General features: G+C 40.7%; 5 protein-coding genes and 1 long non-coding RNA gene across 13 annotated transcripts; 4 read left to right on the top strand and 2 right to left on the bottom strand.

The window, feature by feature from the left end:
* The first annotated feature begins 11,784 nt into the window (after positions 1-11,784).
* LOC117551664 lies at positions 11,785-13,814 on the top strand. The gene is made up of 3 exons (XR_004569838.1): positions 11,785-11,827; positions 11,920-12,054; positions 13,714-13,814. It is a non-coding gene; the product is annotated as an uncharacterized LOC117551664 (long non-coding RNA).
* A 4,288-nt stretch (positions 13,815-18,102) lies between these two features.
* Positions 18,103-20,400, top strand: LOC117551719. The gene is made up of 5 exons (XM_034224696.1): positions 18,103-18,311; positions 19,165-19,359; positions 19,450-19,526; positions 19,644-20,104; positions 20,381-20,400. The coding sequence occupies exons 1-5, from the start codon at positions 18,216-18,218 to the stop codon at positions 20,398-20,400; spliced, it is 849 nt and encodes a 282-aa protein (XP_034080587.1). The 5' UTR covers positions 18,103-18,215.
* A 482-nt stretch (positions 20,401-20,882) lies between these two features.
* On the bottom strand, positions 20,883-29,995 carry LOC117551616. Of its 3 annotated transcripts, none has more exons than XM_034224559.1 (6): positions 29,592-29,995; positions 29,269-29,344; positions 27,923-28,038; positions 22,704-23,089; positions 21,947-22,082; positions 20,883-21,738 (listed from the first exon to the last, which is right to left on the bottom strand). In XM_034224559.1, the coding sequence occupies exons 3-6, from the start codon at positions 27,926-27,928 to the stop codon at positions 20,962-20,964; spliced, it is 1,305 nt and encodes a 434-aa protein (XP_034080450.1). In that variant the 5' UTR covers positions 27,929-28,038; positions 29,269-29,344; positions 29,592-29,995; the 3' UTR covers positions 20,883-20,961. The 3 variants fall into 3 exon arrangements, with proteins under 3 accessions (XP_034080450.1, XP_034080456.1, XP_034080441.1); XM_034224565.1 differs by having other exon boundaries at positions 29,269-29,340; XM_034224550.1 differs by lacking the exons at positions 27,923-28,038; positions 29,269-29,344; positions 29,592-29,995 and having other exon boundaries at positions 22,704-23,426.
* On the top strand, positions 24,289-27,178 carry LOC117551635. The gene is made up of 6 exons (XM_034224576.1): positions 24,289-24,940; positions 25,060-25,105; positions 25,459-25,550; positions 25,660-25,770; positions 25,913-26,189; positions 26,472-27,178. Exons 1-6 carry the CDS (start codon positions 24,564-24,566, stop codon positions 26,676-26,678), a joined length of 1,110 nt encoding a protein of 369 aa, XP_034080467.1. The 5' UTR covers positions 24,289-24,563; the 3' UTR covers positions 26,679-27,178.
* A 6,640-nt stretch (positions 29,996-36,635) lies between the features above and the next one.
* Positions 36,636-43,347, top strand: LOC117551754 (alpha-internexin-like). Its single transcript, XM_034224775.1, has 5 exons — positions 36,636-37,067; positions 38,643-38,873; positions 40,096-40,623; positions 42,333-42,457; positions 42,965-43,347. Exons 1-5 carry the CDS (start codon positions 36,780-36,782, stop codon positions 43,155-43,157), a joined length of 1,365 nt encoding a protein of 454 aa, XP_034080666.1. The 5' UTR covers positions 36,636-36,779; the 3' UTR covers positions 43,158-43,347.
* An 8,032-nt stretch (positions 43,348-51,379) lies between these two features.
* Positions 51,380-67,571, bottom strand: pcgf6 (polycomb group ring finger 6). Of its 6 annotated transcripts, none has more exons than XM_034225132.1 (11): positions 67,267-67,571; positions 66,254-66,331; positions 66,045-66,144; positions 65,281-65,377; positions 65,028-65,083; positions 64,892-64,951; positions 64,516-64,633; positions 60,391-60,418; positions 60,186-60,284; positions 52,176-52,262; positions 51,380-52,067 (listed from the first exon to the last, which is right to left on the bottom strand). In XM_034225132.1, exons 2-11 carry the CDS (start codon positions 66,308-66,310, stop codon positions 52,017-52,019), a joined length of 753 nt encoding a protein of 250 aa, XP_034081023.1. In that variant the 5' UTR covers positions 66,311-66,331; positions 67,267-67,571; the 3' UTR covers positions 51,380-52,016. The 6 variants fall into 6 exon arrangements, with proteins under 6 accessions (XP_034081023.1, XP_034081031.1, XP_034081049.1 ...); XM_034225140.1 differs by lacking the exon at positions 67,267-67,571 and adding an exon at positions 66,782-66,800; XM_034225158.1 differs by lacking the exon at positions 67,267-67,571 and having other exon boundaries at positions 60,186-60,309; positions 66,254-66,706.
* Between the last annotated feature and the right edge of the window lie 3,236 nt (positions 67,572-70,807).

The following is a 70,807-nucleotide window of genomic DNA, read 5'->3' as shown; positions in this document are numbered from 1 at the left end:
AATTATCCTTGCTTTTATTGGTTTAATTCCATAATCTCGGGCTTTTTTGGCGTCCGTCAGGGACTGAATTTCAAAATAAAATATCCGGAAACAGACGTAGGACTATAAGGGACATTTCGAGCGTCATTGCGATTGTCAACAGGCTTATTTGAGACAAGCGAAACCTGCGCAGACCTGCGCAATTTCGATCAACGTCTTGCTAGTGCGTTGCATGATGGTTAGTCATTTTGTCCGACTTGCTCTGGAGGCTCGCCTACATGAGACGTTGAAATCTCGCGGGACAAAGACGCCCGCAGCCTTGAGAGCGAGGCGCGGCGAGGCGGCGCAGTTCCTCTCCACGGGCTGCGGAAGCGAAATGCTTGATGGGAAACGACTCGCTGGTATCTCGAGCTGAGCGCTCATTGGTGGTTTTTACCACGTGCTGGTGATGAAACTCTCCAATTGGCTCGGCAAAAGTTTGTTGTTGTTTTGTGTCAGTTTTACGTCGCCACTTCCATTCACATTTTTCATCATTGTTCCACAATATTTATCATCATGAAATTAATATCCATATATTTTATACTATACTTGCACTGCTTACCGTTTTCATACTTTATATATCTTAGCATATTCATACACACTGTTCATACTGCTCTCAGGCTGTTGTGTATAGTGTATTCATACCCCTCGCTGTTTATTCATCATTCAATTCATTCTATATTTTATTCTGTAGATTGTGTACATGACTTTTCACTTTACTGCTTCTTGCACTCCTGGTTAGAAGCTAAACTGCATTTCGTTGTCTCAGTACCTGTAATATGTGCAATAACAATAAAGTTGAATCTAATCTTGAGCAGGAACAAATGTAGGCTATTTACTTAGTACATATCTGACATTAACGATTAAACACATGTGTACATTCTTTATAAATGCAAACCGAGTCAAACCGACTCCGGAGGTGCCGGTATGCACCTTAAAGTTTCGCCAAAAAACCGAGAGAAGAAGAAGAAGAAGAAGACGAAGCCGACTCTGGGCTGTCCGACTTCAGGCGAGCTTTTTGACACCTCCCCCGGCTGCGATCGGCTATTCTCGTCTACTTTCGAGGCGAGCCGCAACGCGTCTCAAACAAGCCTAACCTTTCTGAGTTTAGGATGGCCGAAGACACTACACTACCCATAATCCCCAGCTATCGTTTAGGACTACAGTCCCCCATAAGGTTACGCAGAGCGTCAAACAGCTGTGTGAAATGGAACGAAACCACGCCAGACTATTCAAAACTGGAATCGAACGCCCCCCCCAGAACTACACATGCTGGATGCTGGCTATTGTGTTTCGCCAAATGTTCTATGGGACGTCTCTACTGAACGTTTTCGTTTTTCCCACAATTAGAAGTTGCCAGTATTAAACACATTGGCGTTATCAAATGTAAAACTATTATATATTATTTATTATAATTAATAAATGGGTGAAAATCGCTATATATACCCACATGACAGCTCATTGTTACTTTGTAATTCTACTCCACTACAATTCAGAGGTTAACCTGGTATTTTTACTCCACTGCATTTATTTGAGTTACTTTGCAGATTCTGATTAATTATGTGAAATATAAACAACCCTTAAATCAGACTTTAGTTACACCTGAGTAAAATTCAGGTAAGGTGATTGTCAAGTGCCAACAATCAGGAGAGATATTTGATAGTTGGTGCTTGAGAAGACTAAACATGTATCTGCAATTGACATGAATGGAAACGAGTAATAAAGTATATTCATTACTCGTTATTCTCTACTAATAGTTCATTAAAGACTGTATATTATGGCTATTTTGCACATCCCTTTCAAGATTTTCAAAGGTTTATTGACATATCATATACACAACTACGGTGTAGTTATGCAATGAATGAAACACTTGGGTCACAGGTTCCTCAACAGTGCATTACAAGACATCTATCAATATGTGTGAACCTCCACCATTAAACTGTCATATTCTGCACATTTCTTATTCTATCTACATACATACGAGTATAATTCATATGTATAATATCAGTTAAAATAAGTGCTTCAACATAGTTAACATAGCAGGAAAGCAATATATTAGACGTTAAGTACTTTGTCAGGCTTAATATTTATCTGTAGATAGATACCCCCAACGTTTTTTTCTTATTTAAAAGAAGACCTTAATCTGTTATTTACGGAGCCCCCTAGGGGACATGGAGAAGAAAAAAAAAAAATTCTGAAAAAAAATAAAAAATAATGTTTTGCGAGATATCGCAATACTTTTGCGAGATCTCGCAATACTTTTCATTTAGGTCAATGTACTTCCGGGTCAGTTCAGCGACACAGAAACCACAACAATGGAGCAGTTAATCGATTTTTACTTTGAGCTTGGCCTAAAATATAAAGACATAACATCAGTGCTTGGCAATAGGCACAGGTTTATCATAAGTGAAAGACACCTCAAGAGGATACTCAGAGCGAGGGGACATTCACGTCAACATGCATACTCTGAGCTTGCGGTCCTGGTGGATTTCATTCGCAACCAGTTACAGTACTCTGGGCAGCTTCATGGGTACCGCTGGATGTACGCAAAATGCAGAGTGCATGGACTGCGTGTGAGGAAGGAGGATGTGCGCTTGGTACTGAAGGAGCTGGATCCCGGAGGAGTGGCATTAAGGCAAGCAGGACGACTCAGACGAAGGCGTTACTTCTCCAAAGGGCCAAACTTCATCTGGCACCTGGATTCCTATGATAAACTGAAGCCATATGGCATTTGTATAAATGGATGTATCGATGGGTATTCAAGAAAAATGATCTGGCTTAATGCCTACACAACAAGTAGTGACCCAAAGTTGATTGGGGGATATTACATGGAAGCAGTGCAGCGTTTAGGGGGCTGCCCTAGACTGGTGAGGGGCGATCTTGGAACAGAAAATGGCTATGTTCGAGGCATTCAGCGTTTCCTCGTACCAACTCGCCCAGATGGCAACCATGAAAGCTACTTGGAGGGAGCCAGCACCGCCAATCAACGAATCGAATATTGGTGGGGTTTTCTTCGCAGAGAGTGCGCAGAGTTTTGGTTGTGCTTCTTTGGAGACCTCAGAGACAACGGGCATTTTGATGGTGGATTTCTGGACAAAAGCCTCCTTCAATTTTGTTGCATGGGACTCATCCAGGTGAGTTAATACATTGTGTGTATGCGCTGTGCGTGTGAGTTCAGATGGAGAAAGGAGAGAAAAAGTAAGAGACAGAAAGAGAGGAGAGTGTGAAGGAGACAGAGAGGAGAGTGTGAAGGACACAGACAGAGGGTGGGGTTTGTGGTTATGTGTGAATGCCATAATGTTGTTCTCTATTTAAGTTGATGCATATGTACAGTTCTTACTAAATGTATTAATACATTATTTTTGACAGGATGAGTTGGATGACACTGCACAGGTTTGGAATGCGCACACCATCAGGCCGTCGAGAAACCTCAACGTCCCCAGCGGTCGGCCAAATGTGATGTATGCTGTGCCTGACCTTTACCAGACAAGAGACTACCTTTCCCCTGTTGAAGACGAACACGTTCAACTGTGCAAAAATGAATGTGTCTTTCGGCTGGCCATACCATGTGATCCAGATGTGTACGAACTATGCCACATCTTTATGGGCGAGTCCCATCGGACTCCACCAACAGACCCATATCAGGCTGTGAACTTGTATATGCACCTAAGAGAGGCCATCAGTGCATCTCTCTAAATCAGTACAAAATTCACTCACCTGCAGTGCGCCTCCCCCACTTACAGGATGGACACTCCCCTGCAGTGCACCTCCTTGTCCCAACTGCATTTTGTACACAATTAAATGTCCATATTTCCTTTTACAAACATACACCGTGACATTGGAACTCACCATCACCGCACTGCTTGTTTGTTTCTGGGAGTATATAGCTCTTATGCCTGTAGTTTCTTTCACAAAGTAGTAATACTACTCACTGCATTTGCTTGATGAACTTAGGTCATGTGTGTGCATAGTTCATATAATTAATTTGAAATGTAATCTTTAAGTTGACTAATTATTTAGAATATGTCAGTAAAGTCTAAGCTGTTGAATATTTTAGATTCTGGAGACACCAGTCCTGTTAAGGTGTTATGAACTGTAAGATGACTCAAATACTGCCTCGTCAACATCACTCCCCCCCTTTTATATACATGTGATGGCATGACCCTGTCCTCACTGTGCAGCTCCTTCAGTGACCGGCTCTCGGAGAGAGAGCAGCGGTCAGACTATATAACCAGCACAGCCCCTAGACCGCCCCACACATAATCACACAGACTATAACACCCCCTGTTGTTAAATACCAACCAACTATGTGCAATATATATATATATATATATATATATATATATATATGCCGTTAATAACTGTGCAATATATACCTGGCTGCTAAATCCTCAGAACTGTTACAGGGTGTGTATTTTGTAAATTGTCTAACTTCTTTAAATTATAATTTGTTTATCTTTAATACTTTTGTATGCATGCTTCTTAGGTAACATTAAGCTGTCTTTGACTCTTTTCTGCTGTAACAATGTAAATGTCCCCTCTGTTGAACTAATAAAGGTATTCTGATTCTGATGTGTTTTCGAACTGTGAAACAAAAATAGTCTGTGTGAAAATGTATAGGACTTTACTAATGCTAGAACCAAGTAGTACGAACATCAAGTTACATGTAATTTACAGAAAATACAGTGATGCCTGTGTTGCCAAGCACTTTAATGTCAGAAAGGGGTAGAAAATAACAGCACAAGCTGATCTTTTAACAGTGTGGAAATATTAATAATAATGTTGTATTGTTATCTAGTGTGAAATCCTGGCCTGCAACCCTGATTACATTTAAAATGTGCCTAATCAGTTTGGTTTGTCAATGTATTAAGACCAATTGAGAAATAAAACATTGCACATTATGTATAAGTCACTTCATATGCACACGATTTCTGTTTCTTAAAAAAATAACATTGAGTTATAATTCGGTACCATATATATCACGGCCAATTGTGTATATTAGGGCTTGTAATTAGAGGCTAGTCTTTTCAGGCCACATTTCACATTTTCAACATCGGCTTTTTGCGAACAGGATCTAACAGAACTATTTTCCACATTCAATTTCAAACATTGTTTTTCCGAGAGTTATCAAAAAGGACTGACTCTTTAACACCATAACATCAACAATTCGACCAGTGACGGACAACACCGTTTAGCTTTCTTAGTTGCAAAAAAAAACACACAATATTAATCTCAGCCTCTAAACTGGGTTAGGATCAAACTGACAAAAATAAAAACTGCAGTCATTCTCAAAGCGTATAAAAAAAAAAAGGTAATATCCTTGTTAAAGCAGAAAATAGAATTGCAGACTGCTCATTACACGGTTCAGTGCATCAGTTGTTTCAATGACAAAACAAACAACAAAAATATCAAATCAAAATAATATTCCAAACTGTTACTATTAGGCCTGATAACGACTGCTCTCAAGTTCAAAGAATATCCATTTCAAAGTAGTTGCTGGACAGGATATTGTCAAATTCCGTGCGAAATTCAGGGAAAGAGCTGTAGGTACACGGTATTTCAAGGGTAGCTCCACAGGTATGAGCAACAGGCCTTCTGCTGAGCCCAGTTTCAGCATTAAAGCACACCCCAATTCTGTCAACACATATGACAGAAGAACCAGTGCAGAAACGCAGGATTTTTTCAGCTTTGGCTTGGTCAGCATTTTTCACATATCGTTGGAGATGGTTGAAAGTTGTCTGTTCTCTCTGAGACAACACCACGTTGGTTGTTTCAAACAGTTGGGACACTCTTCTGCCTGTGGCTTTCTTCTTCTCATACAGAGACAACACACTGTCCTTGTCTGGCAGTTGCAACTGTACAAGTGACATGGGTGTCAAGAAGCAATCAACGATATACTTTGGCTCTTGGAGAATGGCTTTATGAGCCATTGTTTCTATGGCAGGCTCCATGTTGTTCTTTGCAGGTAGGAAATGGGAACCCATCCTTGTGAAAAGGTCGAGCAAGTCCTCTTCATCACTCTCCTCCATTGTGCCCTGGAGAGCCTTCTCCACAGCTGATCTCTCAACAGGAGAGAGGTAGTTGAGAAACGATGTCATCAGGATGTCTACATCAACGGAGTGGACTCCATGAATGCAGGCTACAATGAAAGCCTTTGATAGCCTCACTGGCATGACACCATGGTCCAGTAATCCTTTCACCCAGATCCGTCCAACTGCTTGCCATTCAGCCTCACAGAAATCTGGCCTCAGCCTTGGAACTCGCTCTGCTTCCCCTTCACACGTTTCAAGAAATTGCTCCCAGAATGCAGTGTAAACCTCCCTTGATACTCCATTATCATCAATAGCTTTTTCATTTACAAAGTCCATCTTTAGAGTCAAATGTATTATGCTACTGTCCATAAATACAGTCAAAAGATCTTCAACAACCTTTGTCCTGTGAATTGATGCACGTCGCGTGCTCTCTGGATTTCCTGAGCCGTGAGCTGAGGTTGATGGGGATAGTTGGCTGCTCGAATTTAAAAGCAAATCCTGTAGTAGAAGAACGAAACATACAAACACACACAACAAGATTGGTCAATGAATGAAGCAGAGGCCAAAATGTCCTAATTGTTTAAATGTTGAGTATGAATCAAGGTCCATATAATATTGGATTCTATGTTTTTCCCATAATGCAACTCAAAAGCTATTTTTTACAAGACCTTTTTTCCAACTCCACCACACCTCCAGTTTGTAACACAGACTTTCGATTTGTTGTCTTCAATTCAAAGCCGAGGTAACACTGACAACTTCAGTATGACATCATCAAAGTTACTTATTTTATACCTGACCGAGCTCCTCCAGAGCTCTCAGGACAGTATACAAATGTTTTACAGGCCACAGTTATGTGAAATGTTACAAGAGCGGTAGTTTAAAGGATGTGTTCAGGGTTTCTTGCAGTGATGCATCTTACCTGTGATGTTTGCACTGTATCCTCATGTATGGACACATGTGCCGAAGGCAGGCCAAAATCAGAGGACAAGGGGAGTTGTAAATCCTGCATTGGTACTCCATTCATCTCCGCACTCTGAAGGATGAATTAAGTATGTTATTAATTGACAGCAGACACTTTGAAGTCTTAGACGTTATTGCAGACCGTAATTTACAAAAGTATTTCCGTAATAGTCTTCAACATCATCTTCTATTTAAAACCAGAAATACTCTGTAAAAATTACACTTGGAAAAAAGAAATGGAAAAAGACAAACCTTCAATTTCAGAGACAGAGTATAATAAAGTCACAAATCAGTGTTTATAAAAACTACTGCACAATCACAAGTCAAAAGGACTCTGTTGCTTTCCACTTCTACTGCAGCTTGCTAAATAACACCATTTATTTTAATACAAGTTGTGCATGACTTTGCTATACCACTATACACAACAAATGGTAGTTTGATATAGAAATTATCGTAAAAAAGGAGAATTGTGAAGTTGTGCATGCCACCATGTATGGCTTATGAGTGCAAAATTAAAATCTTTGTGGAATTCCACAGGTTTTCATCAGGTCTTGTTTGGTTTGTTGAAATGTGAAAGGTTCTAAAGCAACATAAACTATTAAATGTTAACCAATTTGCTATGGCAAAATGAAGCTCTAAATATACATGGGGTGAGCTAATATTTCATTAAGTACAGTAAGCGTTTCACAGCACTGTAGGTTATTTCATTCGTGTGTCCAAAGAAGAATCGGGGAACAGAATACATGACATAAAAATAAAAGGACATGGTACATTTTTTTCAAAGTAGGAATGCACATTTGAGTTTTTTTATTAATTGAATCGAATTTACTGACTATTGAAATCTAACAAAAACTACAGTATGTAATTGATTGAATTGAAGTAGCAATACATTTCTCAATCTTTTCTGTGTTTACTGGTTTGGTTTTAATACATATATTTGCATTTCTACCCCCTTACCCAAAAACGTTCCTAATCACATTACCTGAGTGACATCCTCATGTGTGACGTCATTCCATTTTATCACAACTATCTCATCACCACCTGCTCCCCAAAGATCATCTTCCGTATCCCATAAAAGTGTATCTGCCTCGTCTGTTGGGGTTGAATGGGAGCGATGTGATTGTCTTGGACCTTCTGCTGTCACAGTGTCAGAGGTTGATCTTTGTTTTTTGGATCTTGGTTGTATCTGGAAATGCAACAAAAAAACAACTTTTGTTGTCAGCAGTAATTTGTAATAATGGCAGGGAGAAAAACATGTTTCACAATTAATATCAAATGGTGTGCAAAAAAATACATACGACTACACATTAGCCTATTAAGCATAAAGGTACTGTACAATAACTTTGAGATATTCTTCAATCTTCCCTCAGAGTCTCTAAGATAAGTGATGTGTTTCAAAGCATTACAAATAAAAGTATGAAATTGCAAAAAAATATGCAACACAAAGAAATGAATGCGTCTGACCACACATGTCAACAACAAAGTCCTGGAAAAATTGAAACATACAGAGGTGAATGTATGTTGGTAACGTCTTGGACAAAAGTGTGTGCTAAATAGGCCTACCATAACTATAGCTATGTAGAAAGTTGCTGACAAACTGTGGTGACTGATGGCACACAATGGAACCTTTCTGTTTTATGAAATCCATGTACATCATTTTTTTATTTAGTTATTACCTGAAGTTTAATATTCAAGCACTATCTCTTTCCATCTGTCCCTGTCATTAAAGTTACTTTATATTTCCTACTGCCACAAACCTGATCGCTATTGTCGCTGTCAGATGAATATCCACGCTCCGGCAGATCTGTAATCAATTCATCTGCATCAACAGATCCATGTGCGTCTGCTCCCTCAGTGATGTCAACAGATTAATCTACAGATAAGGAATCTTCACTAACTGTTTCTACCTCAGATGGGGATTGATCTGTTGGGTGGGCTTCTTCTTTTGTGGATATGTAAAATCTAAGCAGCTTCAGTTTGGTTTGTTCATAAAGTCTGCCAACAGTGTCATCTGAAGGGATCTGGTTTCTTTTAAAATCACAGACTTCAAAGGTAAATTCTTCAACTCGCCCTTTTGTTGAGTGGCCATTTGGGAAGAATAGCTTCTTTCCCATTTCCAAAATCTGAGCAACAGTTGTTGTTTTTCCACCGATGCATGTCTTGTTCCCCCGCCATTGCAGGTCCTCACTTGTTGGTATTCCTTATTGTGAAAATGAAGCCATCCTATTTCAATCTTCCTGGTAGTCTTTTCTGCTGCATTATTTCTTTGTCTTGACATCCCTTCACCTTCTTTTTGAAACACACCTGATGCACCACACAATGCTCCTTTTGTTTTTGATTTACTTTTCCGTGCTCCTATTTTATCTCTTAATGTCTGTAGAAGAGTCTCTTTATCTGTGCTGCACTTTGTTTGTTGACAGAAGGAGAGGACAGCTACTCGGTCACCGTATGAAGTGATATACTTTGCCATTTGTTCATCATTCATGATGGTTAGCACTGCCTTGTCAACCTGCAAAAATAAAATAGCCAATACATTACCAAAAACCATTCTTATGTGTACCACAAATAACGCATTTTTTGCTAGGTAACAAGCTAGTTACTACACAGTACTAACGTCACCCTACCTAACACTTAACTTGTAAACAAACGGAGCTTATCAAATTCAGAAGTCAGCATTAAACTTTTTACAGAAGGATTTTTTAAAGCTGCACGATACATGATGAGAAAAACACAGTTTACTGTGTCACTCACGTTCGTATTAAAACTGCCATGCTACCTCCATATTACTTATAAAGTGTTTGACTTTTCCAGGCTCTGTGTTGTTACGGTAACTTATTCCGTGAATTGACTGAATGTTCTACCCACCTTGTCACTTTGCATTTTCATGATGTCCTCTTGTGGGACCTCTCTCGAACGAAGAAACCTTTCCAAATCCTCCTCCATGACTCTTTCATCTGTTACAAGCTTCCCCAGAGTACTGTAGGTTGCCGAACTGAACCGGCCGGAAGTACATTGCGCTAAACGAACATTTTAGCGGGATCTCGCAAAGGGATTTTGCGAGATCTCGCAAAAGTATTGCGAGATCTCGCAAAGGTTTTGCGATATCTCGCAAAAGTATTGCGAGATCTCGCAAAGGTTTTGCGATATCTCGCAAAAGTATTGCGAGATCTCGCAAAGGTTTTGCGTTATCTCGCAAAACATTTTTTTTTTTTTTTTTTCAGAATTTTTTTTTTTTCTTCTCCATGTCCCCTAGGGGGCTCCGTAGTTATTTAATGTTTAAATAAAGGTTAATTCGTTTTTCTGTTTTGCACCTCCTCCTATTAATATCTTTGTACATGCTGCACTAAACTGCATTAGTATCTTCTTGATTTTTTATATTCTATATTTCTATATTTATACTTTCCCCCTATGAAAGTATGTACTCTTAATATTTTTTTAATCAAACACAATAATTCAATAACGTGCTTTAACCACTAGATGCACACAAGGTACACAAATGTTTTCCGGATTTCATATCATATAAACACCAAATCCCAGCATGCATTGCGGCTAAAACATCCAATAAGCGAGTTTAAAACCATAGCTGAGGATCTTGGGTAATGCCTATGTCCGGTTATTTTTATTTTGAAATTCAGTCCCTGACGGAGGCTAAAAAAGCCCGAGATTATGGAATTAAACCAATAAATAAAATCAAGGATAATTGTGAATTATTGGTGAGTAAATAACAGTGTGTTATTTTGAAAATAATAACAAATTAGAAGGAAAAAAAATATTTAAAAAATACATATTTCAGTATTCTGAGGCTCTGAGCCCCATTTATTTTCCTCACAGACGGCAACAAAAGTCAGAAATGATACGATTTAAAATAAAAGCAATAATTGTGGCTTGATATTGAGTAAGAACATGTTTTTATGAACCACACAGCTTCAGGTCTTCCTCGACCCGACCGGAGAAAAAGACGTGCTGCAAGCAGTAGAAATACATTGCTTTTAAAATCGTGCTGTGAAACACGAAAAAAAATCGTGCTGTGCAACACGAAAAAAAAGGGGCAAATCGTGTTGGGGAGCACGAATCAATAGATTAAAAATCGTGTTGGTGAACACGAAATGCCGTGAGACTGGGTTGCATATTCCGTTGCCCTCTATTGACGTAGCTAAACATCCATTCATAAGCATTTAAATAGCTATATACATGATAGTTAACCATATAGTAACAGTGATATGTTAGCATCGATGAGTGGCAGTTGGAGACGGTGTGTTTAGTATGTAACGACACACGTTTGTATCCATCTCTTCACTAATGCTGCTTCATATGCTACATCCTACTGTGAATGCTAAAAACAATGCAACTTCCGGTTCCGGAAGCTACTACCCTCGATATTTGTCCGTGGGGGAACAATACATCAGTGGACTAAAGTTCCGGTTTCATTTGTATATTGATTATTCTCACAATACAAACAAATGTAACGAGCCCTGAATTATGGGTTTTCTTTGAGACGTAGGAGCTGAGTTGAGGCTTAACAATGATGTGACAGAAATACTCACTAATAACTTTGGACATAATTGTGTAAATAATAATGAGATAACTATTCTGGGGTTCTTTGGTTTCAATTAGAACTAAAATTGGTTAAACGGTTAAAACGTACCGTGGTCCTATTTAGTTTTTGTTTTGTGTTTACAAATTCAGACTGGACCAACATATGGAAGAAAAATGATGACTGGTTACCTGGCCTCAAAAGGAATCCGAGCATCAGAGGGGCGTGTTTTGGTCGTGTCCTCAGAGAAACTAACCAGCCATATCATGCAGATCGGTATCGTGTAGGTATTATTAAAAAACATCTAGATTTTCCTGTATTGTACATTGCTGTGAACATATTGTGAGAACAATAACATTGTGTTTAATTCCTCAGAGATAAAGGAATTTAAATCCAGTGCCATACAGTGCAGAGTACATGGGTCACAAATTGCACATTGACCAAAACGAGAAACTGGTGATGTATGGGGTGACCCACGTCCTTGCCGTGGACGGATTCTCCAGCAACATTGTACGCCACTCCACCGTGCCAGTGAAAAACAACCTGACCATATATCAAGAGGTTTACCAGTAAGTTGCAGTGCCCTGTTTCTGTTATAATAATATAATAATAACCTAATAAACAGCAGACAGTAAATAATTTAGTAAACATTTAGCTAAATAAAAACACAATGGCTAAATGTAGCTTTATTTGAACAGTTTTATTTGGGAAAAATATTGTAAACCGAAAACTACTGACAGGTAACCACTGTATATTGTACGTTACTTGGTAATTGATTGATGAGATCAACATTTTAACTGCGTACACAATTCGCTTTAGCAATGCTTAGGTTGTAACAACAAACATGACATTCTGTTACATGTCATAAGACTTTTGTATTGCTGTTTTGCAGGAGTGCTGTCCTACGATATGGAATGTGGGACCAAATCCGAGTAGACCATGGAAAAGAATTCTACTTGACTCTTTTCATGCAGGAGAAATTGGCAGACTACCGGAATAACATAGGCAGACAGCCATACATGCAAACAAAGTCAACACAGGCGAGTTGTTTTTTTATCTGAATTGCAATCAACGTGTTCATACATTACATTACATGTTACTTGTTAGACGCTTTTATCCAAAGCGACTTACATACTCAATACTGTGGACAATCCCTGTAGAGGAAACTTCTGTGTAGCTATGCAGTGGGAGTCACCGACTCAGGAAGGAGACACGGTAGGAGCAGTAGCTTTGATGTCAAACACTGGTGGTTTATTTGGAGTTAACGGCCGGAGGATTCACATCACAAGTCCAAGAGTCAGAGGTTCTGACTTCACGGTAGAGTTGCCACGTCAATTCTGGAGAGCCTCTCTCTTGCCAGCCCATCTAACTGGTTTCGCAGAGAGTAAACAACATATTTGAGAAGATAGCCTAAACAGTGTGGGAACACTGAGCTACTTGCGTCGGACACTTATGACCTCGAAGATTTCACCTTGGAGAAATTCTGGAGAGCCTCTCTCTTGCCAGCCCATCTAACTGGTTTCGCAGAGAGTAAACAACATATTTGAGAAGATAGCCTAAACAGTGTGGGAACACTGAGCTACTTGCGTCGGACACTTATGACCTCGAAGATTTCACCTTGGAGTCCACAAATACAGAGAAGGAAGTGTCCCAGTGTACCCACAACACAGACCATCTGTGACCCAGTATTGACCGGTCACAGAATGGGAACAATAACATTATTGGCTAAGCAGCCTGTGTCCTTAAAGAAGGTAAACAGACATCAAGGTTTGTCCTGTATGTTACAAATTGGCGTCTATGATAATTATTTCCATAACAATCCCCACATAGCCATTTTTGTCTTTTATTCCTCACTTTATCTGCTGTAATCATGTAAATTACTCTGTGGCGAGACAAATAAAAGATTTCTGATCTCATTCCATTATTCACCCAACTGCTAGCTGATAAAGCTGTCAATAGACCCATGGCGTTCACTAAACTTCTCTAGGGGACTGCTAGCTTTTTCCTATGACATAGGAGAGATACACAGTACTTTTGAACTGGATACAACAGGAAATGGATCAAATACAAAGCCGGAAATTGGGAAAGAAATTGGGAAATTAACTATGGGAAATTACAATGTGCTCTCTACATTTGACTCTTCTCATTTTTGTTTACTTTAAATTACAGAATCATATTATAGAAAGGATGTGGCCAGAGGTAAACAACAGGGTAAACTACCCTCTGAAAGGCGCACTCAACCACCTTGTTGACCAGGAGGAACTAAACCTTGAAGACAACATCACACGATATTGTGTGTCCACTCTTACCTGTCAGGTAGCCAACATTGGACTTGACCGGATGGTGCAGTCCTGGAATGCACACAGAATCCAAGGTTTGTATAGCAGTTTTCAGAATGTTACTTAAGCCCCATAACAAATGACCTTCTTTATGCATTTTTACAAGTTGTACTTATATCCTACATTTGTTTCTCTCTGTATCCCTTTTTTACACTAGGTGGATGGAAATGTTTAAATGTGGCATGTATATATTACAATATTTCAATAACTGTCTGAGTAAAGACATATCTACTATCTAGTTTATAGATTGCTCTTATTGCATGAAACATATATATCTGGTAAGTACATAAACAGTCAAATTAAAAACATACTTTTTAAAGTTTGTAAGAAGTGTACTAATAGCACAAGTACAATTTTTTGTAAGGGCAGGCTATGATTACACGCTGTGTGAGGTTCATTGATATGCATGATATGTAACATTACACTAACAATGGCTACTTATTTGTGTTTTTTTTTTTAAGGTAAGGGTATCCCAGATCAACTTGCTCATGGTGGGTGCCCAAAGAAACTGCCTGCAGATCTTTTGCCTGAAGCTACAGATGCTGCAGACTGCTATCATCAGGAAGTGGGGTCCTCTCTGACACGAGTGTCGCTGTTTGGGAGAAACCCATTTGCCACTGTGGAGCACCAGACAGCAGCTGAACAAGAATTTGCAAGGAACTATGCGGACATTGCTGAACTCTTTGAGCGTGCCATTCATAACGAGCCAGCACCATTCCAAAACGGGATAAAGGATCTTATAGGCATTGTAAGAAGATATGTGTAAAAGTGCAGGGATCAGGAGCCAGTGTATACCCAGGTTGCTGGACTGTCTGCAGCACTGGATGATTTAAGGGCCCTACCCTAAAGTGGACAGCAGTTCAGTCGTTTATTGTTAAGTTTATTGTTTATTGTTAAGTGCCGTGTGTTCAAATTCCAGGTTCCATGATATCATCATACAGAACATTATTGTTGTAGTTTTCTTTAGCTGTATGACTTGTTAATTGTTCATCTGCAATGTTTAATAAAAGGAAAATGGTTTGAATGTGTGTCCATGGTATGTTTAATTATGTTTCTAAACACAGGCAAATAGCTGCACGTAAGGCAATACAATCAAACACTATTATTTGATCATCCACGCACCAACAGAACATTTGGAAATCAACCATTAATCAGAGGTTGTCGAAGTAATCAGATCTTGTACTTGAGTAAAAGTAGAAGTACTCAGATCTTGTACTTGAGTAAAAGTAGAAGTACTCAGATCTTGTACTTGAGTGAAAGTAGAAGTACTCAGATCTTGTACTTGAGTAAAGTAGAAGTACTCAGATCTTGTACTTGAGTAAAAGTAGAAGTACTCAGATCTTGTACTTGAGTAAAAGTAGAAGTACTCAGATCTTGTACTTGAGTACAAGTAAAAGTACTCAGATATTGTACTTGAGTACAAGTAAAAGTACTCAGATCTTGTACTTGAGTAAAAGTAGAAGTACTCAGATCTTGTACTTGAGTGAAAGTATAAGTACTCAGGTCTTATACTTGAGTAAAAGTAGAAGTACTCAGATATTGTACTTGAGTAAAAGTAGAAGTACTCAGATCTTGTACTTGAGTAAAAGTAGAAGTACTCAGATCTTGTACTTGAGTAGAAGTAGAAGTACTCAGATATTGTTCTTGAGTAAAAGTAGAAGTACCAGAGTGTAGGAATACTCTGTTACAGTAAAAGTCCTACATTCAAAATGTTCCTCAAGTGAAAGTAGAAAAGTATTCTCATCAAAATATAGTGAAAGTAGAAAAGTATTCTCATCAAAATATAGTGAAAGTAGAAAAGTATTCTCATCAAAATATAGTGAAAGTAGAAAAATATTCTCATCAAAATATAGTGAAAGTAGAAAAGTATTCTCATCAAAATATAGTGAAAGTAGCGACAGTAAAAGTAGTCATTGTGCAGAATGGTCCGTTCAGAATAATATATATGATATGTTTTATAATGATTGATCATGAAAGTGTTCTCAAAGCTGGTAAAGGTGCAGCTAGTTTGAATGACTTTGTATAGCCTACTGCAGGGTAGCTTGTGGATTTCCTCCAGGTGGTACTAAAGTCTGATTGAAGTGTTGATTACATTTCACATCATTCATCCACATCTGTGAAGTTACTAAAGGTTTTAAATACATGTAGTGGAGTAAAAGTGGCTACGCTTTAAACTCTAAAATATAGTTACAGAAAGACAGACATCGAGATAGAAAGACATCGAGACAGACATATATATAGAAAGACAGACATACGGACAGACTGTCTTCTGTACTTGTATGTATGAATATAATAATATACGTATATTTGTAACGCAGTCTAAAGGCAAAGACGTAGAACCTTTATTTTTGAAGAGTACAGCGCAAGCATAGGGCACACTAGCCAATCAGAAGCAAGGAGGCACTGGAGACACACCCACTTATGGAAACGAAACATTGAGTGGTATACTTGTTTTAACAGTAAGAACAGAAAAACGAAAAAACGAGCTGAATTTTCCGTTTTTTCGTTTTGGGGCAAAATTGAAAAACAAAAAAACGACCCGTTTCTGCTTTTTTTTTTTTTTTCAATTAGAACGAAAAAACAAACGGTTAAAACGTACCTTCGTCGTCGTTATTGTTGAGTAAATAACAGTGTGTGGTTTAGAAAATAATACAAAATTAGAAGGAAAAAACGATGAAACAATACAGATTTCAATATTCAATATTTCAATATTTCAAATATTCTCTCCCCATAACTGATGGCAACAAAAGTCCTACATTATTCAATAAAATAAAGAAGTAAAAACAATAAGTGTGGCTTGATATTGAGTAAGAAAAAGATTGATAAACGCTGTGAGAATGGATCTGCGGAGAGCATTTCGCCGCGATCCCAACTCGTCTATTACCAGCGTTCAGGGAGCTCTATGCAAGTCGCCCTGTATGGCGGCAAATCTCTGTCATAAATCGCGAGGGCATATGAGATCCACGTGAGCACAAGTCAAGCAGCCGCGGACGTATATTATTTTCGCAAGCACTAAAACGGCACTCGCGCGAGAGCAATATTGAAGCCTGCAGGGGAGCATGTGCAGCATCTACATGAGCTCTCCTTGGTCTCCTGCGCTCTCGCGGGCAATTCCTGCTCTTCTGCTCGTGAAACTCTGGCCTGCTCTCGCGCGCGGAGAAATGTTAGGAAGTGGGTGTACCGTGTCCCAGTAACGCCAAATATAATTGGTTACACCCCTACTCTTTTATGATTGGCCGTTGCCTGGATTCAAACCAAGAAGTACTAGGCTTGTTTGAGACGCGTTGCGGCTCGCCTCGAAAGTAGACGAGAATAGCCGATCGCAGCCGGGGGAGGTCTCAAAAAGCTCACCTGAAGTCGGACAGCTCGGAGTCCATGCTCGGAGTCGGCTTCGTCTTCTTCTTCTTCTCTCGGTTTTTTGGCGGAATGCAAACAACTTTAAGGTGCATACCGCCACCTCCGGAGTCGGCTTGACTCGGTTTGCATTTATAAAGAATGCACACATGTGTTTAATCGTTAATGTCAGATATGTACTAAGTACCTAAATACATTTGTTCCTGCTCAAGATTAGATTCAACTTTATTGTTATTGCACATATTACAGGTACTGAGACAACAAAATGCACTTTAGCTTCTAACCAGGAGTGCGACAAGCAGTAAAGTGAAAAGTAATGTACACAATCTACAGAATAAAATATAGAATGAATTGAATGATGAATAAACAGTGAGGGGTATGAATACACTAGATATACACAGCAGCCTGTGAGTATGAACAGTGTGTATGAATATGCTAAGATATATAAAGTATGAAAACGGTAAGAAGTGCAAGTATAGTATAAAAATATATAGATATTAATTTCATGATGATAAACATTGTGGAACGATGATGAAAAATGTGAACGGAAGGGGCGACGTAAAACTGACACAAAACAACAACAAACTTTTGCCGAGCCAATTGGAGAGTTTCATCACCAGCACGTGGTACAAACCACCAATGAGCGCTCAGCTCGAGATACCAGCGAGTCGTTTCCCATCAAGCATTTCGCTTCCGCAGCCCGTGGAGAGAAACTGCGCCGACTCGCCGCGCCTCGCTCTTAAGGCTGCGGGCGTCTTTGTCCCGCGAGATTTCAACGTCTCATGTAGGCGAGCCTCCAGAGCAAGTCGGACAGAATGACTAACCATCATGCAACGCACTAGCAAGACGTTGATCGCAATAGGCTACATGCACAGTCACTTCCGCATTCTACTCATAGCGGCCGATTCATTTCCTGTTTGAAAATGACGACCTTCTACACCCGCTGCCTACAAGAGCTTCCGAAATTAAAAATGTCAGATGTTCATCGGATTTGCCGGACGACTAAAGCCCCAGCCAGCAAACTCGATAAAGGCTTCAAATTATATGCTGCGTCATATATACACAACTATGAAGGTAAGAAGATAACCGGTACTAACCAGCTAGCTTATGCTCCGGGTTACGCTAACATTAGCTGTCAAAAGCTAGGTAACGCCAGAGCCCTATAGTATAACTACTATTATTATTATTATTATACTACTACTATAGTAGACTACTATAGGGCTCTGGGTAACGCTATGTACTGTTTCTGGTGTTAATTCTTTAAAACATTAGCCATTTTGCTAACAAATACTATCGTTTAATAGCCTTATAGCCTAGCCAAGGTTATCTTGTTGTTAGCCACACTGCATAATGGTATCAGCTTTTGTAAAGCAATGTTGCCATAGATGTGTTGACGTGAGTATAGATCTAACGCTGTTGCTCTGTTTTTCTTCATTCAGTGTCCAATAAAGACAGGCTGACAGGGCAGGTCAGCGTGAGAGCCTTGTGCTACAGGTCAATGCGGAAGAGCGAGACAGCACACAGTTTGAGTGTAGGCAGGCAGCATTGACACTGTTCCCCCCTGTTTGAGTTTCAGTTCAGTTAAACATTAGTTTACCTTAAGGGAATCTCAACAGTGTCCTACTTCTCCCTGCTTTATCACAGCTGATTGGTCAGATATTATTACATTGATTATGGATGTGTAAGTTTGGGGGTTCAAATATATAGTAAAAACTGCTTTAATACAATTTTCAAGGCATCTTAGTTTCCAAAGAAAGTTCATTGTGGTATTGTAGGGTAAGAGGGTAACACTAAGCATTCAGGAATACATGCTTCTTCTAGGATAATGGGTCAGTAAAAATAACCAATAATTCTACTCATAATAACCTCCTGGCTCATAGTAACAAGTGAGGTTACTAATCACTAGTATTTCTTCTCTCTTTTTTAGATAACGCTTCGTGATTCATCACCAGTGGTGCTCATGCACAACCAGTGCTCCTGTGTTGCAGGAACTGTTTTATGCAATCACACAGTAGCATTGCTGTTCCAAACAGCACACTACACTGAACTGAACATGCCAGTTGTGCCACCTGTGCATAGCTGTACTGAATCGGAACAGCAATGGCACAAGCCGCGAACAATGGTAATTTCAATGAGGTTCAAATACTTGTAATCTTTCACAGAGTTTTTGTTTTAAAGTGACTCAACGAACAGTAATTGTCTTTTCCTTAAGGGTGTGAAGCCAGGGCCCATCAACTCCATGGTCTTCACCAAGCCTGTACCAAATAGGATGGTGCAGACTGGAGTAAGGTAATTTTAGCTGGAAAATTGTGTTTCCTGTGTTTTTAAAATTCATAATTCTGGTGCTGTATTCCTAACCTTTATTGTCACATTAATGTGCTATATTGTCTTTGCCATTCTTTGTAGGAGTGGATTCTACAGAGGCATGGTGGGGCCATTACCAGATCCCTGCCTGTTCAGAGTTACGGAGGCATACTCAGCATTCAGCATTGAAGACAGGCCGCTTGTGACCACAATGAACATGAGACCTGACAAGCCCCTTGTGGAAAGTGCCTTCGGGATTGTGCAGGAGGGCAGTGTTCTGTCCTATCAGATGCCTGCTTTGACGTCTCGGTACACCACACTTTACACTGACACACCACCAACACCCCACTTGCCCATAGAGGGGTATGTGATCTTGCCATGTGATTTACCGCTGGTGTGCTCAGAAGAGGAGCAACTACATATGAACAGCTTATCTGTTGATTTGGAAATGCCTCACAAAATTGAGGAGGCTACCCGTGAGCAAAGCTCTAGCTCAGAGTGGCATCTGCTCCGCAAACCCAGGGTTACTGCCTCTAGGTTTAGAGAGATTTGTCACGTCAGAGGTGAGAGCTCTGCTAACTCTCTTGCAGAGCGAATACTCAAAGGTACAAGGCAGACTGCAGAAATGAGGAGAGGTGCCGAGATGGAGCCCACAGTAGCAGCTGAATACAGTAGACTGGCAAACGTGAACTACTCCCCTTGTGGCCTTGTCATTCACCCCTCTATGCCCTGGCTTGGTGCCTCCCCTGATGGAGTTGTTTTTGACCCAACAGAATATCCCCAATTTGGCCTTGTTCAATTCAAATGTCCCAAATTATGTCGACTGCAAATATGTGCAGATGGAATGTGGCTCCCCTAAGCTCAAGAAAAGCCATGCCTATTACTGGCAAGTACAGGGTCAACTTCTTGTATCTGGGATGCAGTGGTGTGATTTTGTAGTGTGGGCACAAGAGGACTACCTGGTGCAAAGTATATACACAGATCCAGAAGTGCAAAGAGCAATCAGAGAAAAAGTAGACTTTTTTTTTTTTTTTTTTACACATACATGCCGAAGTACCTGTCATTAAAAAAGTAGTGGGCACTGTAGCCATTGTTAACTCTGTAAGCAGTTAGCTGCTAGACCCTGACTCAGCCGTCATTGTTTTTAGGAGGCAATCCCTCAATCATGTGTTCTGAATGACAACAAAATGTGATTTCAATATTTTGTTTTTGATATATATTGTTTGTCACATTTCATATATGTAAATAAATATACAATTGTATTTAAAAAGACAATAAAGTGAAGTGATTTGTGTAATGAATAGTAAATCAGTGCATTTGTAAGAAATCATCAACGCATTGTAATTTGCTATTTTCCATTTATTCAAACAAAACACTAGCGTGTGTCAGGCAACACGGGATTACGGTGTGCTCACCCAGCTTAATCACAGCTACCTGCACAGGTGTCATCATCTTGTCTTATTTCACCCATTTCTTGACCAGTGCTTTGTTCTGATAGTTTGACAGCATACAGTTGGTTGATGTTGTAGGCATGGGACAGGAAGATGACACCATCAAAAAGGTTGTTCTCTTTTATCCTCCTAATGACACGCTCCACATGAACCCTCAGTCTGGCAATGGCCTGTGTCTCCCTCACCTGATAGGCTGGCATTTGCTTCTGCTTTGACAGAAAAGGTGGGCAGTACACCTTGCATTTGCAGCAATCGCTGATCAGGAAGCCCTTATCTACCATCACTGCCATGTTTTTAGTCAACAACGCAGCTATTCCAGATTGTTTGAAAATCTCCTTGTCGCTGACAGAACCACCATACAGACTGGAAACAAATGTCACTGCGCCATGTGGGGCTATGCCAACCAGGGCTTTCATGGTGCAGTGAGCTTTGTATGTAGAATACATTTCACTTTGGAGGAGGAGTGAGGATGGTGTTTGACACCTCAGCTCTGTGCAATCCAGGATCACCTGTGTGTCTGGGAAATCTTTGAATGCCTCTGGGAGGTGGGCTTGAACTTCTGCAGGTGTAAGCCAGATGCACTGTGACCCCAATAAAGTTGTAAGAAAACTCGTCCATGTTGCAATGATGCGGCTCACAGTGGACTGGTGTACGTTGAAGCGGTTTGCAAGGTCCCTCTCTTTCAAACCCACCGACAGGAAGCAGAGAAAAAGGAAGAACTCGTCAATTGGCTGAAGCAGCTGTCTCTGGAAGATAAACAAAAAAAGGGTACTATATTAATGTCATGAGTGTAGCACACCATGGGAAAAACATTAAGTTGTTTTAGTTCTCTGAGGTATTCAAAAAGGATTGAGTACTATAGCCTTTTAGCCTACACGAAAGCAATGAAATGTTGGAGAAACATTTTCCCTTCAGTTTGTGTTTAGATTGTGTGTTAAAAGAAACGTAGCCTACCGTTGATGGACGTGCATGTGTAACCACTTCTTCATTCCTCTTGGCAGCTGATATCGCTCTTGTAACACGAACCATTTTATAAATGGAAGGCTCAATCAAAATCCAGAAGGCCATCAGGTGGTTATAGTTCGGGAATCTGTACACAAAAGACACATGTCAGTCATTAATTGACTCGTTAACTGTAACACATGGGCTAATGCTTTCCTCTTGTTTGCTATAATACATTACAATTCAAATAGACTGATTAAGAAGGCACTTGGTGCAGGTATAGTAATATACAGCAGTAACATGTAACAACTACATTAAAGCAGCAGTAATAATAATCTAAAACATACAGGGAACATTTTACACAGAATGACTACTTTTACTCTTCATTCTTAAGTGTGCAACTGGGAGAAACGCAGTGGATATTGACATGTACTTTTACTTTGGTAAGGTTTTGAAGATTTCCACTTGTAGTAAAGTATTATCAGTATGTTGTTAGTATTAGTATGTTTTACTCCACCACATTTAGTTAACCTTCATAGTTTCTAGTTACTTATGAAAACACATGATTTATGATTCTACATGTTCAGTTCAGGAGTATTTTCAAACCATAGTATTTGTACTTATACTTCAGTTAAGTTGAGTAGCCTACTTATTCCAACACTGCATGCAAATAGTCAGCAGTCAAACGGCAGTCAAACGGCAGGTAAACAGGATTCTTTATAAGCTAACCCATCTCAAAAACTTGGATAGAATTTAGCCAAAACATTACCTGGTATAGAATCGGATGTTGTCGTCGGAGCCAGCAAACCGCTGTAAGCAAAACTCTCGCTGGACTCTTAACTCCTGCAGTTGCTTCTGCAGATCCTCCAATGTTTTGGAGTTGTCTTCTGTAGCTTGAGAGGACATGTCCAGTGAAGCTGGTTCAGGGGTTGAGCAGTAATCATGGTCACGGACATCGATGTGCTCTTCCTGCTCCTCCCGAGAGACTGGTTCAGTGGGCCGCTCCCTTCTCTCCCAAACACTAGCCCGCGGTGTTTGAGCAGTGAAGTGATTCCACTCAAACAGAGTTGGAACAGCACCTTTCACAAGCCTCCTACGGCCATCAAGGGTTTTTGGCTCTATTAGTTGATCCGTAGCGATGTGACGACTGCAGACCTTGGAGTGAGAGGAGATTGTAAAGTTATCGCGTCGTATTTTAACCAGCCACTGTCTTCGCAGCTCGAGTTCGGTCGGAAAGCCATGGAAACTTAGGACGCCGTTGAATTTAGCTGACGCCGTACAAAGTGGGACACAGCAGTGCTCGGAGTAGTTCTTTACTTGTCTTTGCAAATGCTCCGTTTTGAAAATCTTCCGTCGACTCATATTTAAACCACAGATTTAAACAGTAAAACATTTGTGGACGCTCAGCTACGCAGACCAGAAGCAACCCGGAAGCGTCCGAGCAGTATAACGGCTAAGGCGGAAGTACGTCTCAGACCCTAGTGCATGTAGCCTATTGCGCAGGTCTGCGCAGGTCTCGCTTGTCTCAAACAAGCCTACTGTTTGTCCCTCTCCAAACGTGATTAAATATGGCTGTGGAAACGTCTCACGTAAGTTACTTTACTTTACTAATGATTGTTTTAAAGGCATGGTTTTGTATTCTGTGGTTATTCCACAAGAGCCGTCCTTACTTATAAATGGATTGAGTTTTTTAGATAATACATTTTTATACATATTTTTCAAAAGTATTCAAACTATTCTATTATAAAGATAAGAACCAATTACCTGTTCGGTCTTGACATATGATAATATAAAATGTAGCTTTCAAAAACTGAATTTGGAATTAATAATTTTGATTACTTTAGCAAAATATTTTATTCACAAATGTCGCTTTTTCAAAATGTCCCCAGTTTTTATTGCCTTTCTCAAATAAATAATACTATACAAAAAAGGATAAAATGATGCAAATGTAAAAAAGCCCAAGAATTTTGCAAGTTTCTTGGCACTTTAATTTCTGAATGACCACTTTTTTTATGTTCAAATGCCCTCAGCTTATTTTTTGGAATGTTTATGATGAACATTGATGTTTATGTGCCTTATTCTGTATTTGACATAATTGTTTCAATAAAGATTTACCACATTTCTTAAAAATATAATTAAATACAAATAAAATAGTGAATAGATAATTGTGGTATAGCGTCATAACTGAATTAACAAACTGACCAGAAGGAAATATTAGCTCCACCTGAAAAAAGAACTGTTACACCTTAGTTAGGGTTTACAAACACATATATCCAAGGAATCTTCCTCAAGTATTAATTTAGTTAATTAAAGTGTACTTTATTTTTCTTCACAGCATATTCTGAAAAGGCAGATCCTGGAGAGACTCCTGTCGAAGTTTGAGCTTGCACTCATTCGAGCACCACTTGACCTGGATTTCCTGGAGTTTGCATGTCGCCAGGAGCTGTACCTCCTGCAAGCACTTTCAAGACATGTTGACATACCGCAAGGAATAATCCAAGCTCTTCAAGAGCTGTTTGGACTACTTAGGCAATATTTAGATTCAGAAGCCCCAAATACAGCAGTGGGATCAGTTATTGGTCTAAGAGGACGTCCTAAGTTTGAAATTGAGAGGCAGTAGTTGGTTGAGATGTTGGGGACAAACCTATCGGTGCCTTGCATTGCAAAACTGCTAGGTGTTTCTTCCAGTACAATCTTTAGAAGGATGAGAGAGTTTGGCTTATCTGTTTCAGAACTTTATAGCTCCATCAGTGATGAGGAGTTGGATAACGTGGTCATATCTATCAAGAATGACATGCCCACTGCTGGATACCGAATGGTCAAAGGACGGTTGTTATCTATTGGTCTACGTGTACAATGGACAAGAATGGCTGCCTCAATGCATCGAGTGGATTCCATAGGCATCCTCTCCAGACTGGCTAGTCTGGGCTGTGTTGTGAGGAGAACATATTCAGTGCGAGGGCCTCTCTCACTTGTGCACGTGGATACCAACCACAAATTGATATGGTTGTGGTATTTATATTTCGCTAAGTGATTAAGAAATAATCTCATTGTAATGTCCCAGTTTTGGAGAATCAGTGTTTCAATTCCAGAGTGCTATAACAGTTTGTTCTTTGGTTTTCCAGTTACAACATTGTCTTATTTGGTGGAGTGGACGGGTATTCGAGAAAGGTAAGACTGCATTTTACTTCAGTAGACACACATTAAACAAACATGTATTTTTTGTACGGGTTTACTGCTAGCTACTTAAAACCACAAAAGAGGTCCCAACGCTGTGTCCTGAATTTGGTCCAAATGGAGAAAGTGTATGGACTAAAAAGGAAGCAGCAAAGTCAAAGTAGATATAAAGGAGATTTTGTGCATTGCCTATTTTTGCTGCACAATTATGAGTCAGTATACTGTATGTCAGTAGTGTTTGCTTATTTCTATTGCAACAGGAATTCTTTAATTCACAGTTTAACAGAATGTTGCCTAGTTATTGTGTGTAATTGCCCTATTCTTAAATATTCTCTGCTTTTCTGCAGGTAATGTACTTGGGTGCTTCGACCAACAACCGTGCGTCAACAGCCTACGGCTTCTTCCTAGAGGCAACACAAAGACATGGAGTGCCTTTAAGGTGAATTCACAGGGAAAAAAAGCACTCTTTGGAGAACTAGATCAATACTGTGACACTTTTGGATGAGTATTTTCTTTGACAGTCCTTTGGTCAACTGTGTACATTTCAGGGTCAGAGGAGACCAAGGTGTAGAAAACGTACAGATAGCGAGATTCATGTTTTCGGTTCGCGGCACCGACCGTGGAAGCTTCATCTCTGGTAAAAGTGTTCATAACCAGAGGTAAATTGCAGCATATCTAGCAACTAAATTAGTGAGGTGGAATTATCTGATGTGTAGACCAAGCACCTTGCACTATCCCATGCTAGCATGAAAATAGATCACTTGAACTGGTTTTCCCTAAACCATGTATTTTCATCCATAGGATTGAGCGTCTTTGGCGTGATGTACGAGTCATAGTCACCAACAAGTACTCTGCGATACTGCTCTGCCTCGAAGAGGATGGTCTGCTCGACATCTCATCAACAGACGACCTCTTCTGTGTGCATTACATTATTCTTCCCCGACTTCAGATGGACTTGGGGATTTTTACAGAAGGCTGGAACCATCATCCACTCAGCACTGAACGGAACCAATGTCCAGAGCAGTTATGGCAACTTGGACTGATGCAGACAAACATTGATCAGCCGGAGAGCCCAGAGGTATTGATCTTGTTTCAATATTAACCTCTCATTGTTAGAAGCCTGAGTTACCTTTATTGGATTGTCATTGAAGATAGTAATTACTTACCATTTACTTTGTGTAATATACATTGTCAAAAGATTACTTTCTTTCCATGACCATTTTCTGGGCATTTTATTCAGTTTCTTATTTTAACTGTGTAAAAATAACACAAACTATTACTTGATGTCATTGTTCCACTTTGTTTATAAGACATACATTTATTTCACCTAAGTGTTCAAAACCTCTGTTATGGTTATTAGGAGCCAGATGTTGACTGGGAAATTGCTGCTGACCATGATGGAGAAGAAGAGGATGCAGGGATTGTCGTCCCCGAATTCGACTGCCCTTTGAGTCCAGAAGACATAACTGAACTTGAATCAGTATTTCAGCAAATTGACCCAAACACTCCGGTCAAGGAACTGTACTTACTCTGCCGTGAGTATGTAGCTGAAAGATGTGGCTCTTAAGAAATACAGCTCCCTTGAATGACACAGATGAGGGTAAACATGGCCTTAAGCCTCATAGTAGGAATATAATGGGGAAACAGTTTAAGTTAGTAACGTGTATTATATGTGTATTACAGTGACTATAAGAGGTGGAAGAAGTACTTAACTAAAAGTAGAAATACCAAAATGTAACAATACTCTGTTCCAAGTAAAATTCCTGTGTTCAAAGTGTTACTTAAGTAAAAGTACCAAGAGTAAAATAAGTCAGGATGCCGATTTCAGGATAGAGTAAAGTTACTTGGCACAACTGGTGACTGGGTTTTTATTCCATTAAATTGAAACAACAGACACAAAATACAGCTCAAAAGTATAATGGTTCCCCAACTTCGCCATTTGTTTCAAAAAACATTTTGACTGGAACAGTATGTGATGTCACTTGAACGTTTGACTGTACAGTAACATTCTCATCTTGAACAAATGAAAACCTCGTCAAATAAAGTGCAATAAAGACTGTTTTAACAGAAAACATTGATTCTATGAATCTTATGAACGACTAAATTCCCTGCTACTCATAACAGCCTGTGTTATAATGCTCAGGAACTCCGGATATGAGCCGAGGTGCCTTGTCGGAAAGGTAATGAAGTTGGAGCATGCATTAACCACTGGAAAGCATACAGTGTGTGTACCATAGCGCACGCTGCAATCGTGGTCTAATTCAATTAGGATTTTAAATCTCTCTCTCTCTCTGTTGAGGTGATGGGGACATGTGCCTGCCCCGTAAGCCATTGAAGGAAGCAACCAACAGTGATCTTGTATTTTTTCTTCATCTCCTCTTCATCTCTCGCCGGTTCACCTGTAGACTCTATCTCTCTTGAGTCTCCATCATCAAGATCACTCTCTGTTATCTTCACAGGGGTGAAGATAACTTCCTCTCTTCAACCACGAAGCTCTTTTCTTCCTCTTAAAACAAGTTGAAAATGAATACAAAGAAATGCATATTTTGACCTAAGCAATGTCAATAAATATGGCTGTTGTTTTTTAATTGTTTTTTATGTGGATATTTTGAAGAAGAAAACCTCATTAGCCAGTCCTGTTTGAGTTATCATTGTTTCATCGCAACTATCATGATGCAAAGTTGTGTTTAAACTGAGACATGTAAACATGAATAAAACAGGTATACAAAGCTGTCATTGAGTTGCCTGTCGTAATCGGGGGTACAATTCAAGAACAAATACGTTTATAAAATGTCAGGGCAGTAGTATCACCTTCATCTTCAATGTTTTGGATGAAGTCTTGCAAAAAGTTTATAATCCTCGATTCGCTCTGGCTTCAGCTCACTGAAGACTGGAGATATGGCTCCCATCAGGAATTCAGCATCCGGCTTGGAGAGAAGAAAAAACTAAATGATGTATGCTCAAAGTTGGATGAGCTTAACCCTTTAATTACCAGACCAAGACAAAAGCTATGGAAAAATTATTTGTTTGCATTTTTTTATCAAATGGGCCACACAACCAAACACATTTTTTTAAAAAGGCATCAATATTGATATAAAAAGTAATGTCAAGTGTTTTTCACAATAAAAAAAAGACTTGCTCATCTTACTGTATATGCTGAATTGGCCTAAGAATAAACCACCCACTGGCCTAATAGCAAATGTCTATATCCTGTGTTGGCCTAACTTGCTCATCTGTGTGCAACTTCGGGCTGAATGCCATGCATGAAAGGTGCTATATAAATGATTATCACTCTTTCACTCTGAGACTCATAAGGCAGTACTAGATTTAGTAATATTACCATGAATCTAACCATTTATTTACCATATTTTATTGGAAAACATCTCTGAAACTCTGAAAAAGTCATATTGCTAGTTTACCATAAAAGGCCAATTCGACCGGTTGGTTGAGCATATTACACCGTTGTTAAAACTTTTTTTGTGCATCAAGTTATATAATTCTGTTCAGTAAGTGCTCTGACATTAAAATATGTCAAATGACATGGTTACCTTACAAAAGTTGACCAAAAAGAGTGATTTCGTCAGCAGTGATTTTTAGCATGCCAACTTTCTCAGTTGAAGCTAGCTGAAGGGCTTTCTGTTCAAACCACAGTGACATCTAGAAGGAAAGCCAGGGGTCCTTTGTTGCTGCTGTGGACTGCCTGACGCTGCCTTGTCCCAGCCTGCTGCCTGTTGCCAAGAGCAGACTGCTGCTGTCCCTGTATAGTAGGCTGTCTGCCCACCTACACCTGCTCTCCCTGAACCTGTACTTCATCTGTGAACACAATTTAAAGATGTCTATGATTCCCTAGAATCTAAATAAACTGAGTCCTAAATATGTAAAGTAGTTAGAATATATAAAGGCTTCATTAATTAAACATTACCCAGATAGTCACAAGCCCTGAAAATAAATAGAAGAAGAACAAGAAGATGAACCTTTAATTATCCCCCATGAGGAAATTCAGTTTTTCACTCTGGTTTTAATATGGGTTGGTAAAACTGTCACTGAAACACCTCGGCGTGCTTCCGCCGGCCAAGACTGCAGCTGCAATTCTTTGTAAACGACTGACCATTAGATGAATCTGTGAAGACAAGTGATCTCCCCCTAGTTTCACTTACGATTTTGAGAAGTTGGTTCAGCCAAGGCACTTCTCAGCAAGTCAACAACACGCCTGGCAGCATTTTGTAACTCTATCTGTTAAAACAGACACAAACAAGAAATAGTCAAATTGATTGTCACAATCACAGTGCAAAGACATGTCGTCTTGTTTATCCAGATCTGCTAACAGTTAACTTTAGCTAACTTTTATTATTGCAAGCAGACAGCTGTGTCACTTTCTTCTTATACCGTGGCTTGTAAATAATGCAATGTCAATATCTTAAATGCCCGTCAAGCAGATAAAATGATAGTTATGTTAAACCGGTAGTTTTTTTGTACGTACCTCCTTGTCGTCAGCCATTCTTCTTCTGCGGGGCTTTCCCGCTCCGATATTCATTTGAAAACGGCCAATCATAAAAGAGGAGGGGTGTAACCAATTAGATTTGGCGTTAGTGGGACACGGTACGCCCACTTCCTAAAATGTCTCTGCGCGCGCGAGCAGGCCAGAGTTTCACGAGCAGAAGAGCAGGAATTGCTCGCGAGAGCGCAGGAGACCAAGGAGAGCTCATGTAGATGCTGCACATGCTCAAGGCATGTTTCTCCCCTGCAGGCTTCAATATTGCTCTCGCGCGAGTGCCGTTTTAGTGCTCGTGAAAATAATATACGTCCGCGGCTGCTTGACTTGTGCTCGCGTGGATCTCATATGCCCTCGCGATTTATGACAGAGATTTGCCGCCATAGACCTGCCTGTTGAAAACTGACTCTCAAGGGGTACCCTGTCCGTAATAGAGTGACGAAGTCACGCCCATCTACTTCCGGTCCATGGGACCTTATTTCGGAAAAATAATAGGCTTGTTTGAGACAAGCGAGACCTGCGCAGCAGGGGCGGATCTACCGGGGTGGCAACTGCCACCCTAAACAATAGCCTTGCCACCCTAGCTGCCACCCCAGTTGGCATCTTTGTTTTGAAAGAAAAGTTGTGCCTCATCGGACATTTATGAGAGAATGTCTCTAATGTCCGAGTGCAAGTGAATGCAGCACAATATGCACGTCATGTAACCCATCCCCCGGTCCTGGCGCGAGAGTGGAAATATGATTGGTGGCGAATTCACTTGAACGGGGGGACGGCGCAAAACGAGAAGCCTTTCGGACCCAAGCACTGAAGGAATGAGGTATTTGCGGTCTACAATGACAGAGAAGAGAATGTCAAGTTTGGCTGTACTCAGCATTGAATCAAAACGCACTACAGCTGTTGATCTTAATAAGTTTGTGAGGCGTTTTGCTGAACAAAATAGTAATCGCCGCATTCAGCTGTAATAGACATGCCAACTTGATGCTCTGCTCACGGATGACTCGATGAGAATAACAAACTGTTAAGATGATGACCTTGTATGCGTGTATATATTTTTTTCTTTGAGGGGGTCTGCCCCCAAAAAACAGCTTTAAGTCCTGAGAAAGTAAAATAAGACGGTGTGTAAAACTACACTGCCCAGCCAACAGAAAGTAACCACTTTGATTGAACTAGGCCAGTAGGTAAGGACCTTCCACTGGATCATAACTGCAGCGATGTTTTAGCTGAATACACGTTTTTTAACCCTAACTGATGCAGTTAGTCACTTCTTTAATGTTTGTTCTTTCTGATGTAAAGTCAAGGTTGTAACTGTATATCAATAATGATATAATTACTTGTTTTTCAAATTTGAAGGAGGGTGAGCAAGCATCTTGATGAACATTCATCATGAACTCCTCCAAAAAATATAGTTTATTCAATAATAAATGAATATGTGAATCATAACAGTTCTTCACTATATCTGTAAAGCGTCTTTGAGCACCTGTAAAAACGCTAACAAATTAAATCTATTATTATTATTTATTAACAGTGATTGACAGCTGATAGGAATAATATGATTGTTAATAGTATCATATTCATTCAGACAAACATCGATGAGACAGTTAATTAATGTACTTATTGCAGCAGTCTGCATATATTTGGTACCCCTGCTGGTCTAAGAGTGAAACAAACTCATTCAGTTATTGTTCAGTTAAAATTCATTAAATTACGTCTGCCACCTTGTAAGGCTTTACTGATGTGCCACAATAATATCACCTATGTGATTGAGTTAAAATATTAATATTGTGGCTTTCCAAGTTAACATTGAATGTAGGGGTGTAACGGTTCACAAACATTTCGGTTCGGTACGTACCTCAGTTTTTAGGTCACGGTTCGGTTCGGTACGTTTTCGGTACAGCAGAAAAAATTATCACAAAACATTAAAAAAACATTTTTTATTATTATTAAACTGTGACTAATGTATTCAAATAAATACAAAATATAGTAAAATAAACATTAAGGTGCAGCATTTCGATGAACTGAAATAATCTGTATTTGAACTGTATTTGGCGTTTGTAATAGCTTTGGCTCGGTCTGAACTCTTTGCGAGTGGTGGAGGCTTAAATGCTAGTGGGAGTTGGGTTTGCACTTCAGTCTTTTTTCTTTTGATACCGGTGATATTCACATTCGGGTGATGCCTTTTCAAATGAGTGTGATGTATTGCCAGCCGCATAACCAATGTTAGTTGAACAATGCCGACAAACAGCTTTGGTTCGGTCCACCTGTCTTTGTCCTTCATCCTTGTACGTAACTGTGAAATCAAAATGTTCCCAAACCGGAGACTTCAATGATGCTGGAGGATTTTTAGCTCAACTTTATCTGCGTTCGCCATTTAGACAATTCCTCAAATTACTGACTACATTTGAACGCATCCCTGTGACCAGCTCTCATAGTATGCCTCTGGTCCAATGAAATGACTTGGTCGCTCTATGATATAGATTACTTCCAGAAAGTTGTTCATGTTCTCAATTTTTTTACGTTTAACGCTATATTCGTTCGGTACACACGTGTACCGAACCGAAGGGCCCGTACCGAATAATTTCATTACGGGTATGTGTACCTTTACACCCCTAATTGATTGATATGATTGCGATTTAAATCAGCATATACTTCTGTCAGGGGATGCCACCCCTCAAAATCTCCTGCCACCCTCTTGCCACCCCATGAATATTTGTCTAGATCCGCCCCTGCTGCGCAGACCTGCGCAGTTGCGATCAACGTCTTGCTAGTGCGTTGCATGATGGTTAGTCATTTTGTCCGACTTGCTCTGGAGGCTCGCCTACATGAGACGTTGAAATCTCTCGGGACAAAGACGCCCGAAGCCTTGAGAGCGAGGCGTGGCGAGGCGGCGCAGTTCCTCTCCACGGGCTGCGGAAGCGAAATGCTTGATGGGAAACGACTCGCTGGTATCTCGAGCTGAGCGCTCATTGGTGGTTTTTACCCCGTGCTGCTGATGAAACTCTCCGATTGGCTCGGCAAAAGTTTGTTGTTGTTTTGTGTCAGTTTTATGTCGCCACTTCCATTCACATTTTTCATCATTGTTCCCCAATGTTTATCATCATGAAATTAATATCTATATATGTTATACTATACTTGCACTACTTACTGTTTTTATACTTTATATATCTTAGCATATTCAAACACACTGTTCATACTGCTCACAGGCTGCTGTGTGTAGTGTATTCATACCCCTCACTGTTTATTCATCATTCAATTAATTCTATATTTTATTCTGTAGATTGTGTACATTACTTTTCACTTTACTGCTTGTTGCACCTGGTTAGAAGCTAAACTGCATTTCGTTGTCTCAGTACCTGTAATATGTGCAATAACAATAAAGTTGAATCTAATCTTGAGCAGGAACAAATGTATTTACTTAGTACATATCTGACATTAACGATTAAACACATGTGTGCATTCTTTATAAATGCAAACCGAGTCAAGCCGACTCCGGAGGTGGCGATATGCACCTTAAAGTTGTTTGCAATCCGCCAAAAAAACGACAGAAGAAGAAGACGAAGCCGACTCCGAGCTGTCCGACTTCAGGCGAGCTTTTTGAGACCTCCCCCGGCTGCGATCGGCTATTCTCGTCTACTTTCGAGGCGAGCCGCAACGCGTCTCAAACAAGCCTAATTTATTGAAGTCAATGGAGAGAGAAAACGTATCTTTCGATCCCGTTTGAATTGTGCCATGAATTACACATAATGATGTTTTTCAATCTTAAAAAAATATTTCCATGTAAAAAAAGTCAGTTTGTCGTAAAACTGTTGAAATATAAGACTATGAAAAATACGCAACTAGAAAGACTACAAATCCCAGAGTCGCGTAAGTGTAGTCACAATTGTTTTTCCTCCACTAAGAGATAGCTAAGATCAGCGCCATATAGATATAATATATAGATATAATCTATCTATATGGCGCTGGCTAAGATAAGATAACTTTAACAAGATGCCTGTGTGCTTAGTACCAGGTTGTTATCATACCAGCAATGGGTCTTGCTCGTTCTTTCGCTTCCCGTCTGATGAAAGGACCAGGAGTGCTGGATCAAGTTAGCTACCTAGCTAGTAGCTAGCACGTTAGTTAGCATTACAGCCTTGTCATTTTTATTAGCCTCAATATGAAGTAACATTAAGTAACCCAAAATGTTAAACAGTAAGAGTAGTAGTCATATTTCGTGAACCCTTTGAAGAGTACTGTCACCGGTGTGATCATTCTGTAATACACAATTTAAACCGGGGGAGAAATGCTAATGCTAGCATCGGTGATCGCCGATCTTTTCTACTTCATGCTATCTGCACAAATGGTTGACATGAAACATTAAAAAGACCAGGCAGTTCAGAGAGAATCAAAGGAAGGCAGGCAGGCAGGCAGCTTTGCATGACATTCTTCTGGACGTGTTTCATTGTGGTGATAGTGATGATAGTCAATCGTTTTGTTGACAAGACAGTAGTGACGGCCATCTTTGTGACGTGTGTTGTTCTGCGAGACCAGAGATGTAGTTCATTGAGCGTTTCACACAAACAAATGTGTTACTTCGCAGTTTTACGACATTTTTATTTCTTTTCACTTGCAAAATTATCTTTTAAATTGACAAACATCATATGTGTAATTTGTGGCACAATTCAAACGGGATCGAAAGATAATCTTTCTCTCTCCATTGACTTCAATACATAATTTTTTCGAAATAAGGTCCCATGGAGGTCCACCGGAAGGGGAGGGACTTCGCCACTCTAAAGAGTGACGGGGAGGGGCCCTGACCGACCGTCAACATGTGACGGGTTGGGAGTGAGAACTTGTTGGACTCAGATAAGGAAATATTGTGATATTATATGATCGATGATCTAATTGATGATGTGATATCAGTGTGATATGAATGATAAGTGCGACACGTCGCCGTCTTCTCTGCATACGGCAGTTTAAACTGTATTTCCTTTATCCTGTAATATAACTTGATAGATTTAAACTGCACACTGAGCTCTGATTGGTCAGCAGGCGGTGCTTTCACTGAGTTGATCTCTTTGTGTCAGGTAAAAAAAAGTTATTTAGCCTTCACAAACCTGACCCTCACGCGCCGCCTATGCCTGCGGTGTGTCTCTCCCAGCATACACGCGGTTTGATTGGCTAGCGCTTGTACTGGCAGATTTGCATAAACGGGATTTGATTGGCTGACGCTTCCACCGAAGCTTCAGAAGCTTCAAAAGTTGAACATTTCTCAACTTTTGCAGCGAGCCACGCCAGCAAAGCTCTGCTTCGCTTCCCACAATGCAGTGCGGCGAAAAGTGACGTCACCCTATTCAAGTGAATGGTGAAGCTTTCAACGCACGCCGCTGTGTGGACAGGCCGTAATTCAGTGGTGCCATGTAGGTAAGTGGATTAAGCTAATTTATTGTATATACAGGCAGCAGTTAAAACGGGCTCCAACAGTAAAAGGCTGCTTAGGCATACTTTTACTTGATTAGGATTTTAAAAAGTATATATTTTAGTTATCAAGTATTTTTGCAATGTATTGTTGGTACTATTACTGAATTAAAAAACCCATCTTCCACCACTGTAAGTTATACTGCTATTAAAGTCGTCCATTGAAAACTCCATCTTCACTACGTATGCCACTCCCAAGTGAATGTAGGAATGTACTGTCAACACAATTACTTGAGGTTGAAAGTTGAATGCATAACATATCCTATTAATGTTTGACTCACTCATCCATCTGGTGTTGTGGTATTGCTATGACGATTAACGGCCAAGATCTCCAAAAACAATTTAATACACAGCTGCAAAATCACTGTGGAAAACCTAGACTCGTGGAGGCATAAATAGTTAAATTAAATGAGTGGCGCGCGCCTGTAATTCCAGTTACCGGGAGGCTGAGGCTGGTGGAACATTTGAGCTCAGGAGCTCTGAGCTGCAGGGACTATGCCGAACGGGTGTCCGCACTAAGTTCGGTATCGATATGGTGCTCCTGGAGCCTGGGACCACCAGGTAGTCTAAGGAGGGGGGCACCGGCCCAGGTCGGACACGGAGCAGGTCAAAGCCCCCGTGCCGCTCAGTAGTGGGATCGCACCTGTGAATAGACCCTGTAGGGAAGCCTGAGCAATACAGCGGGACCCAGTCTTTATACACTCTGTATACTATGAACACACACCTGGGACAACACACACACTCAACAACAATGTGTTTATGTTACAGCAGCTTCATCTCTCTACATTTATTTGGTTCTTCACGTGGAAACCTTCACAAACCACTTCTGTGTGTTTGTCCTGCATGCAGCGCCTCCTCCTGGAGGAGAGCAGCAACAGCATGCTTCCAAAATCACTTCACACATTATGTGATGGATACATTCAAATAAACTAATGTGGACCATAAAAGTACTCATATTCTGTTACACAGATAAAGATAGTTAATGGCATCATTTTTATAAACTTGTTTCAGATGAGTCCCACTTGATTATTTTACTAATTTCATTAGGCAATCAAGTGATAATGATAATTGATGAATCCACTCCTGTTTATTGAAGAATTTTGTCAAAAATAAATGTGCTGGAAGGTAATGAGCCCTCTATTTTACATTACAGGCAACATACGTAGCCTATATGTATATTTAAATATCAAATTTGCCATCAAAATTTAGTTGATAGAACGTTCTGATTATGTATGCTGGACTTTCCAAAATGTGCTGGCACACACCTTGGCACATGTTTCCTGATGTTAGTTTATCCACTCTTCTCATTATTATAGAGAATTATAAAACAGGTAATGAATACATACAATCCCAATTCCACATACAATTTACTATAAAGACCCCACCTTGCAGTTGAGCTGGTGTCACACAGCTCCAGGGCTCCACCTGCTGGTGCGAAGAGTGAAACAGGAACATACTATAGTGTGAAAAGCTCTGGGACGATTGCATCATGTTATGCAGGCGAAATGAAATCAAGGAATGTGACATATTTATTTTAATTCGATTTTTTTAGAAATTATATTGGTGTTTGTTTGTATCTCTCCAACTAAAATGTATTCAGCATGTTCACTGCACTGCTCCAGTGTTTTACGCCGTGCAATGGTTCGCTCTGCCTGCCACCTGCCTATAAACTCCTGCAAAGCTCTTTAAGCCCCTCAGTTTTATCTCTGACTCTTAGCAAACATGAACCACGGAGACCGCTACACCTCGTCCTCCTACCGGAAGATTTTCGGGGATTCCCCCAAGTTCCCCGTCTCCTCCTCTCGCATGGGCAGCGCCTCCTCCCGGAGCACCCCGGGGCTCCGCTCCATGGCCGGGCCCCGCAACAGTCTCCCCTCCTCCATGAGCCTGTACAGGCGGGTCGGCCGCTCCTACTCTCCGGTGCCCGCCGACTCCTTGGATTTGACGCAGACTTCTGTGGTCAACAATGAATTCAAAATGATTAGAACCAACGAGAAGGAGCAGTTGCAGGTAGGGGACGGATTTGAAGAAAATATTAAATATTTGCATGTTGGGTTACTACAGAAAGATGTATTTAAAACTCTTTTCGATTGGTTGTGTTGTGGTCTGTTTTATTTAAAAGCTATAGTTAATATGCTATCAGATCACCAATCAATCAAACTAAGAAAAACAAACCAACAGAAGTGTGGAAAAGGCAAAATCATATTCAACATTTTTATAATTTGAGAACAGTAAAGTGATAAAAACATAATTAATTAACAATTAAATTAAAAGCTATATGAAAACAATAATATTAGTATAACAGTGCATGCCAACAAACTAGCTTAAAAAAAACCTGCATCCATAATATTTAAAGCAGCACCAATCCGTTTTTTATGAATAAATGGATCAATTTATTGAAACCACAGGGAGTTCGCACCATAATCATCAGTTTCCCTCAGCTATCAAATTGAAATAACATCAATAGGCGCTTTCACACCGGAGTACTTTTCCCAGGAATAGTTCCGATAGTTCCTGGGATTTTGCGCACCAAAAAGATCTGAACTAGAACTTTTTTTGCCGAACCTTTTCACCCCTTTTTAGTCCCTGCTAGAGAGCATGGACGTTCCTGGGGAGAAAAAGGTTCCAATATCTGATTGGCATGCACGAATTGCAAACCACGCCCCGTAAAACTCTGAAAAGCCATTTTGTTTGCTCGCATCAGCCTTATTAGCATTAGCCCAGCGCACCAACGGAGAGAGACTAACTTATGGCAATACAAAAGAAAACATGGGAGCGGTGGAGATGAGGAGGTGTCGGCATTCTGGAGATTTACTCGGAAGTTGTTTGCGGCCTGCCAGTAAACCCAAAGCAGAAGAAGAAGAAGTGACGTCAGCGGCTCCCTCAGGGACTTATTCCGGTGTGAATGCGATTTACTAGATAGTTCCAGGAAATAAAAGTTCCGGGGACTATTCCTGGGAAAACTACTTGGTGTGAAAGCGCCTAATGAGTTGTGTTTAGAGACACGACTGTTTGGGACGTAATATGGTCGGTGCATGTTTACATTAGCATCGCTAACACTCAGAGCTAACCTGTACTGGAGAGAGCATGTGTGTGAAGAAGCAGGAAATAAAAAGGAACTCATCTTGTAGTATAACCGGCAAGAGAGAAAGCCTTTGAGCTCCATACTGTTTCAGAAATAATCCTTGATAATCCATGATATGGCGTTTCATCACCGCAGAATCTGCCGGTAGCATCTCCCGCATGAGCTCAGCACCCTCCTTTTTCTTTTTTTAAATAATTTTTTTTTTTCTTTTTTTAAAGCTTTACACCCCAAATCAGCACTTTTGAAACAGGAAGTGAAATAGAGGGATATGAGGCATGGCTAGAATGGGTGATCTGTTTTTTATATATTTTTATATATCTGAGACCTATGCTATTGCCTAAAAATAGCATGATAGGTGACATTTAAGTAAATATTTGATTTATTTTGTTTTCAGAAATATAAAACTTCAAAATAAGTGAAATTGTAAATTGGATGGTAGATGAGATGAGATAAACTTATGGAGGATTTTGTGTGATGATAAGCATGTATCCTGTCTCCAGGGTCTCAATGACCGCTTCGCCATGTTCATCGATAAAGTGCGGCACCTGGAGCAGCAGAACAAGGTGCTGGAGATGGAGCTGGTGACGCTGAGGCAGAAACAGGGCGAGCCGTCCCGCGTCGCCCTCCTCTACCAGCAGGAGCTCAGCGACCTGCGCTCACAGGTGGAGGAGCTGAGCCGGGACAAGAACCGCATCCTGATCGATAGGAACAACATGGAGGATGAGCTGCAGGTAAAACGTAAAAAAGGATAAAAAGCTGACGATAATAACAGGCAAAATAATTAATAATGTTTTTTCGATGCAGTTCTGCTGCCGCTAACATTTGCTCAACTTGTTTTTGTGACAACGTAAAGGTCCCCTATTATACTGTTTTTGAACCATATATTATAGGTCTACGATATATACAAAACATGTATCTGAAGTGTTTGGTTTAAAATACCAAACAGATCATGAAATATAGCATGCAATACCCGGTTTCAGCCCTGTTTCAAATGTGCTGATTCTGTGTCTGTAGCTTTAAATGCTAATGAGCTGCTGCTATCTTGGTTTGTTATTGGCTAATGGTTGCACAACCCTAAAAAAACAGTGACATCACAAAGTGTGCAAATTCTGATCAGCCCATTTTTAGACAGGTTTTTATAAAAAAGAGAGAATATTTTTTCCTGAAACTTTCCAAATCTGTTAAAGGTGGGGTAGGTAAGTTTCAGAAACCGGCTCGAGTGCACTAAAATTTGAAAGTACGTAGCCGAAAAGAATCCGCCCCTTCCTTCAGAATTCCTTACAGAGCACCTCCTCCAACACACATGAACGCGCACATGACGTCAGCAGACTGGTGAAAGTGGCTGCCTGTTGCTGGCGAGTCATTACTGCTGCAATGCACGCCCAATGACGGCACGAGATACATTTGTGCGTGCACAAGATGGAAGGCTGACAGACAGGGCGGCAATCGGTTGTACTTTTTACAGTATTACGGCTTCCACAGATGACATTTTTTTATGGATTTTTTGTCAAAGCACTTAAGATATTCATTGCTATCGGGATGATAAGAGCATTCCATGGAATATAACAAAAACTGTATCTCGAGCCGGTTTCTGAAACTTACCTACCCCACCTTTAACACAGAGGACACATGTTTATGTATAAAAAAAAATACATGAACAAGTGGATTTTGCACAATAGGTGACCTTTAAGACATACTTCTAAAATACTTCTTTGGGTTAAAAACTACAGTTGAAAACAACAAAGATCTAAAAAAGCACAAGAGGATATGTCAAATGACATGCAACTAAATGAAACTGAGCGTAACCTTGATTCCAATGAAACATTTCTCTAGGTTTGAATGGATATTTGCGAGCATGTAAGAACACAACCTAACAACAAAGGTCTGGTTGTTTTAGAAATTGTATAATGTTACATATTATATCTGCAACTCCCCTCTCATGTCTCATTTCAGAAGCTCAGTGTGAAGTACGAGGAGGAGGTGAGGGCGCGGGACGAAGCTGAGCAGAACTTAAGGTCCTTCAGGAAGGACGTGGATGACGCAACAGCCGTTCGCCTGGACCTGGAGCGCCGTCTGGAATTGATGATGGATGAAATCAACTTCCTGAGGACTGTGCATGACGAGGAAATCCAGGAGCTGAGCACCATGATGGAGAAGCAGCAGGTCTCCGTGGAGCTCGAGCTCGCCAATCCGGATCTCACCTCGGCTCTGAAGGAGATCCGCAACCAGTACGAGTCCATCGCCTCCAAGAACCTGCAGTCGGCCGAGGAATGGTACAAGAGCAAGTTCGCCAGCCTCAGCGAGCAGGCCTCCAGGACCAACGAGGCCATGAGGGCCAGCAGGGAGGAGGTCAGTGAGTTCAGGAGGCAGCTGCAGTCCAAGACCATCGAGATCGAGAGCCTGAGGGGCGCCAACGAGTCTCTGGAGAGGCAGATCACAGAGATGGAGGTGGGAAACAACGCTGAAGTCTCAGCCCTGCAGGTAAGCAACAAAATCATCACTGTGGTCTCCTTAAAGGGGCTATTCAATACATTCAAGCAAATGTATTTCTCATTATATCTATGCAAACAGTTTGGAGTTTATTCGTGTAGGTTTTCTGAAATTGCCCGAAACATTGGAGGTGAACAGAGTTTTATGTATGGTGCTTATAGCGTCAAAAGATTATCTTATATTTCTTTCCATAAAAAGTTTCTCTGATACTGTTGAAAATCCACAGAACAAACAACTATGGTTGTTAATAGAAACTATTAATTTGATAGTTCAATGGGAAAACACAACAAAAACTAACACTTAAAAAAAAGGATTTGATTGGCTTATAGTAACTCTTACTATATTATTCTGTATGTTTATCTTAAACTTGTGTATTAGAATAAAATGAAATCAGGATTTTATGTACAAAAACACAAATGTTGTGTCAGAATGTATGCCATAGACATACACTTATATGTAAAAGATAAAACTAGTGAGGCCTGTGGTGCAGTGGGCTAGTACGTTGGTGTTCGGATCAGGGGAGCATAGGTTCAAACCCCACTGCAGTCACATTGTCGATTGTCCACAGTATTGAGTATGTAAGTGGCTTTGGATAAAAGTGTGTAACTATCTACTAAGTATAATTACCTATAAATAGTCCAATTATGCACATGGTAGTGTTTTCAGTAATCCTGTAGACAGATACACAACAAACAAACAAAAGCATTCCTTGAGGTAAAATAATGAGTGTAACAATTTAGATATATTAGATTAGATATTAGTATTAGTATTAGATTGAGGCAAAAACCACTTCCACGCAGTTTTTAAGAAGGCTCTAAGACAGTAAAGTAAAGCTTTAGGGTGACAACTCAAATACAACACTTTAGGCATCAACTTTGTAAATGATCAGCCAGTCAGTCAGCTCTAGCACTGTTGGCACTGTCTACGTGATAGAGATAGTAGCTGAAGCTCGTCCAGTTTATTGCTTATGGAACGCACGTTGGAGAGGAATATTCCGGGTAGCGGCGAATATTCCGGGTAGCTCTCGAATGCAAGTGAGGGAACCTTTTACGAGAATGTCCAGTAATTCCACGGAAGAACAGAGAAAATAACTTGTTGCTAGTTGTAGCTGCATGGAGATGTATCAATCCTCTCTTCAACTCAGTGAATACATTTTTTTCCTGAAATGTCAAACAATTAACGCAAACGGCAGAATCAGCCAATGTACACACAAAAAATTCCACAAAAATAACAAATAAAATAATTGTGGTTCGTTGAGCAACTTGTTAGCAGTCGATTACAGCGCGTGCTATATTAGCAAAACATCCCAGATTTGATTTGTCAAAATGTCTCTCAAATAATAAGTTATTAAGGCTCTGGCTCTTGCTAAACTGGACAATTAAGGTTGAAGGTCTAAAATCAGACCATGACCCTTCGCGTGCGGAAGTCTGTGACAGTGAGACTGACTGAAAGCGCTCTTAGTGAATTGACCCTGCGTTTTTATTAGATTACCTGTGAGCTGCTAAATCGGATACAGGAAGCCCTAAGAGAACGTACAGCTAAGCCTTAAAGGTTATTGTGCTAAAGGAAGGGCAAACCGTTAAACCCCAGAAAAGCCCATATCATAGAGGATAAAAACCCTACTTGCCAAGTAAATGAATTTAGACAGAAAACTGTGCTTGACACTACTGATAATCTACCTTCTTTCATTTATGAAACAGGATACTATTGGCCAGCTGGACACTGAGCTGAGGAAAATGAAGGGGGAGATGGCGCTGCACCTGAGGGAGTATCAGGACCTGCTCAATGTCAAGATGGCCCTGGACATAGAGATAGCCGCTTACAGGTGTTGACTAAAGGACAACCCCAACAGCAGGGGTGTTTCTCAATCGCGAGTAAAGCTGCTCCAGAGCCACTATTTCAAGCATACTACGTCATTGAGTGCTGCCGAAGTACTGTGCCAATGTCCAGCATACTTGGAATTCTACCGAGCCCGGCGTACTTCGTTTGGAGAAATTTCGAGGCTGCACATGTGTAGACTCCGCGGTCTTAAAATCCCACAATGCTTTGCGCATGGACCAATTACCCCAAATCTGTGGCGGAAAATGTAAGGCGGGGCCTCTCATATGACGCACACCTGCTAGCCTGTTCCACTCTTTGTTTTCCGAATGCCAGGAAGTATTCTTGCCTCGCTTCTGAAGCAAGACGCTCGGAAGACATGTGCTACCAAGCAAGCATACTCGTGATTGAGAAACACCCCAGATCTCTTGACTTGTAGACTCATCAAACATATTTATAAGGTGCTTTAAGTCTGTGTGTCCAGTCTGACATGTGTTTCCTTTGGTCCTATGAGGAAACTGCTGGAGGGGGAGGAGACTCACTTTAACTCAGGGATCTCCTTTGGTGCTGCCAGCTACAGCTACCAGCCTCGAGCCGCAGCCAGCCCCTCCAGGAGCCCGAGGGAGAAGGAGGGGGGGGCCACCAAGGAGAGCTTCAAGGAGAGCAGTGAGGAGAAAGATGAGGCGGACATCAACTCCAACAACTGAAGCGAGACTACCAGGGGAATGTGGAGAAAGGAGATATGTACTTCATATGTAGTTGGTTTAGTCGCTGTATTTGTTTTTCTTAGTTTTTTTGGAACATATATAAATTGTGCATAGATAGATTAGGTATCGTTTACTAGTGATGGCAGTTTGACACTGAAGCTTCGAACGGAGCTTCAACCCTGGACTTCCTATAGGCTCTGTGCACAAGATGGCGTCTATCAACTTCCGGCGGCTGGGTGTGCGGCTGAGTACTTCCGGTTTGAGTACAGAGTTTTGACAGCTTGTTATGTCACCCCGAGAGCAAGAATGAGCGGATTTCGGGGTAAAGAAAAGCGATTGGCCTTCCAGCGTGTAAGAAAGTCGGCACTACATTGCTGTGTGCCCCTTTGTACAAATTCGTCCCGTTATCAGAATCAGAATACCTTTATTAGTCCCACAGAGGGGAAATTTGCAGCGTTGAAGCAGAAAAAGAGCCACAGACAGCTTACGGCCCGTACACACAGCAGCTTTTGGCGATTTGTCCACTGCTTCCAGCGCGTCTCCGCCCATTGACTTTGAATGGGGATGACGTCACTTTCCCTCGCTTGTCGCCGAACTGCATTGTGGGGGGGGCGAGGCGAAGATTTCCAGGATTCCAAAGTTGAACAATGTTCAACTTTTGAGGCTGAGCTGGAAGCGACAGCCAATCAGATCCGTTTATGCAAATCTGACAGTTCAAGCGCTAGCCAATCAAACCGCGTGTAAGCAGGGAGAGCCAGACCGCAGTTAATTTCCTCATATTCCAAACGAGAAATTACGGTAGCAAATCACCCGGTTCTTTACGACCAGACTATTTACCGGGATACAAACCGGAGGAACCAGGCATGGAGGGAGGTGCCAGAGACAGTGGGTGAAACTGGTAGGTTTTCGCCTGTTTGGGGAGTTTATATATATATATATTGCTCGCATAAAATCCCCGTTTTTTTTGGCTTTGTATGTCGGGGGCGGGAGATTCATGTGATTGGTTGTTGGTCGTGTTGCTCGCAAAAAATCCCCAAGCTGTCAGACACGCCCAGCTCCAAGATTTTCAAGATTTGTTCAAAGCTGCTGTGTGGACGGGCCGTTAGTGTTGAATATCTTACATGCGTTAAAAAGTACTAAGTTATAATATAATAAACAATATGCAAAAAAAGTACCAAGTTATAATATAATAAACAATATGCTAAAAAAAAGATAAAAAATTACATATAATTTTCAAAAATACAGATAAAAAAAAAAATCAAATCTACAAATCAAATCCTGTAGCAGTTCTTAGGATTTAGCAGCCCGGTATATATATATTACAGTTATTAAAGATGGCATATGTATATAAAGTATATATTGCACATAAAGCACATAGTTTGACGGTATTTAACAGCAGCAAGTTACACAAGTTTCCATTCATTTCGGCAAGCCTGGGCAACAACGATTAAAGGATTTCTTGCTCCCAAACCAATTGTGTATTTCATTACAAAACGCAGTTATACCATACTATGTTTAGGTACTAATGAATTATATCCTCAAAACAAACACACACATAAATAACAAAGGAAAATACATAATTTAATAAATCCACAATATGATAACATTTTACAGATTCATTTAATAAACGTTTACAAAACATAGGTTGATGTTATATCGGGGGGAAAAATACATATTTAAACATTTCAATTAGTCTCTGCATATTTAAGTAATGCTAGTTTATATAACAGATGAACAGATGTACAATATCCAGAAAGTAGATGCAAAAAATATATATAATGTGTGCATTTCTAACATATCCTCTGAAAGAGTGTTAGTCGTTGAGTTGAGTAGTGAGCCATTCGTTTTTTTTTTTCGTGGTGCGATGTCTGCTGAGAAGTCCTTGTATGCCTCGCTGACTTTGAGGACATCTGGGTCTGGCAGCTCCCCCCGCACGGCCTTCTAACGTGTACTCCTTTGAACATGTTTATATGATAATTAGGACTTTAAGAACAATTTCACACTCAGACAACAATCACAAAGTTGTAGCAGGCTACATACAATTACTTAGGACAATATATATTACCTTACACCGCCAGCAACTGTAAACTGCTTTGGCTTAGTGGAAATGAACACCATGTCACTCACTCTGCCTGGTTTCACACCCTATTAATTACACAAAATAATTGTCAAATTAATTGAAAAGGTCATTGATGCAACATACTAAATCAGCTCTTGGCACAAAGGAAATACTCATTAAACCGTGGATTGGTTGTGAACACATACTGTACTTACCATGGTTCTTGGCTTGTGCCATCGCTGCTCTGTTTCAGTGCGGCTGAGGACAGGGGGTACAGCAGCCAGGTTGACTGTGGAGTAGTGTGTGGTCTGGAACAGCAGTGCAACATTGTGGTTACAGAGTGCTGTTCCAGCTACACAGGAACACTTTGCCACTGCAATCTCCACAGGTGAACAGTTCTTAAAACAAAATGTCAGTCATTTTACATTTAGGACACTGCTTCAATACAACACAGACAAATGAGAAAGCTGAGAGCAGGCTGATCAGGCAAGTAATAGGTGTGGGGAAAAGGCTAAACCATGTCAGGTTGTCGGTCACATCACATACACAGAAGTTCTGCAGTTTGGAATACTGTAATTTAAGGACATTCAAACAGATACGCTTGTATCGCCTGTCTCAGCTCTCTCAATTTATTATCTTATATTATAACTACATAAAATAGTGTTAGTAGAACGTTGAACAGCTTAACATAGATGTAGGGTACAAAACCAGCACTTACCTAACACTGGCCAATACAAATAATTGGACCCTACATTGATTATACTAACCATACAGTAAAGAACAGCAGCCGTCACAACCAGTTTCTGGGGTTTCCATGAAAGCAGAGACGGTTTTCAACCTCTCATTAAGAATATTTGATGAAAGCTAAGTTTGGGTTTAGCTAATGTATTTATCATTTTACACGAGAGGGTTACAAAACGAAAATAAATCTGTAGCCCCTTCATGCTACACACACATAGCTAGCTAACAGTTGATGTGAGCAAATGTATTGTCACTATGTAATCTGTTGCAGCACGTCAGCTAGCTGGGTTTATTTGAATCCTAAATTACAGGTTACCTACTCTTGCCACATCAAAACCCCAGAACATGAACCTGATTGAGGCTTTGAACCGATTAACACTTTTTATTTTCCTCCCTACTCTGAGATCGTGAGGCTTTTCATGCTTTTTCATGGACCTGTAACAGCTAGCCCTGATGCTCACTCTCCCTGAAGGTAGATCTTTGTTTGAAACTGTGGGGAATTGGATATCATTCATGTTATCCAAAAAAAACGTAATAGTACATCATTAAAACGCTTTAAACTGTATCAAGACTGTCAATTTGTCAAAGTTAGCCAGTAACTACAGCTTTGTTTGTCACTTACCTTCATAATTGTCGACGTAGCTGGATATGTAGCTACATCTTGAACCCCTATTCTCTTTTGCTCCTCGGGGCTGAGCCTGCCGCTTGTACCAGCCGATGTACATCACTGATGTTAACCTTCGGTAGGTCTTGGAGACATCGAGTGTAAAATAGTGCCTATATAATATCTATACGCTATCTCTCTCGCTATCTATACGCTATATATCGCTCTTCCCTCTACCGCTCTACTGTAGACCGGAAGTTTACAACCGCACACCTAGCCGCCGGAAGTTGATAGACGCCATCTTGTACAACTAGCCCATTCCATAGAAGCAGTAGGCTTGTTTGAGACAAATGAGACCTGCGCAGACCTGCGCAGTTGCGATCAACGTCTTGCTAGTGCGTTGCATGATGGTTAGTCATTTTGTCCGACTTGCTCTGGAGGCTCGCCTACATGAGACGTTGAAATCTCGCGGGACAAAGACGCCCGCAGCCTTGAGAGCGAGGCGCGGCGAGGCGGCGCAGTTCCTCTCCACGGGCTGCGGAAGCGAAATGCTTGATGGGAAACGACTCGCTGGTATCTCGAGCTGAGCGCTCATTGGTGGTTTTTACCACGTGCTGGTGATGAAACTCTCCAATTGCCTCGGCAAAAGTTTGTTGTTGTTTTGTGTCAGTTTTACGTCGCCACGTCCATTCCCATTTTTCATCATTGTTCCACAATGTTTATCATCATTACATTAATATCCATATATGTTATACTATACTTGCACTGCTTACCGTTTTCATACTTTATATATCTTCGCATATTCATACACACTGTTCATACTGCTCACAGGCTAATATCTAGTGTATTCATACCCCTCACTGTTTATTCATCATTCAATTCATTCTATATTTTATTCTGTCTATTGTGTACATTACTTTTCACTTTACTGCTTGTTGCACCTGGTTAGAAGCTAAACTGCATTTCGTTGTCTCAGTACCTGTAATATGTGCAATAACAATAAAGTTGAATCTAATCTTGAGCAGGAACAAATGTATTTACTTAGTACATATCTGACATTAACGATTAAACACGTGTGCATTCTTTATAAATGCAAACCGAGTCAAGCCGACTCCGGAGGTGGCGGTATGCACCTTAAAGTTGTTTGCAATCCGCCAAATAACCGAGAGAATAATAAGAAGAAGAAGGCAAAGAAGAAGATGAAGAAGCCGACTCGTAGCTGTCCGATTTCAGGCGAGCTTTTTGAGACCTCCCCCGGCTGCGATCGGCAACTCTCGTCTACTTTCGAGGCGAGCCGCAACGCGTCTCAAACCAGCCTAGTGCTTCGAAGCTTGTTTCAAATCACGTGACATATGACGTCCGAAGCAGCAACTGCTTCAAATCACGTGACATGTGACGTCCGAAGCAGCAACTGCTTAATTTCCTGAATGAATCACTTGACTGGTTCGCGGTCCATTCACGCGATTCAATGCACTGCCTCGTCTCGATTCTGACAGGTGACAGGTTGAAACAGTTTCAAATGTGAGCGCTTCAACACTTTATGACCGCTCTAAACAATGCGCAATGTGTGGGTTGTTGTCGTAGTTTGCGTTGTTGCTGTTGAGTTGTTGTTGGTATTGCATTTGAATTGTAGTATCAATCATTATAGAGCAAGCCAGGAAGAAAGATAGGTCGTTCTGGCTCGGGAAACACTTCGAAATATGGAGAAGTTGTGAACAAAAAGACAGTTATCAGTAATATAAAAACAGTTCAATATTTTAAGGAATAGATAGCTCAGTGGATAGAGCCGGCGGCCCGAATGCGGCGATGTCCTCCGCGCAGCTGGTTCAAAGCCCGGAATGGATGTATTTTAATCATTGCTTTTCAACTTTAATAACTGATAAAAGGCCCTCTCCTCCCAAAAAATTTTCCAGCACTCTCTAGTCTCTTCTCAATAACCCAATACACACAATTATCAATCTTTAATTGCAAATAGAACATGATATTCAGTCTTAGTGTGTGTGTTTGCATCGAATATTCTTCAAGGCAAAGATACGTTAAACCCACTGCAGCCTTGCACTTCGCCAGGAGAGGTCGCTGTAACTGAAGCTTCGAGAAATGAACCTATTTCCGACACAATTGTCCAAGTGGTTCGATGCTTCATTCAAAGCTTCATTTTGCCATCACTATCGTTTACACATACACAGGTTTTACCTACCCCCCCCCCCCCCCCAAGCCAACCCAACCCTAAGATAAATGTTTGAAATCATAGCTTAAACTTTTTGGGTGATAATACATTCCTGGTAGTCTCTGTGGCAAAGGAGGTATTTTGCTGACTTTTGCTATAAAATGAGGAGTTCCCGTAGTAACCATGTGCAGAATGAAATATCTGTGAAATATATTCAGTATGTTGGTTCAGTTAAAGGTAGGGTAGGTCATTCACTTCAGAAACACTTTTTGTTATATTCCATGGAATGCTCTTAACATCCCGATAGCAATGAATACATTAAATGCTTTGACAATAAATACATACAAAAATGTCATCTGTGGAAGCCGTAGCGCTGTAAAAAGCACGACCAATCATGTGAGCCGGCCCGGGTCAGATGATTGGATGGCATACCTGCCTGTCAGCCTTCCATCTCGTGCACAAACCATATACTGTATATAAAGGCACAAACTTATCTCGTGCTCTCATTGGTCATGTGCGCGTTCCTGTGTGTTGGAGGAGGGGCTCTGTAAGGAAGTCTGAAGGAAGGGGCAGATTTATTTCGGTTGTGTAGTGTACTTTCAAAATTCTAGCTCACTCGAGCTGGTTTCTCCATTCTTACCTACCCTACCTTTAATCTATAGTTTGGATTTACCCACCCACTGGAAAACCACTCACTGTTGTTTCAGTAGCATTCAATAAAATAACATGACTGTCAAATCACGTCTTTGTTTTCATGTGCAAATCAGCGTAATCCCGAATACATTCAAAGTCATCTCCAGGTAGATTTCGACACCAGAGCTATAACAAGTAAATACAATTATTTACATAATGGTTTTTAACCGCCAATCTTTTCTGGATTTATTGTATGGTTTTGTTTTGTCAGTTATGGTTCACTTGAATGATATATATATAAAACAATTAAGCAGAAAACCTCATTATTTCAGAGAAAAAACAGGTTCTGACATTTCTGCATGGAAAACATTTAACTATTTATAATTGATATAAATTGTTGGCAATTATCTTACCGTTCCTCAATGTCAAGTCAAATGATTTGCAGCTATACTTTAATGATTGCATACTTTTCAAGTTTCTATGACTTCTGTATCAAATTCCTAGGACTTGCAGCACTTTGATGCCCCGGCCACACGAGGACGAAAACGGCCGTTTGCGTTACTGTTTAGTGTCATATAGACCATTCGGCCACACGACGACGACCGCATACGGCACTAAACGACTGAGGAAACGATAACGGGTCCCAAGGTGGATAGAACGGCATACGCAACGCTCTGGGGGGTCAAACAGCTCTGTGTGTGCGCCCTATACGATCATTTTCTGATAATGATTGCGCAATAGCCCCGCCTCTCCCCACCTCTGCTGCTCACCTCCGCGTACCCCGCGCCATTGCTGATGTGTTTCGCCACCAACAACAATGGCGGATCGCAGAGTTGCTATCGTGCTCCGGACGCTACTGACCATGCTACAGTTCTTTGTGCAACATCTACAGCAGACTTACACATCCGGGGGGGATCTTACTCGCTGCTTTTGTAGATATGTACTGTTTCAGTCTGCAGCTTTATTCCGTAACTCACAACTCCATCACATGTATATTCCCGCGCTTGCGGATATAGTACATCACAGTGTAAGCCTGTGTCAGCGTGCAGTTTACTAAAGCGCCAACAGGCGTCACTATATAGCAGGCATTAACAGATGCCCATATCTGTAACATGTACTGCAGCTTCAGCGATCATTTTCTGATAATGATTGCGCAATAGCCCCGCCTCTCCCCACCTCTGCTGCTCACCCCCGCGTCAAAGTAAACTGCACACTGAATTCAGATTATTTATCTTTCTCTCGATATGGACATAAACGCGAGTGAAGTCTAATATGACAGGACGGAGACACCTCTCAAACTACCTAAACTAGTTATAAAATATGTTTATTTTTACTGTCAGCCGGGTCACTCATTACTGGATCAGCTGCTGCATGAAACAGACACTGGCGCTGTCCGAAGAGAGGGAGGAAAAAGAGAGGCTCCGTGTATTTATATTATTATATTATATAGAGTCATTATTCATTTGTTTTAAAGCTCAATAAATAACAAAGAAGACCTTTGACCGGCACTTTTATAATTTTGTCGGAAGATTTCAACTTTAATACACGTTGACTGGCGAAAAACTCTGCCCGGTTCCCTCGGCCCCCACCGCGGAGAATAAACAGAAGGGCAACCATGACAACCATGCTTCTTCGCTGCTTTTGTGGAGGAAGTTACAGCGCCACGTACAGGCTCCTGAATATGTATATATATGTACTGCAGCTTCTCCAGCGGTTGGAGCTAAACGGAGCGGTCTCGTGTGGGCAGACACTATCCGGATAACTATTGCGTGTGGACGGAAGCTTGTTTGTGATTGCGTTTGCGTTAATCCTATGCGTTTAGCCGTTTTCGTCCTCGTGTGGCCGGGGTCTGAGCAGATCACCATACACCTCTACTAAAGGATAGAAGATCAGAAATAGTTGGCTTTTGAAATGGGGAATTCATTTAGTGTAGCAAGATATTAAACAACCACAGACACTGGTGGGAGAAGAGCATTTACACCTTAGGAGGAAATTAAGCTCAAACCAGGAAACGTGGATGAATCGAGAAACATACCTCAGTTGAGCAGTCATTTATTAATTCATTCTGACAACTGAGTAGGAAATGATTTTTGAACAAACCCCATCAGCAGAATATACAAATGCCATTGAATTAAATATGTCAATCAACACAAAGCAAGCTGTAAATAAAATAAACAGTATATAAAGCTCCACACAAAAACCTTTGGTAGTTGAGGTCCTTTTGTTTCAAGCCCTTAAATCACAACAATCAATATGAAACTCCGCTCAGACCTTGAGATGATAAATAAAGAAAATAAGATATAGTTCCTGGTTTCCAAAAAACATAAGTAATCAAAACGCACACACACACGTTTTAGCGACAGCAGCAGGCACAACGTTGTGCTGTGGAAGGAAGCACCTGGAACGATGCCTTCAAAGACATCTTGGCAGTAAGACAAGGACTCGGGTTTAATTCAATTTGCATGATGACACTTCTGTTAATCAAATGTCTGTCCGCAAGAAACAGAAACCAGGGCTGTCCTGAATGCCCAGTGATAATATTATTAAAACAATTGAACGTTGCAGTTTTAAATGTTTAGATCTTTTCATTTCAGACTGTTAATAAATAAAGGAAATCCAAGTGATGAGTTCATGGACTACATCCACCTCTCGTGCTCATGGCTGGGAGGGCAGGACCAGGCCAAAATGCAGCACCAACAGACCGTCCTGTAGCAAAATGGAACCACAGAAATAATCACTTAAAGGTATTCCTGGAGTTCTTCATAATATAACGTCTTAAAATGTCTTCCTCTTGTGTGTGTTTGTGGGGCTCACCTGCAGTGCCTCTTCACCCACAAAGCTCTGAATGTCCTTGAGGGACTGGAAGTGATCGAGGAGGTGATCTCCACAAACCACGTCCACCTGCAGGACACACAGACACATTTAGAGCACAGCTGTAGATATTTGATCAGACACCGTATGCCTCAAGACATTTCTGTGTGTGTATGTGTTTAAATGACTTTGCAGAAAGGTTTCAGGGCATTCAGTCCTACATTAAATTCTGACTTCAGAAATGTGTTGGTTTTGACCAAACTAAACCATCTAATTTTTCACAACTTTTAGGTTATGTCCAGCTCAAAGATGCTGAGTTACGCTTCACAATAACTTCACAAATGTCCTTTTTGTTTTTATGTTTGAAGATCATCTGGTTCTTTGTCAGTTGAATTCATAGGAATTGAAGGTAAGCTGCTGTGCCCTTTGCTAAAATAGACAGCATACAATCACCGGCAAGTCTTTCTCTGTCCACTCTCGTTTTGTCCAGACATGCCAGGGTGCAGCATTGAGGACAGGAAATCAATGTAAGCTGCTAATCCTCTTCCAAGTGTTACTAAATACTTGATTCACCTACACCTGAACTTGTCTATCCGAGTAAACTAACATTTCTGTTTCTTAGCATTTGGAGGAAAGGGGGAAATGTCTGATTTAATACCTGGACCTTCTTTTACAGCGTGTCCTTGCCTCTTGAGACATACATGTGGCATCACTGCACTTATGATGTGATTATAATCAGATTGAGCTTGTTCTTCAGGAGTTATTGTTGCCCTTTCGATGTAGGCACCCTGCTGGGTTTTGACCTGAGCAGTTGACCAGTCGCTGTATCCCTGAAGGTTGCATTACAAATGCACAACCACATCTCTCCTCCTACTGTTTAACATGATAACTATGCTGACAAGATGCATGTCTTTCAATAACTAAATGACAAGGCTACTTTTACTCAAGTACAAGATCTGAGTACTTCTACTTTTACTCAAGTACAAGATCTGAGTACTTCTACTTTTACTCAAGTACAATATCTGAGTACTTATTCCACCTCTGGTAGCTTATTAGCCTGAATTGTAGCCACAAAATCACGCAGAGCTGCATAAAAATAGACTCACAATGGTAACAAGTGGAAAATAATATTTACAAATGTGTACAATGATTTGTAGGTAATTTTGACTACTCAAGACACCTGACTTATACATCTTCAAAGGAAGACTGTGTTCATTCTACAATTACATGGGATTAAAGCAAAATGTAGTTTTACTTGTATAATACTTCAAGATTTTATATAAAAGCCTGTTTCTAAAAGTATCAACCATAGCAACGCGGTCAAATCCTCAGTTTATCATTTACAACATACTAACAAGCTAAGGTCTAATTACGCAACCAAGTCTCACGGCATTTCGTGTTATAGTCACGAAATAAATGTAATCTATTGATTCGTATTCACCAACACGGTTTCCCCTTTTTTTCGTGTCACACAACGATTTTAAAAACAATGTATTTCTATTGGTAGTGTGTTTCGTGCCTGCGTCTTTTTTTCCGGTCGGGTCTTGGAAGACCGGAAGCTGTGTGGTTCATAAAAACATGTTCTTACTCAATATCAAGCCACGATTATTGTTTTTATTTTTAAATCGTATAATGACGGGCTTTTTTTTGCCGTCTGTGAGGAAAATAAATGGGGCTCAGAGCCTCAGAATACTGAAATCTGTATATATTTGTTTCCTTCTAATTTGTTATTATTTGTGACCCGTTCTATCGAAATCAGTCAAAAATGGCAACGGCTCATTTAAAAGATAAACGTGGATTTGTGTAAAAAAAACTAGTTTTTCAGGGTTCGGGTGTTTTGTTTGATTTTAAATAAACAAAGTCTTGGCTTTCAGAATATTAAACTGTTATTGCCAACATCTCACGATAGATACATTTTTGAAGCTTGTAAAGGGAAGAAGAGGCACCTCCCAACTTGCACCCTGCTCTTCCGCAGCGCCGTTCCCCCTCCCTCCGCTGAAATTATGAAGTAAAGGCGTATAGTAATCATAGATAACACGAAAGGGTCCGGGACAGTTTGTTTTCATCTGTTTTCAAATAAACAAAGTATTGGCTTTCAGAAACTTGTTAAGCCCCGAGCCTGTTTTTCAGGTCTCAGGCTCGAAAATGACATTCCCAGAACAAATGACCATATCTTCCCTTCTAAAAGGGTTAAATTAATAATATTTTTTCTCAAAGCAAGGTTACACCTGTGAGTTGGATGTAGATGTGTCAGAATCAATATAGATATGATTTATTTTTAAAGTAAATTCAGATTGAACACAGTAAAAAAATGTAAATCATTGTGTCCGTCCAATAAAAAAAAAAGTCTTATAGTGAAAACCACCCTTGAATGATGGGATGGTAGACTAAAAGCTTTAGGAATCCAAACTACAACATATAATAAGTACCCTGTATCAAAATTGATGCAAAACAAGTGACATTTGACCTTTTTAGAGAGATTTAGCAAAAAAAACCCACTTCTGGGGTCATTTGGGTGGATTTTCCATATCTCTGGCCCCCTAGGTCGATTTTGCTGATTGAAATCTGTAAAAGCTCCGTAAAAGTACGTGTTGTGATGCCTGTGTTTGCTTCCCCTGTCAAGAGTTCGGATCACTCAATGATGATATATATACCTAAATAATCTGTGGAACCTCAGCTTTAATCGGATATCTTGTATGTGCAGCTACGATAAGTAATAAGGGTATCTTTTATCTTGAGTTCTGTGCCAAAGTGCGTTAGCATTTTTCGCTCAGGGGTCATTTAGATGCTTCTTATGAGACTTGTGTCTTGTTTTGGTAAACATGGTTTGTATCGTCAGTTAGCTGAGATTATTCCCGTTAATCTGGTATAACACATTAATAGGTTCTTAAATATTAAGATCCCCTGAGACACAGTGTCGTGAAAAAAAAAAAAGTACCCGCCGGCGGGGACCTTGGGGCTTAAAGGAGACATGTCATGACCATTTCCACTGATCATAATTCCATTATTGAGGTCTACTAGAATATATTTATATTGTGCAATTTTCCAAACTCACATTGGTTTCTCAAACAGCATCTCTGTAAACTACGTGTATTCACTGAATTTCACTCTCTGCCTTTAACGGCTCGTTGTAGCTCCAATAGCTCCAGCCCTCACCCTCCCTGTGAGCACAGTGTGCTCTGATTGGTCGGGACGTTGTGAATCGCGTTGAGCTCCGTGGAGGTGTTGTTTCCTTGTTTAGCGATACACAGCCAAACTCATCCTGAGCACACACAAACTCACAGCCGAATTAAAAACAATAAGTGTGGCTTGATATTGAGTAAGAAAAAGGTTTATAGGTTGATAAACGTTGTGAGAATGGGTCTGCAGAGAGAATTTCGCCGCGATCCCAACTGTCTGTTATCAGCCTGAAGCCAGGGAGGAGAAATCAGCAGAGGTGCCTGTATTGTGTGTGTGTGTGAGAGAGAGAGAGAGAGAGAGAGAGAGAGAGAGAGAGAGAGAGAGAGAGAGAGAGAGAGAGAGAGAGAGAGAGAGATAGAGAGATAGAGAGGAGAGAGAGAGAGAGAGAGGAGAGAGAGAGATAGAGAGAGAGAGAGAGAGAGAGAGAGAGAGAGACAGAGAGAGAGACAGAGAGAGAGACAGAGTGTGTGTGTGTGTGTGTGTGTATTGGTTAATTTGGACCAATCAGCCTGGTCATAGCTCTGGGCGTGGCTACTGGGTATCCCTACGTAGCGATACCATGGATGGATAATAAGAACTGCATACAGCGTGGAAGGCGGGGCCTCATTCATTCCTATGAGAGTTGCTCATTGGCACATGGATGACAAAATGGCCCAACTTTTGAGAGAGTGAAACGTCACAGATTACCCAGCATGCCTGAGAAGTAACCGTATGTGCGCTCATAGAGCATGCGCAACTTTAACCACGCCCCCCAAAAGGCTCGTTCACATCAAGCACGTCAATTTGCGTACACATAACACCACCACGAATATTTTCATCCGAGTCCGGCGCACTTCCTGGGGGCTTGAGCGATACCCAGGAAGTAAACAACGAAAAATGAGAAATCTCCAATGAGGCATTTTGGGGAGGTATTTTCTGTGTTAAGAGTTTTACTCGCTACGGGGTGTACTTTGAGGGGTTTTTACTCTGCAGACCGTTTACATGCATAAAAACTTTCATAACACACAAGGGGACGGGTAATAACCGGAAAAGCATGACATGTCTCCTTTAAACTTGTTTTGGCAAATTCAGATGATAAATACAACTTTGAAGCTTGTAAAGGCATAATTACAAGTGGAGAACGGAGTAATTTAACGTCACGGCAAGCATAACAACAGCCGGTGTTTCTTGTGAGTGTTTCCCCGGTACACAAACACACAAACACAAAAATACACAAACACACTCGCGAGCTTCCCCCAGACCAGTAATATAAACGAAAATGTGTCTTCGGGTCAATGTGACTGATTTCGATAGAGAAAGTCACATTTGGTTTAGGCACGAAACATACTACCAGTAGAAATACATTGCTTTTAAAATCGCTCTGTGTCGAATCAATAGATTATATTTCGTGACTATAACACGAAATGCCGTGAGACTGGGTTGAATTACAACAGTGAGTGCTTCATCCTCTGAACACCACAGGATGGCGACTGTAACGCACATATTAACATAGGTACGCTCCTCTGAAATGATTGTCCCCAGCAATTATTATTATCCCTCATCGAGTTCGCTATTCAGCTTGCTAACGTTAGTTTAAACAAACGTAACATGCAACGTTAGCCTAATCTAAAATGCTCTACTACGGCGTACCTTTGTTGTGGCTCGTCAGCGCAGACTCTGCCATCGTTATTTTTTGCAAACTTTGCAGGAGGCTACTCATGGGCTTGACCCTCGTCTTAGCCATGGCTTGTATTTGTCTTCTGCTAGCCAACGCTCGTTGAAACTGCAACCTCCTGGCATACTGTCCTCTATCACTCTCATCAGAATGCCCAGGTCACACGTAACAAAAACACTTGCAGGGCACGCGCATAGCGCGGGAAGGCCGGAGCAGAGCTGTTTTATGTAAAAAGCGAAGCAATTAAGCGCGCCCCGACTTCTTTATTTTATTTTAATCTAAAAAGCGAAGTAAAGCATTTACAATTTCAAGCACTTTATCCCAAATTCAAGTACCATTCCCCAAATTCAAGCACTTTTCAAACCTTGAAAACACCTCGTACAATTTCAAGCATTTTCAAGGATTTCCAGCACCCGTACGAACCCTGAAGGTAGACCTCCACTATGTGCCATGCTGCTATTCCAGGGGAAAAATAGCCCCATTAAATATATCACAGAAATGATCTGGAGAGACCCTGTTCAGTTGTTTTGGCTAGCCTGAATTTATCAGTATCTACAACAGGGGTGCCCAACCTTTTTTGAACCGAGAGCTACTTTTAAAGTTGCCAGTCTGCCGAGATCTACCAGTCCAAATAGAGAGGCGTAGCCATTACTGACAGCCTACTACCAGGTAAATACACACTTCTACTTGTATAAAACTGGCCTTTGTACGATTAATACTTCATAAAATACTGCAGATCCTTTATCTTACCTCTTTCTAATCTACACACATACAGATAGTATTTAACTGAAGTTACACAACAGTGTTGTTGATACAGAGTTGGAGTTTATTCACACGTCACATACTACAGTGGGTAATGTTTTCAAGAAACATTGAACAGTGCTGCCACATATGACACAGGGAAAAAGAAAAGACTCTGAACCCTTTCTTTGCCATTAAAATTAGGCTTACTAATAAGACAACTCAGATCTGAAGCTACACAGGAATCTGCTGCCAACGTGCAATAAAAAAGACAAAATTAATAGAATAAAACCTTTTTTTTGTTGCATTTTAGTAGAATATAAAAAGAAATGCCTTTAAAATAGGATGCCAGCAACACTAGTTTCTTAACCTGAATTGATGATAGACTATAATCAATTTAAGTTTGCATTCTTATACCATTTTGTACAATAATTATAATGAATAAGTTCAAACAAACTACAACTTACAGCTGATTAATAACGGTATCCAACTTCAGTTTTTATTATATCAAAAACCTGTTGAAATGCTTTACTGTCCCCCAAAAGCGCGTCGGCAGCCTCCAGGAATGCTTCTTTCACAACTTCGCCGTCTTTGAAAGACTTCATGTGTTTCGCAAGAACGTGACTGACACGATAAGATGCTATGGTAGCAGCCTTGCTCTTGTTGTTGGGCCTGGTGGAAATGGCCTGCTATGCATTTAGCTGTCCTTTCAGGTCCCTCTCCTTTTGGGAGCGTAGGGCAGAATTAGGAGGGAATTCCGTCTCGTAGCGTTTGTGCACTGTTTTGAAATGCCGCTCCTAAATTACCCTTCTTCGATAAAGCCACGCTCGCATTGCAGATGAGACAGATGGACTTTGAATTGGAATAGATACAAAAATAATCATCCTCCCACTCGGAGTGAAAATTATATATTTTGGGCTTTTTTGCTTCTGCCATCATTGCGGTCATGTGTGTGTGCGGACCTTCACTCCTGTTGTTGACACGGACAACGTCAGCGAAATAGTGCCCACTGCGGACCAGCCACGCCCCGACATATGGGGTCTAGCCGGCCAATCACAAAGCTTTGATGCGTTCAAGTGCATTATTCTGGCACGGGAAGATTATGTTAGGACATAATATTGAATATTGTTGTTCTATTTTTAGACACATCTCGCGATCGACTGGGAATCTCGACTGGTTGGGCACCCCTGATCTACAACATGTTAGATGTCAGTTAGGCATGTGACCAACAAACAGAGATGGGGTCGTTACTAAAAAAAAAGTAATATATTACACTACTTCGTTACTCTCTACATAAAGTAACTCGTTACTTTACTCGCAGGGCCGGCCCGCCGCTCCCTACAGGCAGATCACGCAGACTGCTAAAGTTTCAAATGTTCTCTTTAGTTCAGTTTCCATTGTCGCATAAGACTGATCCAGATAGCTCCTGAATGTTTTCCTATCTGACCATGACTGTCCTCTGTCTCCTGCTATCTGTATTTTGCGCAGTATATCTCTGAACGATGGTGATTCCACTGTGCAAGTGGGCAACATTTCCTCTACTATGAAGGATGCTACAAGCCTGTCCATCTCTGCTTTGGTTACCGGTCCTCCAAATTCAAATTGTTGCTGCTTCGGAGTTGGCGGCGGTGCACTCACAACATCCTCACTCTGGGTTTGGGGGTCCTTCGCTATTAGCGTCACCTTAGCATGTGTTCTTTGCAGGTGTTTGTTGAGGTTTGACGTGGTGTTTACAGCAGTGGATAACAGCTTCTGGCCTGGACAGTTTGCACCTCACCGTCACATTCCTGTCTATTCTTCGGACAAACTCAAAATAATGGGCATACCTCCACCCCTCGAAAGTTATCGCTGACTCAGCCATGTTTATGCAGCACTGCAAGTGGAGATGTGGACGCGCAAGTCGCGCAGATTACGTACATATAAACCTGCAGAAGAAACCCCTTTTGTCTGTCAGTGTGATTATGACTGATTTTATAAAAGTAACACACGTTACACTACTCCGTTACCGACAAAAGTAATATTATTACAGTAACGCGTTACACCCAACTCTGCCAACAAATAACTGTCTTCCATGCAATGATGTAAAATGGTTACAATCATCTTTTCAAATACCTTTTAGAATGTGTAAAAATTGTGTTATAAGTATTAGAAATTGTAAAAGATCAGCTGTGTCACGCACTAGTAATCGGAAATAACACTGTTGTTGTGGGTTTACAACAGTTATTGTTCATATGCATTATATGCCACAGGTGTGTTACTCTTAATCTGTGATCCCTCTCACTTGCATACACCACATGACCCTGTACACGCCTACACTATGCTGTAATGCCAACTGCCTTACTGTCCCGCTTCTAAGTCTGTCCCAAACTGTCAACTATCAGGATCAGTGTGGGTGTGTCACTTGGAGAACTCATTAGCTGTAAGCCTGGCACACTCACCTGGCATGCTGAGCTCAGCTCCATCATCCTCCTGATGAAGATCTCCACGTGGCGCACAGTGGCCTCCCCGGACACACGGACGTACCGCCTCTCTAACGGCTAAACAGGGACAGGGTGAAATGTACTAATTATTTACATATCTTTCTGGTAAACAAGCTATTATAATACAATAAGAAGTGCTACAAATAGTAAGCGGGGGTGTTACCTTGTAATTAGCGATGCCCTCTTCAGCCCTGAAAACAAAACAGAAGTTATAGTTAGTAAGGACAACTTTATGGTAAAAAAAAACAACAAGCAGTCAATTCAAGAGAACGGTTCCTCTTGTGGGATGTCTGTGTTACTACATGTACAGGATATTTCATTCACTACGGCCCAATCCCAAACCACGCCATACCCTTTAGGACAAACTCCCCTCTCTCCGGCAGAAACAGGAAATGCCGTAACTGTATGTAACAACGATTTCAAATCAGCATCTCTTAGACCAGTGGTTCCCAACCTTTTTTTCCTGATCGGAGCAACAGTGACAAATAATCCAACTGAAACCGGCATGGACAATGACTATGTTTTAAAAATGTGCTTATCCAGAAAAGCCTGGTTTGGAGACTTTACGGGCAGAAGAAACATTTCTATTAAAAAAAGAATTATACATTTCTGTCTTTGTATGCCTTTATTAGCTACTAACTTGAATTTGTATTCTAATTAATTAATCAATTATTTTTTATATTTTATTGTAATGTAGAGACAAGGCTTTTAGTGGCAATCATGTATTGCGTTACGATTATATGTAAAAAAAAAATAAAAAAAATTGTCTAAATATGATATTTGGCCTCAAATCATCTTAGGCCTGGCGTCCCCCTCTGCGATCTTTGGCGCCCCCCAGGTTGGGAACTAATGTCTTAGACAAAAAATAAAAATTAATAACTCAAATAAAACATCTTTAATTGTATTTCTAGACTAAACACATGTATGATCCTAAGTAAACAAATATGAGGTTATCATGAGGTTGTTAACATCGCAGTTTATCAGTGGATGTTTGCTGGAACTACTTGTAAACAGCGTGTTTCCTGACGGCGACACAGCGTCGGGTAGAGACCGGTCTCCAGTCAGCACCGATGTTTGATGGCTTGATAACCCACTCCCCCTCCACACCGCACCACACTCGTTGGTTTGGAAAAGCACTTAATGTGGCGGACCCTCCGCGCGAACGGAGGGGTAGTGTGTAGGGGTAGGTTGTAGGGAGCGGTTTGGGATTGGGCCTTCTACAGACTGTGTTGTACCTTTTTCAAACAAGAAGTATTTATTTGTGTCTACAGGTCAAAAGCATTAAATGAATACATTAAAATATGTTCTAAATAAATAACAATGGTAACATTAAAAATGATTGACTATTTTTTTCAACTGAAATGACATGCTTGTTTTTAAATAGAGAAAGGAAGAAAATATTTTAAAAAACAGGACCAGTAGTGAATCAGTTCAAATGTGATTATACCAAAACCCAATAATGGCCGCATACCATTTAGACCTGAGAATTGCAGGATTCTTCACTGGTATTGTGCATGCTGGCTTGTTGGCACGGCTTACAGAAAGCAGTGCCATTGTTGTATTATTAGTACCAACTGTGCTTTTTTATGATGTAAAAAGTCTGCTGTGAAAATGCCTCTTGGTTACGCTTGTAAAAACACTGTTACTAGGAAACAGACAACAAAAATAGACCCTGTTTGCAGAACACATTGTTTTTGGCATGTCAACACAATGTTGCAAAGGACACATGTTCTTCCACTTGACTCTGTATGAATTTCCCAGAGGCTAAGCCCTTTCCCATCAACCTCACACCAGGTGTGGCTAATTAACCAATAAAGACATCTCACTAACGACTGCAAAGGAAAGTTCTGGAGCACAGTGTTGAAACCCAATGAGAACACGGGAGAGCTCCACTTGATGGCAGCAATGAAGAATGTATTGGAAGTTACGGCCAGAGAATGGACAAAAGACATTTGCTGCAGCAACAAAGTGACCCAGCTCCTGCCAGACCAATTCTGAAGATTTCTCCCAAAACCCAAGTATTTATCTAGTTCTAGACAAAACTATTCTCAAGGGAAGAGAGAAAGTGGCAACCAAAGTCGCATGCCCGAATGCTGATGACGGGAGACAGTAGCACCTTGAGGCCACGTTCCTGAACGCTGAATATAGGAGTAGAGTGATAAACTGGGTAAAAGGCAGAGGCCTAGGAAAATATGTTCCTCAACAACGACATGAAGAATGAAAATATGTTAAAGGTCCCATGTCATGCTTTTCCGGTTATTACCCATCCCGTGTGTTATGTAGCTTTTTCTGCATGTAAACGGTCTGCAGAGTCACAAACCCTCAAAGTACACCTTGTAGCGAGTAAAGCTCTAACACAGAAAAGACCGGTTTCTTTTTCCATTTTTTTCTTCTCGAGTATAGTGACGTGACCATACGCAGGTCCAAATAAACCAATCCGTGGTACTCCTCACACACACACACTCACTCACTCAGCCTTGTCTTTTCTCAGCTGCGGCTCTGCGGATTTCTCAGCCTGAGACAGCGATCCAGCTCACACTGTCCGCAGCAGCGAGCCCCCGCAACGTCCCACCAACTGTTTGTCATTACTGGTGTCATTTTCTGGTTGCTAACGCCATTGTAAAACATAATCACTGATGTTCCGCTGCAACAATGGTGGACTCATCAGAACAGAGTGGGCGAGCTGATCAATCAGAGCACACTGGGCTCATAGGGAGGGGGGGCAGGAGCTCCAACAAGGCGTGTAGGACAGAGAGTGAATACACATACTATACAGAGATGCTGTATGAGAAAACCAATGTGATTTTGGAAAATTGAACAATGTAAATATATTCTAGTAGACCTCAACAATGGAATTCTGATCAGTAGAAATGGCCATGTCATGGGACCTTTAAACATACACTACCAGTCAAAAGTTTCTCATTCAAAGTTTTTTTATTTATTTTCAAATGTTTCTACATTGTAGTTATACTGAAGACATTACAACTATAAAAGAACGCATATGGAATTATCTAGTAAACAAAAAAGTGTTTTAAAAAATCCAGAATATGATTTATATTTAGCTGGCTACTGCAGAATGCTGTGGTAGCCATACTGGTTAAGTGTGCCTTGAATTCTGAATACATCACCAACAGTGTCACTAGCAAAGCCCCCCCACACCATCACACTTCCTCCTCCAGGCTTCACGGTGGGAACCACACATGCAGAAACCTTCCGCTCACCTTCTCGGCATCTCACAAAGACACGGTGGTTGGAACCGAAAATCTTAAATTTGGACTCATCAGATCAAAGTACAGATTTCCACTGTCTAATGTCCAATCCTTGTGTTTCTTGGCCCAAACAATTATCTTCTTCTTGTTGTTCATCCTCAGTAGTGGATCTTTGCATCAATCGACCACGAAGGCCTGATTCACGCAGTCTCCTCTGAACAGTGGATGTTGAGATTGTCTGCTACTTGAGCTCTGTGATCATTGATGTGGGCTCTAATCTGAGGTGCTTTTAATTTGCGGTTTCTGAGGCTGGTAACTCTGATGTATTTATCCTCTGCAGCAGAGGTAACTCTTGCTCTTCCTTTCCCGGGGGGGGTCCTCATGAGAGCCAGTTTCATCATAGCGTTCGATGGTTTTTGCGACTGCACTTGAGGATACTTTCAAAGTTCTTGACATTTTCCGGATCGACTGGCCTTCATTTCTTAAAGTGATGATGGACGGTCGTTTCTCTTTACTGAGTTGAGTGGTTCTTGCCATATTATGGATTACAGCAGTAGTCAAATAGAGCTTTCCACTGTGCACTAACCCTACCACTGCACAACACAACTGATGGTCTCAAACACATTCAGAAGTAATTCCACAAATTGACTCTTGACAAGGCACACGTGTTAATTGAAAACCATTCCAGGTCACGACCTCATGAAGCTGACTGAGAGAAGCCAAGTGTGTGCAAAGCTGTCATCAAGGCAAAAGGGGGCTACTTTGAAGAATCTAAAATATAAATCATATTCTGGATTTTGTAACACTTTTTTGTTAACTAGATAATTCCATGTGTTCTTTCATAGTTTTGATGTCTTCAGTATTAATCTACAAAGTAGAAAAAAATAAAAAAATAAACAAAAACCACTGAATGAGAAGGTGTGTCCAAACTTTTGACTGGTACTGTAGTTTAGTAGATTGTCTTTGTTCTGAGGCATACAATAATATCTAGCAGAATGTCTACTAGGTTAATTACTTTTTAATAGGTAATACAGCTGTTGTGACAAAATTATGTCCAGCATAGCTGTATAGATCCTTACCCAACAAACTCCAGCAGCAGAGATACATCCAGCTCAGGAGGGATGGTGAACACAGACGGGGGAATGTTCTCTTTCTTCTGCCTCTTTATGACAACAGGACCTGGAGGCGAGATTACAACTGAAAAGCAGGAGAGGCAAAACACAAGGTAATGGATTGTGTGACAAACTTTCATGTTTTTGATGCTGTTGACAAACCCATGTTTAAAACCCATGTCTGCTTAAATGAACAACGTAATTAGATTAACTTAATACTTCAAAAAGCTATTCACAGAAGCAAAAGTAAAGTCCAGAACATTAGATTACAGAAAATCACAAGCTTTTTATCTAACGTTGCACCAAGCCTTCTGATTTTAAACGTTTAAGTTTAAAGAATTACCTGTGTTTGGCACATCCAGCCCTCTCTCCTTGTAGAATTGACACATTTGTTTTCTTTCGGCTGTGGAATAAGAGTTCAAAGAGATAGAGTACATGAAGACCATCAAAATGATTGTGACTGTATGTACTGTACTTACACTCCTCCAGGAAGGGAACCATTTTGTAAACAATATCCTGCAGTTGTCTGTCAGGTCTGCAGAAAAAGTGTTCAATAAAAAATAAATAACTGTTCTTACTTGGAAATAAATGCAACCACATTTCTGAAATTAAATCTGTACCATAATCCTATAATCATTGAAACTGTAAAACATATGGTTGACAGAGATATCATTATTTTTGGTACAAAAGGTAACACAATTGAACTAATGCATCACATATTGACAGACCTACCTGATGTTGTACGTCGGTTGTGTCTGGTGGACTACAGTGCTGCATGTTGGACACCTGTTGTTGTAGAAGAAGTGCTTCACGATGCAGCTTTTGCAAACTTGGAGAAGATAAACACATCAAAATAAAGTCAGGACAGTAGATGGCAAAGAGAGATTAATATGGACTTTTAAAGCTGATATACATATCAATCTTTGAGACCTCAGAACTATAATCTTTGATTTTGAAGATAGTCATCTTTTAAATTCAAGGTGTTCAAGTTGTTAAATAACTGAGACATTCAGTGAACCGAGTGGTTTAAAAATGATGTTTTCAAAGAATATTGATACACAAACTATAGAGAAACGGTTTCCTCCAATATAACATGTGTTTTGCGTTTCTGTAATGACATTTCTGATACATGTTGTCTATATTAAGATCAGCTATAACCTGTATCCGCTAAACACATAATGGTTAAACTGCTCTCTTCTTGTGTATTGTGTTGTTAAATCTGATATGCATGTTATAGGACCATCAATCTAGGAAGGACATATTGGTATAAGCATCCTGAAAGGTTACTTGCATCGCTAATGAACATAGTTCCATTGTTTCCTATGTGAATATCTGCATCCCAAATAGAGAAACCCTCATTATTGCGATACAGTAAGTTAGGGACATAATGTATTAAATTAACATCACAGTTCTTGTGGATCTCCTGCATCCTCTCAAAGTATTTTGAGGACTACAGAAACTAAAGCAGACCTCTGGTATAACTTGTTGTCACTCACATGTGTGCAGGCACTCTATGATGGTGGTGGCATCGATGAGGAAGTAACTGCACAGGGCACAGCGGATATATGGGTAGAATTCACTGAGAGGACGCTCGGGCTGTGAGAGTATGCAGTGTCAATGTTGCAGCTTAAACATACATACAGCGCTACATTTGTTGTCTGCCCCAAAAAACAATAATGAAAAGCAATAGTAAATATGAACGCACCTCTTCTTCGTCCTCTGAATCGTTTGTTGTCCCTTCATGACTCAAGCGAGGCAACATTCCCAACAGCTGTTTACGACACTAAGTTAGAACGAAAAAGAATACATCTCAAAGATACGAGAGAAGAACTTTCAAATGAAGTGTTTACTTTAAAGTACGAATTATCTCAAAACGTCGACGTTGTTTGGAGTTGCCAACGAATTAAGCTATGCGTGGCTAGCTGGCTAACGTTAAATACATTTAAATTAATGTGATTGTTAAGAGACACAGCTTGCTAATGCAACCTCAGTTAGCTAGGTTAAACGCCTAGAAGCTTGCTAATGCTACAAAAGACAACTTAAATACGAAATAAAGCTACTTCTTAACTTTATATACTTTGCTTCGTTATTTACACTCGCGCTAGCAACTCTATTTCCCTCGCGCATGCGGCATCATCAAACATAACTTCCGGTCTTGATCATTCAAAATAAATGAGTTGACAAGAAAAGCAATATTCCAAACAAAAGTAAAACAAAGCATGTTTGAAATTACAAGAACAAGTCCATTTGAATTTTTTTCTTATAATCCAGAACATGTTGAACAAATCTGTTTATTTTGAAGACAAAAGTACGTATTTCCGGAGATAGACACACGAGAGCAACGGTTCTCCAATGACTTGCCAGCAGGGCTGAAAGCACATACATACAATCAATAATATATATATTTTTAAAAACGTTTCTAGAAAAACAGACGTTTATTGTTTAGTTCCTGTATTTGTGTATGTATTTATTATTTTCAGTTTTGCTCTTTAAAGAGCTTACGAAATGAAGGACAACACTATTCTTATTAGGATAATAAATACTATTATTAATGGGAAATCATTTGTCATTGATGACAATATGCCCGCTGTATTTATAAATCGTGATTTATTACAACTTTCCATGCTCGCTTCCGATGTTACACGACCGCTCCGGACCAAACGGCTTTCGCCGGTTAGTTACGTCACGAGTAGAACCCTTTTTGAATAATACACTTACTATATGGCTGATGTCGGACTCTGGCTCGGATATTTCGACAGAATCGAGTGACAGTGAGTCGTCAATAGACTCGGTGCACTTTCAAGAAGAGGAGGATTTTATTGAAGAGGATGCCGGTGTGGAGTCTAACGTGGTGGAACCATACCAGTTTGAGCCACAGTATTCAAGTAGCGGTAGAGATACAGACGGGAGCGAAAATGGGGACGATGATCCTGGATTTGGCGGAGATCCGGGCTGCTTCTCAGGTCGACTATTTTCATTTCCTCGCTCCTCGGTCTCACCGGAAGTTGATTTAACTGCGCCATCTTGAGTACCGTCCCATGGCTCTTATTTCTGCCGGAGGACCGAGGATCGAGGAGCGAGGAGCGATCATGGAGGAGCGATAACCGAGGAACCACCAGACCATCCTCCGATGAAATCCTCAGATACTCGCCCCGCCCCCTTACTGTGTATCGCTCACTGATTGGACGATGCAGTGCATGCACTGATCTCATGCTTCTTGACATGAGAGCCGTTTCCCAGCGGAGTGAAGAAAATACATGAACCTCACGGGACTCACTCCTCAGTTTATACCGTGTTTTGTTTCAATTCCTGTTTCATTTAGTTACAAATATGTGATATATCTGAACAACAAAGTGGTCAAAAATCATTTTATTCATTTTTTGGAAACATTTTCATGATCGCTTTTTTCGTTTTACATTTTCATTTATTGTCATTTCCATTCAGTCAGTCATTAAGTGCTATTAAAATGTTAATGTGCTCCATATCCACACAAACAAACAAACAAAGTGTGCAATCCAATCAATGTTAATCTAACTGGGTTTTGATAGATAACATATCTCTTTTTCTTCTCTCAATTATTTTATTTCTTTTGTGCACTCTAATCAATATTAATCAAACTATTGTTCGTTTATACATTTTAAGAATGGCGTTTATCTTTTTTGAGAATGAGTTCTTATTTTATTTTATTTATTGGGATCTACAACAGATGATACAAATATTTGTGTCAGTAAATGTGTACTAACAGAGGCGGGTGTGTGTGGAAATAACGGGGACAGAGCTGGCTGCTGTCAGACGATCAGCTGTGCAGCGTCATCACAAACGGACGTCGCTTCACGTGACGCTCCGGAGGAAAGGACGTCCCATTGCTCTTAAAACTCATTTCCCTGCTTCTCGTGGTTTCCTTGCGTCCCTCCATGCTTCCCTGGTGGGAGGGACTAAACGCAGGGAAACGACGCAAGTGAGGGAAGCAAGGATTTCATTTAATCGACCTGAGAAGCAGCCCCGGTGTCAGTACCAGATATGTTCGGGCTACCAGATATGTTCGGGTGTATTTCCGTCGCATCCGTCTTCCGTCATATTCGTCATATTTTACGGCAACTCAAGAGGGCCACCACGGTCAAATTCCGAACATTTAAACATAGCCGACACTTCATTCTTTACTTTGTCCGTTATTATATGTAGAAGATTATACTTTTTCTCCGTCATGTTGTTTCCTTAGCAACAACTTCAAACAGGCATAGCCTACACTTCATTCTTTACTTTGTCCGTTATTATATGTAGAAGATATTAATTTTTTCTCCGTCATGTTGTTTCCATAGCAACAACTTCAAACAATAACAACTAACCGCTAGCCGCAAAGCTAGCATCACAGCCACTGCTCCGTTTTCGGAGACTTTGCACATGTTTTTCACAAACATTTTCACACGCTAGGAGTACTTCCAATAGCTTCGTCTTGATCTGTAGATGTAATTTGATGTGTCGTGTGTCCCCCAACTCCTCTCCAAAGTTCAGATATTTAATAAAATACTCAGGGGAGTTTCCTGAATTTCCATGCCCAAAACCAAGCACTAGGCCCTGGGTAAATTAAGAGGCTGATCTCGGGCACTTTTGTCCACTTTCCCTGGTGGCCGAAACTCAAGCCAGACATCCCTGGAATCGTCTCAGAGAGTAGATGATCAGTGGGGCCTTGTTTTTAATGAATGATGTGTTTTTTTATGGGGAATTCAAATATGAGCTTATTTTTAGGATTTTCGGAGACTTTGCACACGTTTTCACAAACATTTTCACGCTAGGAGTATGGGAGTACATCCATTCGCTTCGCCTTGATCTGTAGATGTGATTTGATGTGTCGTGTGTCTCCCAACTCCTTTCCAAAGTTCAGATACTATATAAAAATACTAAAAGGTAAATAAAACATTAAACATAATGACAAAACAACAACCTGAAATATATGTATTCTATCTACACATTTCGTAATTATCTAATCTAGTGGCCTTATAAAAGTGTTGGCTAAAGTAACGCAGAATATATATATTTTTTAATTGTAAATAATTATAAACATTATTTATGTGCACAAGTACATGGGACCCCACCATAGCACCCCACACATAACAAGCTGTCCCGAGTTCTTCCGGCTGCAGTTCCGCAGACGGCCGGTGTGTGGCAGCAGAGCGCTGGGAGCAGAGGGAGGTGAGTATGACGGATATGACGGAAGACGGATGCGACGGAAATACACCCGAACATATCTGGTAGCCCGAACATATCTGGTACTGACAGGGGCAACAAAACACAGACTGGTAGGCTATATACATTTGACTTTAATTCATAGAGAATTACTAGTCGTAAATATAATATGCCCACGGCTGTGATTGACAACCTGGACAGCCAGTCAGAAGCTAGAATGCCAACCTAGAGAGCCAATCAGAACCTAGAACGGGCTGCAGGGCTGGCCAGACTATTATATTGTGCATAAAGTTAGATGCATTAGAATGCTAAACTTTTTCATGACGGTTTTGGGTGGACCTCTGACGCGGGCCTCGCTCTCTCCCGGCCCAGCCCCTTCAGTTAATGTATTAGCCTACTTTCAAAAACATAAGATTGACAACCAATCAATAGCTCCGTAGTCTGTATTCTATCTATATGGCGCTGGTCTGTAGGCCTATGCAATACAGTGTCAATGTAACTGATTACTGTGAAGAACGTGAATACACGGAGGTTCTTCCCACGGCACCCGAAGCCCCGTTTTCATCATTTTCCCCCGCGAAATGTCTGGGCAGCTGGTCACCGGCTGACAACGAGCCAAGTCAGAAACTTTTTTTTTACATGTCATTTTGAGTCAGGCTTTATGCTTGTAAACATTGAACAACAAGTAGCGCGGCTTACCTTCGCTCTCTCCCTTTTGGAGAATGCATTTCGCCGTCTCTTTAGTGGAGGACTCTGCATCGGGGGACATGTAGGAATCGGCGTGGTGGCTTGTGCTGGCATTTGGGGTCTTGGCAGTATTGTTGGAACAGCATCTTTGTTCAGTTTGAAATTCTTTTTTAATCCAATTTCCTTAGCGAGCATTGTGGACTGGTCGAAACACGATCTTTCAAAGTGCTGCCCACAAATTGTAGGTTTCATCGACCCCGGGTTACCTGGTTATATGATGAATTGGAAATGGGGGACCCTGATGTAAACAAGACGAAAGTCTTTCTCTGGTCTGCATCCCCTTAACAATTGTATGTTTTGAGCTGTACTGTACTGTACCCAATATACA

The sequence above is a fragment of the Gymnodraco acuticeps genome, unplaced genomic scaffold (genome assembly GCF_902827175.1).
Source record: "Gymnodraco acuticeps unplaced genomic scaffold, fGymAcu1.1, whole genome shotgun sequence".
NCBI lineage: Eukaryota > Metazoa > Chordata > Actinopteri > Perciformes > Bathydraconidae > Gymnodraco > Gymnodraco acuticeps.
This window is presented reverse-complemented; position numbering and strand designations above follow the sequence as displayed.

What these genes read in the sequence shown, in the direction of transcription:
- LOC117551635 (XM_034224576.1), top strand. Translation starts at nt 24,564, where the DNA reads ATGTTGGGGACAAACCTATCGGTGCCTTGCATTGCAAAACTGCTAGGT. An exon ending in ACCAACCACAAATTGATATG is followed by an intron (nt 24,941 to 25,059) that starts GTTGTGGTATTT and finishes TTGGTTTTCCAG; the next exon opens with TTACAACATTGTCTTATTTG. An exon ending in TGGACGGGTATTCGAGAAAG is followed by an intron (nt 25,106 to 25,458) that starts GTAAGACTGCAT and finishes GCTTTTCTGCAG; the next exon opens with GTAATGTACTTGGGTGCTTC.
- LOC117551719 (XM_034224696.1), top strand. Translation starts at nt 18,216, where the DNA reads ATGTTCATCGGATTTGCCGGACGACTAAAGCCCCAGCCAGCAAACTCG. An exon ending in GGCACAAGCCGCGAACAATG is followed by an intron (nt 19,360 to 19,449) that starts GTAATTTCAATG and finishes CTTTTCCTTAAG; the next exon opens with GGTGTGAAGCCAGGGCCCAT. An exon ending in AGAGATTTGTCACGTCAGAG is followed by an intron (nt 20,105 to 20,380) that starts GTGAGAGCTCTG and finishes AAATATGTGCAG; the next exon opens with ATGGAATGTGGCTCCCCTAA.
- LOC117551616 (XM_034224550.1), bottom strand. Translation starts at nt 23,296, where the DNA reads ATGAGTCGACGGAAGATTTTCAAAACGGAGCATTTGCAAAGACAAGTA. An exon ending in AACATCCGATTCTATACCAG is followed by an intron (nt 22,083 to 22,703) that starts GTAATGTTTTGG and finishes TTTTGTGTACAG; the next exon opens with ATTCCCGAACTATAACCACC. An exon ending in CACATGCACGTCCATCAACG is followed by an intron (nt 21,739 to 21,946) that starts GTAGGCTACGTT and finishes TTTATCTTCCAG; the next exon opens with AGACAGCTGCTTCAGCCAAT.
- pcgf6 (XM_034225132.1), bottom strand. Translation starts at nt 66,310, where the DNA reads ATGTTGCCTCGCTTGAGTCATGAAGGGACAACAAACGATTCAGAGGAC. An exon ending in GCTGGATGTGCCAAACACAG is followed by an intron (nt 64,634 to 64,891) that starts GTAATTCTTTAA and finishes CCTGCTTTTCAG; the next exon opens with TTGTAATCTCGCCTCCAGGT. An exon ending in CTGCTGCTGGAGTTTGTTGG is followed by an intron (nt 60,419 to 64,515) that starts GTAAGGATCTAT and finishes TTTTGTTTTCAG; the next exon opens with GGCTGAAGAGGGCATCGCTA.
- LOC117551754 (XM_034224775.1), top strand. Translation starts at nt 36,780, where the DNA reads ATGAACCACGGAGACCGCTACACCTCGTCCTCCTACCGGAAGATTTTC. An exon ending in ACATGGAGGATGAGCTGCAG is followed by an intron (nt 38,874 to 40,095) that starts GTAAAACGTAAA and finishes GTCTCATTTCAG; the next exon opens with AAGCTCAGTGTGAAGTACGA. An exon ending in CTGAAGTCTCAGCCCTGCAG is followed by an intron (nt 40,624 to 42,332) that starts GTAAGCAACAAA and finishes TTTATGAAACAG; the next exon opens with GATACTATTGGCCAGCTGGA.